The sequence below is a fragment of the Eucalyptus grandis genome, chromosome 8, assembly GCF_016545825.1.
Source record: "Eucalyptus grandis isolate ANBG69807.140 chromosome 8, ASM1654582v1, whole genome shotgun sequence".
In the NCBI taxonomy this organism is placed as follows: domain Eukaryota; kingdom Viridiplantae; phylum Streptophyta; class Magnoliopsida; order Myrtales; family Myrtaceae; genus Eucalyptus; species Eucalyptus grandis.
This window is the reverse complement of record NC_052619.1, coordinates 71832590-71904335: the sequence shown is the minus strand read 5'-3', so window position 1 is coordinate 71904335 and position 71746 is coordinate 71832590. Positions and strand designations below refer to the sequence as shown.

Below are 71746 nucleotides of genomic sequence, written 5' to 3'. Positions count from 1 at the left end.
AGATTTTACCATTCATTTGTCAGTTATGCAATTTTTGTAATTTTTGTGGTATTAATCCAATTTAATTAAAAGGCATATTGTCACAAATGTATTAGTTTGGAGTTTTTTGTGGTCGAATAAATTAGTTTGTGGTAAATTTGTTACAAGTATACCATTTTAGGGTTTTTTTTATTATCATTTGAGATAAATTTATCACAGATATACCAATTTGAAATTTTTCATGATTACAAAAATAGTTTTGGGTAAATTTTTAACATGTATACTATTTTGAGTTTTTTAGGGCATTAACCTTATAACAAAAACCTTCATTTTCAAGCAAAGCAAAATGCCAAAAGTATTTTTTTCCCTATTCAATTTCTCTCCTTCGGGTAAAATAATTACACGACTTTTGAAATTCTTCACACGAGACAAGGTTCACTCGTGTCGCCAGCAATAAAAACACTACAATTTTTAATTAATAAAAACGTAAAACGTAAAGTCAATTACTTTGTTAAAAATTTAACTTTTATCTTGAAATCTTTGTTTTGACATTCATCCGTTGTTTCTACGAGAGGACGTCTTGTAGATGTTTATTATTCCTACTACTCATAAATGTCTCTGGTATCACCCAATTATGATAATAAAATAATTTAATTCACTGCAAATTATCTTGATTTGTCGATATAAGGCATATTTTTTACTTTATCCGTTCTTTGAGGTTAATGTAGTTACTTCAGGCTCTTATTTGAAATAAGGTCCATTCCAAATTCTTATTTAAGAAAACAAGATTACTTCGGACCCTTATTTAAAATTTTTCAAAAAAAAAAAAAGGGTGTAATGGAAATTTTTATGTATGGCATGGAAGATTCACCACCACATCGAGCATCATCATGAAAAGCAAGTCCTAATCGTGACCGATGGAAATAAGTTTAATCCAAATAAGCATATTATGACGAAATCTCCTTTTTGGTAATTTTTACAATGATATGAGTGTACGGGGATTCCTAAAATTTATTGTGGAAGTACAATAAGGTCTTATCAAATTACTGTAATCAAGTCCTTCTATTATCCTATCCGGGTCACAAATGAAATAAATGATAAGATCCAAGGTGCTAAACCAATAAGGACTGAAATGAGTTTGACTCCAATCAACTCAAGGGCCACCCATGGAGAATATTGTCAAAAAAATCTTAAACCTATTGTACTTTAATCAATTTAGTCATAAACCCTTTAATTGTGTTAATTAGGTCTATCGGACCAATTTTGGAATGTCGGCACAAGGCATAGCCGGCGCTGACATAAATAATTTTTAATAATTTTATAATATTTTATTTATTTATTCTCTGTCATTTTCTTTTGTTCTCTTTGATCTTTTATACAACTCTGGCCAGTGATGGTAGGCTATACCATGTAGGATAGTTGGCTTTCCAACCAAAAACTTGTCGGATGGACTAAATTGATATAATCGAAAGGTTTATGACTAAATTGATAAAAGTACAATAAATTTAAGACTTTTGGATGATTTTTCATCATTTTTAGTAAGGTTATACCAACGAATTAAATTCTTCTCTATTTGTCAAGTATAATTTTTCCACATCTTTGGTAATTTTCAAAGCGCAAGTTATTCCGCTCTAGGATTTGTAATGAATTATTGCCTGCATTAATGCATAATTTTCGCAAAATAATGTGATCGTTGTGACAGGCCAGATTACCTAATGGATTTTTTTTTTTTTAATTATAGTATCCTAAAATGGCTATTTTGTCAATATAACATGCCATTTATAAATGATGCTTAAAATGGCGATTCTATCAATCTTATAATCTTTAAATTATATATCTCATTTTGCAGGCTACTGCAAATTGACGATTCTATAAATTTAATAATTTAAAATAACGCTTGTTTTTTTTTTTTTTTTTGGTCGAAAAATAACGCTTGTTTAACAAGATTGTAAAAATGGTTGTAAAGGATATTTTTGTGAATAATACGGGAGATTCAACACCATAACGAGCATCGTCGTAAAGATGTTACATGGAAGATTTCCTCCCAATGTTGGTCAGACGCCTGTTGTCCCACGTAGCCCATGGCAATACGCTACAAGTCTACTTGCTTAACATCTAGTGTCACATCTTAATCTTAGATTATTATATTTAAACTAGCTTATTGCAATCAAATCTAATGTGGCACTAATTACATGTATCGATTTGTTTCCTCTTCTGCATGTATTATCTCTTGAAATTTGATTTATTCCGTAAAATCTTTCAACAAAGGAAAATGCTTCGATCTTCTTTATCATCATACATATGTTTTAGAAATTATAAATAGGGTGGTGCTATTTCCAACCCCATATTAATACTTAATCCACCCATATTTTCACTAAAAAGACAAACCGCCGTTGATCATTCAATCAATTTCAAATGGTGGCCCCACTTTTTATTTATTTAAGATCCGGTTGCCATAATTAAGACATTTCATATATTTTCTTTTTATTTATTGTGGGTATATAATGTATATTAAATGCACTATGTTTCCTTTTCTATTTTTAGAATTTACTTCCGCATATATGAGTTTTGTCAAAAAAAAAAAAAAAAAAAATATATATATATATATATATATATATATATATATATATATATATATATATATCAAGTCTCTTAATTTCACACATCAAAATTTTTTTTTTTTTTAATTTCCTTATCATTTGTGAAATATCTTTACATAGAGCACGTAAAGACATTTTACAAGTATCTAGTAATACACTAAAAACATTGACATGAAAAAGTTATGTAAAATGAGAAATCTTGATATTTTTCTTATAAACATTTCATGAATAATATAAGTTTTTATCAATTCAAAATGATGATTAAAAATTATTATTTTATGTAATTGATTTGATTGAATTTTGCCTTTTCAAATTTTCCGTTGGAAAAAGTACCTATGATTATATTTTGAAAAATCTTTAAGGAGGGTTTTTTTTTTTGAATTTCATCCTATGATCCCATTATATGTTTATGTATAGAAATGACGATTAATAAAAAAAAGGGTAATGTCGATGTGCACAGTAAAAGCGCAAGTTTATAAATAATTGATTACAGTAAAAAATTGCCTGTGTCAAATTTTCTACATTTTACTTGACAATTGATCCATAAATTTATTCGCCAAGTAGAATAGAATTAGGTCTCTTGTAAAAAAGAAAAATCAATAAAATTAATTTCTGTAAAAGTTAAATCCAAGATTAAAAAAGCGAGCTTGATGCCCACAATAAATGCAAAAAGAAAAAAAAAAAAAAGAAGTTATTAATCATGGCAACGAAAATCCATGTAGAAGTGGAAAATGGCCACCACTTTGATCATATAAGGGTGAAAATAGTGCTACCCTACAAATAACGTATTTTTTGGCAAAGGAAGAAATTCAAAACTCCCCAATATAACGCAATCTTCAATGCAATCATAAATGCATCTAATCGGCTTCCACCTCTTCCTTTTACCTACATAAAGATGGGGATCTCCAAGGTCCTATACATCTTCAACGAGCAAAGCCCCTAAATAAAAAATTAAAAAAAATAAAACTAAAAATAAAATAAAATAAAATAAAAATCCCCCATTCCTTTCCATAATAATGGACGCTGCAACTTTTTCAATGAGGTCCGTGTTGAAGCTCGCCGCGGTCGCCTTGTTAGCGCTATTGGCATCGGCAATCCCCGGCGCCACAGCGTTCCCGATCTGTTGTGCCCGGGACAGAGCCTGCTGCAACGGATATCTGGAGGGCGGGCGTAAGTATCCTCCCCATAACTAAATATAATGATGGGCTTTGCCGACCTTTTATTGTAATCCCTTTGAGCATGACCATCTACTCATGTCTCTTTAATAAATGATGGGTTCCAATCTCGTGCATCGCCCGGGTATTTCCAATTATTCTCGTTTTGGTTTGATTTTGGTAAATGCTAAAACAAAAATCGTTACGGATTATATACTTTTTTTCTTGAAATTCAAAGGGATGAAAGATATATACTAATTCTAAACACGTCATTCCGTTGTTCTGTCCATATGGAGGTAACGAAAGAAATGAAAATGATAAGATTGAAGGCACTAAACTGACTCCCAATCAACTCGATGGAGAATATTGTTCAAAAGTCTTAAACCTATTGTGCTTTTATCAATTTAGTCTTAATCTTTTAGTTATGTCAATTGAATCATAAACATTTTCATGTTTTGTAAATTGAGTCCATTGGACCAATTTTGAAAACGCCGGCAGGAGGCATGATTGGTGCTAACATAAATAATTTTTAATAATACTTCATTTTTTTTCTTTTTAATTTAATTTTTCTTTTCTTTTTTTAACAATCTAACCGGCAATGGTAGGCCGTAACATGGAGGATTGCTAGCTTTTCAGCCAAAAATTAGTCGGATTGACTCAATTGGCATAATTAAAATATTGATGATTAAATTGGTAAAGATACAATAAGTTTATGATTTTTTTAAATAATTTTCCACCGTTTTTAGTAAGGTTATGCCAACGAATAAAAACTTCCCTTTTAGTCAAGTGTATTTTTTCCTTGGTAATGTTTCAAAGCCGCAAGTTATTCCGCTCTAGGATTTGTAACAAACTATTACCTGCATTAATCCACAATTTCGCAAAATCATGTGATCATTGTGATGGACTAGACTACCTAATGGATTTATTTATTTATTTATTCTAGTATCCTAAAATGGCTATTTTGTCAATATAACATGCCATTTATAAAGGATACTTTAAAATGGCGATCCTTTCAATCTTATAATCTTTAAATTATATATCTCATTTTGCAAGCTACTGAAAATTGGGGATTATGCAATTTAATAGTTTTAAATAACGCCTGTATGATAAGACTGTAAAAAATGTTGTAAAGGATATTTTCATGAATTATAGAGAGATTCAATGCCATAAAAAACATCGTCCTAAAGATGTTACATGGAAGATTTCGTCAAATGTTGGTTGGACGCCTCTTGTCCCACGTAGCCCATGGCAATACTCCACAAGTCCGCCCGCTTAACATCCGGTATCACGTCTTAATCTTAGATTATTAGATTTGAACTAGCTTATTGCAATCAAATCTAATGTGGCACTAATTACATGTAGCGATTTCGTTTCCTTTTCTTGCATGTATTGTCTCTTAAAATTTGGTCCATTCCGGTAAAATGTTTCAACAAAGGAAAAATGCTTCAATCTTCTTTACCATCGTACCTATGTTTTGGAAGTTATTAATAGGGTGGTGCTATTTTCACCCGTATTAATACTTTTTTTTTGGTCAGAACCCGTATTAATACTTAATCCACCCATATTTTCACTAAAAGACAAATTGCCCTTAATCATTTAATTGCAGTTTAAAGCAACGGCCTGCCTTTTATTTATTTAAGGTCCAATTGCCATAATTAAAATATTTCACATATTTTATTTTTGTTTATTGTGGGTATTCCATGTAAACTTTTATGGCTTTCCTTTAACCGTGGGACGGTCAAACGTCATGCGGGGGACCCAAAGAGAAATTTTCAAGAATATATATATCAAGCCTCTTAATTTAATAAATCAAATAATATATATCAAGTCTCTTAATTTAAGAAATCAAATAGCTCTTTTAATTTCCTTATCATTTGTGAAATATCTTTACATAGAGCATGTAAAGACATTTTACAAGTATCCAATAATACATTGAAAACACTGATGTGAAAAAGTTATGTACAATGAGAAATCTTGATATTTTTATTGTAGACATTCCATGGATGATATAAGTTTTTATCAATTCAAAACGATGATTTTAAAAAATTACTATTTTATGCCTTTTAAAATTTCTCATTGGAAAAAGTACCTGTGATTATATTTTAAAAAATCTTTAAAGAGGGTCTTTTTTGATTTCATCCTATGATCCCATTGTATGTTTATGTATACAGATGATGATTAATAAGAGAAGGTAATGGTGATAAGCACAATAAAAGTGTAAGTTTATAAACAAATGATCACATTAAAAACTCGTGGGCGTCAAAAATTTTATTCGCCAAGTAGAACAGATTAAGTTTCTTAAACAAAAAAAAAATCAACAAAAGTAATTTCTACAAAACTTAATCCAACATTACAAATGCGAGCATGAAGCCCACAATAAATGGAAAAAAAAAATGTGAAATTGTTAATTGTGGCAACTAAAAGCCATATAGAAGTAGAAAACGGCCACCACGTTAATTAAATGGTGGTTGAAATAGGGCTGCCTCATAAATAACGTATTTTTTGCAAAAGAAGTAATTCGAAACTCCCAAATATGACGCAATCTTCAATGCAATTGTCGCGACCTAATTTTCGCGGGTTCACCACCTAAAACTAGGTTAATGGATTACTAAGTCTTTAAGCTTAGCTCGGATTCTCCCAAGCCCATACCAATTCACGACTTAGATTCAAATTTCTTAACATGCAAATTGATTTTTATTTAGGAGTCGCCACTAATCAGTTTATGGTAGGTCGATTAGACACCTAAGTAAAATAATAGGAGAATTACTTTACTCATACGAACCAGAGACTAAGGGTACGGGGACTTGATTACATTAGATTTCTCTAATGCCATTTCGGTACCATTTTTTTTATTTTCAAAAATGTTTGGCAATTGAATTGATTTTAAACTATCTCCCTAACATGTGAGGTGATCATACGGGTGTGCAAACTACCAATTTAACACCAAAGCAATTAAATAATGTAGAATTTACCTAAAAGCAACGAAAACAAGCATCTGCGGTGTTAAATTAAAATCCACATCAACAACCCTAGATATGGTTTCTAATTAACAAGCAATTACTCAATTTTTGTTTTCACTTTATTTAATGAGAATCATGCGATGCATGCTAATAATCTAATATGACATGGCAACATGACCTAAACTATATGACATGAAGAATCTATGCAATAATTAAATGCGATCTAAATGACCTAATTCTAATGACATGCAATGCGATGTAATGACATACAAAATTATTTAACCTAAAATGACATGCGAGCTATATATCAAGCGACATTTATTAAATGACATAATCTAATGACGGGCAATTTCTAATTAGAAATGAACCTAACAATAATCACTAATTTCATGGACTTAATTCTATATAACGTGCACATGATTTTTCTATTCTAAAAATGCAATCTATTCCTGGAAATTGCAACTAATTTATCCTAAGACAAATTTTATGAAATTCGAAATTTAAAAATGCAAAAGTGATCTAGCTAGATTAAGATTCTATCTAATTTAAACTAGGGATTAAGTCATATTAAATCCTAATTTAAACTAAGACATTATCTAAATCTAAGATGCAATTTATCTAAAAAGATTATCTAAATTTAAAATGAAACATGCAATTCTAATCTAAAATGCACAATGATTTTCTTGTGTTTTTCTTTAAGAAATTCGAAATTAAAACTTCACATAATTAAACATGCAATTCAAATAAAAACTAACAACCTAAATGAATCACTTTCTTTTTTTGGATTTTTTTATTTTTTAAATTCGGAATAAAATCCCTATTCTAGATATGCAAGATAACGAAAAATATTCTAAAACAAACTGAATCCTAATTCAAATATTTTTTAGATTTTTTTAGTGGTTTTTTCAAAACAATGCAATTACCAACTAAACATTAAATCTAAACTAATCAAGGCATCCAATCAAATAAAGAATTACAATGATCGAAAAAATAACCCGTCATCTCACAAGGTCAAATTAACGATTACTATAATCCCGAATGTCATGACAAAAGATCAAAATAACTAAAAATCTGATCCAAATTCTTACGGATCAAATTAATAGTTATATTGATTCAACAATTAATGTGTTATCGACAAAATGCCCAAAAATTAATATAATTAAAAAAATGATCCGACGTCTTACTTTAACCAAATTAATAATTATATAGTTTTGAGCAAAACCTTAAGGATAATGCCTAAACTATACAAATAATTAAAATTGACATCCCATGTTCTAACTTAAGCAAAAATGACAGCACTTAAAATAACTAGATAAAAAAATAAAAATAAAAGGATAAAAAGTAAATCACCAAAAAAGGAAATTAAAAAAAAAAGGCAACAATGGTGGACGGCGCCGGGCGGAGGATGGCCGGCGTCAGAGCTCCGGCGAGGGCACAGCAGGTGCACGGTGAGGAGCTCCGGCGAGGAGATTGTCGTGGGTCGGCACGGGCCTGCGTCGCGGGGGCTGCGTCGGGGCGCTCGGATCACGAGCTTCAGCCGGCGGGGCGTTGCAGGGACGGCGGGAGGCCTCTGGTGGCTGCGATGAGGAGCTCCGGCGTCTGGATCGGGCTGTTGGGCGCGACGTTCAGTGAGAGAACCGGATCGGGGCGAGCGTCGCGGCGCGGAGTGAGGGCGGTGGTGGCGCGGGTCGTCGACGCGGCGGCACGGGGAAGGTTGGCTCGGCGGCGGCGCGATTCTGGGTCGCCGGTGGCTCGGCGGCCGGTGTAGGCAAGCGGCACGGGCAGATCTGGCTCGGGTCCGGCTGATTTGGGGCTCTGGTGGCGTCGGTGGTGCTTCGGTGTAGAGTTGCAGGAGCGGTGAGGGTGGCGACGGACGCGGCACAGCGTCAGGCGAGCGGCGCGGCGGAGTGGGGCCGTGGTGCGTTGGAGGCTGGCGTCGCGGTGCCGGTGCAACGCACGGTCGGCGCGTCGGGGTCTCCGCGAGTTGCAGCGGCGGCGGGTGAGGAGTGGCTCCGGCGTCACGAACCAGCGCGGATTGGAGATGAGGCGGAGCACGCGGATTGGCGAGGCAGCGGATTTGGGAAGATGATGAACAGTAAAGGTCAAATCAACCTTTACCGTTTTTACTTTTCTCCTCTCTCAATCTCTCTCACGTTCTGACTTTTCTTTTTTCTGCAGTTTTTCCTTTTGCACTTTTTGCAGAAAAATTTTCTTTTCCTTCTCTTTTCTTTTCTGAATTTTTTTCTCCGGAGAAGTCCCCCACGATTTATCCGTACGTATCCTTTTATAGGCGACGCAAAACAGCATTTTTTTTTTTTTAAATATTTTCATCTCCCGAATATTACTTATAACCTCTTGATCACAAAAATCCTTATCTAAAAATATTCTCCCCGATTTCATCATCTATTGATAAAAAATAAGATTACAATGAGATTTTTTTTTTTTTAATTTTCAAAAACCATAATATCGCATCAAATCTTAATTTTTTCGCAAAGATAATCAATTAAAAATAACGACGGACTTGGGTTAATTTTATCCTTTCATGGGCCTAGCCCGGCCTATTAATTTAAAATTCAAAAACACAAATTCGACCCATCCGCCACCGGTCCAATAAATAAAATGCAAAATATGCAAACTAAATGTAGCTATGCAATTAATATTTTTTTTCAGGGATAAAATTAACCCCTAATTTTTTATGCAATAAATGACTAAATGGATCGCCAAAATTTAGGTGTCAACAGCAATTATAAATGCATCTAATGGTTTCCACCTCTTCCTTTTACCTAAAAGAAAGATAGGGGATTTCCAGAGTCCTATACATCTTCAACAAGCAAAGCCCCTAAAAAAAGACCATAAAATAAGATAAAATGAAAATCCCCCTTCCTTTACATAATAATGGACCCCACAACGTTTTCAATGAGGTCCGTATTGAAGCACGCCGTGGTCGCCTTCTTAGCATTCTTGGCATTAGCAATCCCCGGCACCACGACGTCCCCGATTTGTTGCGCCCGGGACATAAAATGCTGCCCCGGAGATCCGGGGGGCGGACCTCCAGAAATGAAGGAAGGAGGCAAGTATCCTCTACAGAACTAAATCAAGGGCTTTCCCGACTTTTTATTGTAACCCCTTTGAGCATGTCGCTCTTTAATAATGACCGGTTCCAATCTCGTGCATTGTGCGGGTTATGTTTTTTTTTTATTCTCGTTGTGGTTTGATACCATGATTCGGTAAAAGCTAAAACAAATTATTACGGATTATATATTTCTATTGAAATTCACAAGGACGAAAAATAGATAGTAATTCGAAACACACTAATGTTCCTTTAAGGGTGTATTTGGTAGCCATTTTATTATGGGGAATGAAATGGCTACTAAATGACTAATTTTTGAACATTTGGATGCGTTTAGTAACTACCTAAATTTTTTTTATTTCTGGAATAGAAATGTGTTAGGTAGAAATCTTTAAATTTTTTTGTTTCTTTTCATTTTTAAATATTTTTATTATATTTTTATTATTTTTATATTTCTTATTTTTTCTTTTTCCTTTTTCTCTTCTTCTTCCTTATTCTTTGGGGCCGGTTGCCGGCCATCGCTTGACAGTGACTAGTGATCGGCTAAGAAGAAGAAGAAGAGAGAAGGAGAAAAGAAGAAAAGAAAAGAGAAAAAAAAATAGGTTGGGCTTGATTATAGAAATTTTCTGAAAAACAAATAAGCAATTTTTACTTCCTTGATTTTGTTTCATATCTATTCTTGGGGACAAATTTGTTCTCGTGAATCGAAAATTTACCAAACGAATTTCTGTATTTTTTTTTTTTTTTTTGTTTTAGGAACAAAATAATAGAATCTATCATTATTGGATAAGTTAACAAACCGACCCTAAAACACTTTTAAAAAAAAAAATTGAAATGCGGTTTGGTATACATCTGAATAGAATACACGAATTAATAGTTACTATTTATCATTTTGGACATTTGCAAATTATATTAACAAATTAATTGTTATGAGTTTGAGAGAGGTGCTATAATTACAAGAGCCCAAGCATACCTGGAAAAAGAAATACTATTTATGCTTCTCGTGCAACAAGTTGAGCCCTCATATATCTAAAGGAAATGAAATTTTCTTTCAATTTCCTAGAATATCCTTATTTTTTCACATATATTATTCCTAAGGATAAATATAATAACTTCCTTGGCATGCATCAAGTATTTTCTTAGTTCACGTTATCTCTCCACGTCTCAAATTCCAGTCGAACTTAGCGATTTATCATAAGTAGGTTAATGGTTGATGGAAATATTTGTGAATTGATTACACAAAAATCACAAAATGAGTACATGCTTAAGTCGTAGTATGCGTGTACCTTACATCACGTCGCATGCTTTTAACATTTAAGCGGAATGAGAACCAATAAGTCATACCCCTAATATTAAACCATATAAACATCCGCTTCCAAGAAAGATTACACATCTAGCCCGCGCAATAGAATGGCCCGCGAGCCAATAGTGAGGACTAGAAGCAGAAGCGCTCCGGTGGGCGCTTGAAAATGATACACGGCAGCCGATCATACGCATACAACTTTATTTTGACAAGGCCTCGATTCATATCCCTCCATTTAAATGCATGTCATGTAACGCTGAGTTTCGATATATATTTTATCAATTGTGCACTGGAATCAGATGTAAAACCAAAGAGACTGAATTCAAATTGAATAGATAAGAAGAAGGGCAACGTGTAGAGACGACGGGGCGTGGGGTCCAAGATGGGTAGGTGGGCACGTTTCGCGATGTAGGTGACTGACTATTAATGCTTTCGTACATTTTCAGCCAAAACCAAAACCAAAACCAAAACCAGCACGGGGTTTTTACCATAAAAAAAAAAAAAACCCAGCACGAGGTCCCTACTCGCTCCCCTAGTAGCCTCCTGTAATAAAAACCACGTTTTTATATTTTAAAGGAGATCTCTCGCAGACGCTAGATTAGGTAGTGCATTTCAACAAGACTACCAGCAGCCAACCTCATTTGAATTGAATGAAAAGTAAAAAAGTGAAAGAGGATTAGACCAGCGACATCAATGATGGCTAATTGGCTATCCACCACTTTAGGAGGAAAAAAGGTGAAAGTTAGACGAGACGAAGGCGTGCTTAGTGCCCCACAAGCCCAAAAATTTTATTAGGATTATTTATATATCTTAAGAAAGCAAAGGAGTCTGTGACACCATACGCAGGGGAGCAATGGGAACACAGAAGCAGCAGGAATGCTAACCAGACTCTCTTCAATTGAAAATGGAAGCAAGCAACGACTAGTCCTAAGGGAAAATCAGAGAATGGAAGAATTGGAGCTCGTTCGAATGCTTTATTTCGTGCCATCGATCAAGCTGAGGACATCAGCCTCGGTCGGGAGGGCGGGGATCGCTCCCTTCTTGGTGGTGGTGATGGCTCCGCACGCGTTTGCAAACTTCAGGACTTTCCTCAATTTTCCTTCATCCTGCAAATCGACAATATGCACGTTATCCAACAAATCCCAATGCTTATAAAGGAGTTTATCAGAATAGTAAGCGAGCATTGTTCCGGAAATGTAGTCCGATACATACTTCGAGAATGGAGCGGTCGTCAACAATGTTGCAGAGGAGTGCCCCGACAAAGGAATCACCAGCCCCGGTTGTGTCAACCGTGTTAACATGGAATGCTTCCACATGTCCATGAAAATGCTGAATTTCGGCAGAAACATAAGGAAACTTTAGTGGTCCGGTGATTTTTAATTTTCCCAAGAAAAATTTAAATAAGACTTCATAGCTCCCACAACAATTCATCGTTCAGCAACTTGTTATTCTTTAATATATGAAGTTCAGCAGAATCATATATCGGAGTGGAGAGGAGAAAGACAGATACATAACCACAATCACACAACAGACGGTGAGGACAGGGCTTCAATCCACTGTTAGCTGCATGAGATAATAAATTCAAGCCAACTCTGAACAAATCCAAGAATGATCATACCAACCTATCCACGCACCCCAACAAAACAGAATAGGACATCAAGTAGGGCGTTGTATCATATAACGACATTACTTTTCATATAACTCTCACTTGAAATACATGGGTTAGAAACAAAATTTTCCTGCAACATTTATAGCACAGAAAGAGAAACTCCATATGCTTCCTGTTGCATATTCCAATGCTGCTATTACAAAATATGACTGAAAGACAATAACCCAATTCAAATTTATATAATCGTTGAACAATTTCTAATAGGATAATTTGTTAAAAAATGTGCTTGATCTATCGTTTCAATTCCTAGACCGTCCTTTTACTCTCTCTCTCTCTACACCGGACCAACCTCCCACATAAAGTATGAGGTGCATAATAACATAGTTAGTTGTAGCTGCCACAAAGGACTGCAACAAAAAGTCAATAGTCTCGCAAAGAGAAGTGACGAGTAGGAATTTCACATCCACTGACCTTGGTGTAGTATCTACAACCGTGCTCACCCAAAGTAACAAGGAGAAGTGTCAAGTTGGGGTGCCACAGTGTCATTGCATTTTCATCATCAATCTTGTCACTCCCTGTGAGGAACTCCAGTTCAACATCACTCACTTTAATGATATCTGCCTTGTCCCAAATGCTCTTGATCTGCTCACGAGCCTCCTCAGGTGATGGCCACAATGGTAGTCTGAGGTTTGGATCATAGGAGAGCAGAGCCCCAGCGTCCTTGGCAACTTGCATTGCTTCAAGATGGGCGGATCTGCATGGCTCCACAATCAAACTGATGGATCCATAATGAAAGACTTTCGCCTGTTAAGAAACACACGTTAGATTTATCCATAACGAAAGACTTTCCCCTATTAAGAAACACACGTTAGACTGAGGATTTCTGGTCAATCAAAATTACCGTCACTGAAATTTTCCAAGGTTGTAATACATATATAAAAACAGGTGATATCGGAGTCGATACATGAAGCATGCCAATCTCATCTTCAAGAAAATTTCAATAATTACAGGGGCTTCTGACTCTAGCTAGTTTCGCCATGTAAGGTTATGTTTTCTTAAACTTCCGTCTTTTGCAAAGTCACAGACAAAAGGCTAATGAACCCCAAATAAGTCAGATAACTAGTCCTAAGAATGGTGCCGACGGCAGGTAATCTTCAAGACTTATATTCCTTCATGGGTTCATCCGATGTCAACATTAAATATCGTTTGGTATCACAATGGCTACGCTGTTCATCAACGATAGTACTAATCCACCTGACCCATCACATCAATTTTTCAATTGAAGCCAAATTTCTAGGATAATCAGATCAGGGACCCAAATCTCAAACACAAAGATCACCACTGTTACTATCATCTTACCTGTTCATCCCCCCCGGCCCCCCAAAAAAAAAACGCCTTTACTCAATAATAGAAGTTCTGAAAACAACCCCTTTGTCGATTATCAAGTAATTCTTCACAACAGTATTTAAAGGAAAATCTCCATCACTCATGACGATGAGCCAGTTTATTTACAGAAAGAAAAAAAAAAACAAAAAGAAAAGAAAAGAAAAAAGAGGGGCGGGCGCGGAAGTTCAGGAAACGCCAACCAAAAGTCAAAGCTTTGACGGAGAAGCGTGCGCGATCCGACGCACGAGAAAAATAAATCCCCCGAAAATTGGCAATCGACGATAAATATCCAATCCGAGAGCAGATCACATCACCGACTGCATAGTCCAGTTCGAACTGTTTATCGGCGGAATCTCGATTTTTTATTTTATAAAAATGACAGAGATATTATTGGTCACCAGAGAGAAAAAGGAAAAAAGGAAAAAGACCAAAAATCTCTCCAAAAAGAATCATCCGGGGCCCGCAGTGGGCCCTGGAAAGGAATTATTCACCAAAGGGTCCCACCCAGAATGCCGTCACGCGACATGCACGTGAGATCGCGACCGTCGGAGGCGAGAGGGACCTCGCGCGGCCTCGTTCGCTCCCCGTTTCCTCAACGAAAGGGCAGAGAGAGATCTGATGGAATCTCGAAGGGGGAGGGGAAGAAGAAGATAGAGAAAATCCGCAATGCCGACGTTCCAATTCGAGCCGTCCGATTACGTCCGCGGGACGCGTTGACGTGTTCGGATCGCAAGGGTCGAGCCCCACGTGACGGTGGGCCTAGATTCCGGAACCCGAAGCTCGATCCCAACGCGATTCACGGCGAATCAGCAGCGCGAACGGAGGAGGGGGACGAACGAGCGATTCGAGCGATCGATGGATCGAGGGAGGTGGAGGAATCGGGAGCACTTACAGATCTGATCAGCTCGAGGTTGAGCTCCTCGGGCTTGAGCAGCATGTCGGCGCTCGGGTTCCGGTAGAACATGAACTCGCGCTCCCCGTCGGCGCGGAGCGTGACGAAGGCCAGCGCGGTCCGCGCCCCCTGGTCGAAGTTGATGCCGTCGCAGTTGACCCCGTTCTCCTTCAGGATCCCGGCCAGCATGTGCCCGAACTCGTCGTCCCCGAGCTTGCCGACGAACGCGGACCGGCCGCCGAGGCGGGTCACGGCGATCGCGACGTTGGCGGGGGCGCCGCCGGGGGCCTTGAGGAACCCCGGGGCCTCCGCCAGGGAGACCCCCGACACGGTCGGGACGAAGTCAATGAGCATCTCGCCGAAGCTCACGATGAGGCCCTTGCCGCCGGAGATGCCATTGTTGCGGGAAGCCATCGGGATCGCGGGTGGAGGGTTCGAAGGAGGAAGGAGATGGATTTGCAGAGGAGGCGAGAAGAGAGAGAAACAGCGTATGTGTAGAGAGAGAAAGGAGAAGGAGAGAGAAGAAATGAAGAGAAATTTCAGGCTTATTTATAGCGGCGGAGAAGGAAGTAGTAGTTGAGTCGAGTCGGGGAGAGATAAAGACGAGGATGCCGGAAAAACAAAAATTCCGATTTCGGGAAATTTTAAATATATAATTTGGATAAATATGGATAAAATCGAGCTTATCTATTAAATCCAAAATAGGATTTATTTGGCTCTTGCGGTTTTTTTCTGGTCCATTATTTTATTTTTACCCCTAGAATTATTAAAAAAATCGGCTGGAATTATGGAAATTTTTAGAGGGATTTGTGGAAAGGATAATTAATAACAAATGGACTTATCCAATCATAACAATAACAGAATCATGGGAGTAAACAGTAACTAAAACTTTCGAGGTAACATGATGAACAAATCCTAAATAGATATTTTTGGATATTGATGTTGCAGTTGTTGCTTTACACGTGTTTTGATGGAGACGCTAGAACCGCTGGATTGCGGGAAAAGATAATATTTGTTGATAAGCAAAACACAATTACCTTTCTAGATTTAGATTATTATGGAGTTATTTTTATCTTTTACTATTCTTTTTTGTTTCAAATTTAGTGGGGCATGCATTTTGACTTTTTTTCAATGCGTTGTATTTAAAAACTCTAAAAATGGTATTGCCATAATATTTAGATCCGCGTGTACCTATTTTTAGTAATTTATTGAAATTTGGATGATATGTTGAATTTGATGGGGAAAGGGAAAAAATCGCTTTTGACTTTTTAAAAGCTCAAAGAAACAAATCCAGGGAATTAAATTTCATTTCCAATTCGAGGTTTCACATGAATCTAGCAGTAATTTGGTTATAAGATTGTCATGTGTGTCGTTATTTAATTGTGGTCGCCTGAAAATTGATGATTTTAATTATTAAATCTAATCAAATTCAATCAATGGCCAATTAAAGTATCAAATCTCAATCAAAAGCCGAAGGATTCTAATGTGCCTTGAAGCCTCGAATTTGTACGATGCGATTATCTAATTAATACATTAGCCAAATAATTGAAAATATTTAAGGAAACTGCGAGGAACTTTTATTGAAACGGAATGTATGGCTTTCATTCTTAAGTGTTATGCTTACTCGATGACTGACTTTGAACACAAACGTCTCGATGGCAATTAATGAAATGCGAAGAGAAAGTAAAAAACGTCACAAGACATGGTTGGAAAGCTAGAAGACGAGCGTTGGAATTAGGAAGCCTAATCTAATTCGTATTTGAGCTTCAAAACTTAAGCAAAATCGAAGTGATCTCCTTTAAAATCTAATGAGTCTCTTCATTAATGTTGAACAAAGCGCATTGTCTGTGTTGAATGCCTCGAGGATAAGTTTGCACATCCTTTACTTTGATACGTCCCCTCTTATCTTTTAACGAGTCATTCCATTATGGGTCACAATCTTTTCTTGCCATAATCTATTTCGGCCTTTTAACTTGTGTGTTACTCTTTTAATAATAAGTAATTGATTTCCAACCTTCTATTACAGTTATTCCTTGATCAATGGGTTCTTCTCGACTTAATATTCATCTTCCATTTCAGATCGATTGATCGTCACCACGTGCCATGATCTTCACTGAAAAACTTGCCTATTAGAAAATTCAGGTTAGATGGGTTTTGTGGGTCAATCGTATTTTTCACGACATTCGTAAATGATGAATTTGTCTAAACATACTATCAAGTGGGTCTTATAGGTGAAGAATATTGCTATAGTCCGGCCTATGCCATTAGTTTCTTTATACAAATGGATAAAGCTAAAACCGAAAAAAGAAAAATAAAGTTTACATAAAATTCTTATTTCATATATTTTGTTCGCAAAAATATCGGAATATCAATCGTCACATCATATAATATATGGTCATGCATTTAGTGAACTTAATTGGTATATGCTCAATCTGAACTCACCACCGAGAGAGAGAGAGAGAGAGAGAGAGAGAGAGAGAGAGAGAGAGAGAGAGAGAGAGAGATTGATTTTGATTGTTAGGTGACCACAACACCTAATAATTGTGGCTGCAACCGTCGGCCAATTAAGCTTGGGGCGCTGCTCAATGTCATATTTGTTGCAAGATCCAGAGAGTCATAATCTCAAGCTGCAACAACAAACTCAACCGCAACCCGTTCTCCTTTCTCTTTCAACTGTTACATCTCGAATTCTCTTATCCATCACCTTCCCCCTTTCCCCCAAAGGTTTCACACGAGACGTGCAGAACCTCATTTCGAACCGCCCTCAGCTTTATTCCATTCCAGTTCCGAGGCCGAACATGAAGAGGAACACGAACGTCGAGATAAGATTCATCCGGGATGAAGCTAAAGGCCCCTGAAAAGATTCTCGCCCATGGAAAGAAATCCCTTTTCCATCTTTTCCCCCTTCAGGGAATGGCGAAGATGCGACGTTTCTCGTGCCGGAGAAGACGAACGAAGCTGACGCGCGAACCGAATCGATGAATACCCTTTTGTCGCCGTCATGCAAGAATCCAAAGTCTCGCTTCGTCTGTCGCCCATCCAGTCGTGAAAGTTTCTCCTTTTCTCATTGCTTTTTGTTGATAAACTGAGTAAGTATAAAATATACTGCACATAACTATATGTTAACGAAGCTGCTTCAGCAAAAGTTAAAGATTCCGTGAATGATGGAATGGCCCGTAAAGTCTCTCTTTCTTTTGCGAAAAATGAATAATTTCCTAAAAAGTAATAGCTTGTATCATTTGAAATAATTCGTCGATGGAAAATATTTTTATTATCGATAACAATTTAAGTCAAAACAATTTCGTGGGCAATGAAATATTTTGAGGATAATGATACAGATGGTCATTGAATTTAGACTCAATGTACAATGTAATTCATGAATTTTCAATTTGTTTAATGTGGTTCTTGAACTTTAAATTTGTTTAATGTTGTCTATGAACTTTTGGTATATGTTTAAACTAGTTCTTAGACTATATGAAAATGCTTAATGTTGTCCCTAAACTTAAATTAATTGAATGACAATATTTAATATTTTCATATAGTTTGGGGATTAGTTTGAATATATGACAAAATTTTAGGAACTACATTAAATAAATTGAAAGTTTAAAGATTGCATTGTATATTGAGTCAGAGTTTATGGTTCAAGAAGTAAACAAAGCCTAAAGATATATCTAATTTTATTGCATGATGGGAACCAATCAACTCCCTCAATTTAAAGGTGATGATAACATTAATTAAAGCGAAAAGTTAAAAAATACGAGGGTAAAGTAGCAATAGAAGATATAAAATATTGCATCATGCTAATAAGTGAGTATAATATAGACTATGCCTACCTTATCGAGTGCTAAAATTCCACTCATTTGATTTAATAATGTAATATCATTGATCATGTATATATTTAACATTAAAAAAATAATGAATAATCGTAGCTTACTGATAATTATGTAGTTTTGTTTTCCTATTTCTCAATCCATTTAAATAAACTTGAAAGGAAATTAAAATATTAAAAAATTATTATTATATTATATGGCATAGTTTCGCAAAAGAAATTTTGCAATAATGGGTATAATTTACTTAAAAAGCACCAAATTTAATTAAAATCCTATTCTAGATCAAACTTTTTTTTTTTGTCTAAAAAGAATAAGATCCAATCTCCCGGTCCCTGCAGAAAGGAAAAAGAATTCAATTTTAGTGCGCATCTTAATACTAGCTCAAACTTTTTTTGTCTTATAAAGAGGCACCATCTTCGGCTCGAGTTTTAATTTTGGCCTCAACTTTTTGTTACCTCATAAAATAAAAAAATCAACTTTTAGTCAATAGCCAAATATGGCCTCTATCAAATTTCCATTTAATGATGTCATTACAATTTCCTTGTGTCACTGCAGATGTACTAATTGATGGACACATTTTATTTTGGGTTCAGAGATGGATACTTTTTTTTTAACAAGAGATATGGATACTTGATGAAGGCTAGATTTGACTATAGGCTAAAAGTATGTTTTTATGAGACCCAAAAAGTCTGCATTTGAATCGGAAGACAAGCTAAAGTTGATTTTTTTTATAAGACAAACAAAAAATTCAAATCAAAATTGAGACTCGAGTTAAAGTTGATGTCTCTTAAGGAAATTGAACTAATATATTTATGTTGTTTCCATAGTAATTAGTTATTTCCACAAAGATATGGCGATTTAATGATATGATGAATGCACGATTTAGCCAACCTTTTGGGGACTTTCCAAATATTTTCAAGATAGACTTTAATATATTAATTATTTATGCGTGCTCGATGACAATAAACAAATACTTAGTCCCTCAAAATAGCAAAATATGATAAATTGTTTAATGTGAGTTATGGCGGTTGTGCAATATTTATGCCGGACGCTTCCTTCCAATACTACAACACTTATAATTCACCATATAGGGACATTCCGACGATGCTACTACGAAATGTGAACGAAAGACAACGACCCAATTTCGAATTTGATATTCAATGTTAAACCCTTTGGAACTAACTTGATGATTTATTAAAGAACGTGCTAGATCTCTCGTCGTTTCGATTCCTAGACTTCCTTGTTACTGTCTCTTTACACCAGACCAAACTCCCATCTAAAGCAAGAGGCGCATGGAACAACGTGGTTTGTTGTAGCCGCCGACTAGGGACTACAACAGCAAGTCAACGGTAGGAATTCCAGATCCACTGACCTTCTTGACGAGTAGAAGTTTCAGGTTGGGGGTGCCACAGAGACATCGCAGATTCATCGTCGCTCCCGTTGACGTGGACCTCGTCCCAGGTGCTCGTGATCTGCTCGTGAGCCGCCTCGGCGATGGCCGCAGTGGGAGCCTGAGGTTTGGATCGAAGGAGAGCAGAGCCCCGGCGTCCCCCGGCGTCCCCCGGCGACCTGCATTGGCTGATCTGCATGGCTCCTCGATCAGGCCGATGGATCCACAATGAAAGACTTTCCCCTGTTACGAAAACATGCGTTAGGCTGAGACGCATCCAATACCATCCTCGTTACGGTCCGGGACCCATCTGCTGACGTGGCCCACGTGTTGATCACTAAGTGACCCAGACAAGTTTAAAGGATACAAAGGTAATATAGAAGTATAAGATATAAAAGAATATATCTTCCCGCTAATATATTGATTATAATTTAGAATATATTAAATATATTGAGTGAAAAAAAAATCCCACTCGGTTTACTTGATTTAATAATGTAATATAATTAATTATGTAAATATTAACATTGAAAATTTGATGATTATCCATAACTTATTAATCTTTATGTAGCTTTGTTTCCTAAATTTGAGCCATTTAAATAAATTTGAAATGAATTTAAAAAAATAATGAGTTATATTACGCGGCATAATTTGGCTAAGCATTTATCTTTTGAAATAATTGTTTTATTTCTCTTTAAAAACACTATCTTTAAGTCAGGTCTCAATTTCGGCCCAAACTTTTCTTTATTATATTAAAAAGCACTAACTACGGCACCAAACTTTTTGCCTCATAAAAATACATTAATTTTAGATGGAGTCTCAATTTTGACCTGAACTTTTTGTTATATCATGGAAAAGTACCCACTTTTAGTCGGCGCCCTCACATTTCCATTTAATGATGCCGTCAAAGATTAGACTTGTTATTCCACGTGTACTCAGCGGAAATTTGAAGGAAGCCTAATGGATTCTAAATTTAGGTGCTGCTTAAAAGTGGATAGTTTAATGAGACCAGAGAAAGTTTGATTTAAAATTGGGACATAAGTTAAAGTTGTCATTTTTATTTGAAAAAAAAAAAAAAAGGTTTCGTGTCAGGATTAAGACTCGATTTAAGGTTCGTGCTTTTCTAAGGGAATTGGGCCCATGCGTATGTTGTTTCCATAGCAATCAGTTATTTCCATAATATTCTAGCAACTTAAAGATACGATATGATCTCGTCAATGCACAATTTAGCCAATCTTTCAGGGACATTTTCAATATTTTCGAGATTTTTTCCATCAATCTCCCTCTTGACCTGATTAAACTTTAATACATTAAATATTATGCGTGCGTGATGATAATAAACAATCACTTAGAATGTCCATCATAATATCATAATATGATAAATTGTTTAACATGAGTCATGGCGGTCGTGTACTATTTTTGCAGAACACTTCCTTCTATACACTGCAGTTCTTATAATTCGCCCTATAAGGTTCATATAAAATATGTAATCGTAATTTTATTACAGTCAACAATAACGTCTCGAAAACACTTTCCCACTAGTTTATAACAAATCATGTGTACACAATTATAAGAAAACAAGAAATGCATAATTTATGTTAGGAATAATATCATAGAACTTAGAGTAACATATTAATCATAAATCATCTATCATCAATACAATCTCAACCCACCCGGAGAACATGTTCTTTAAATAATTTTAGCTCTAATCTACCAACACTATAAGAAATATACCAACATTCTGTTAAATTAATAAGTTATCATTTTTGTTGAAATTTTACAAGTATGTGGTTGGTAATCTACCATTCCAACACTATAAAGAGTTTGTCAACATTTTACTAAATAAGTAAGTTACCAACTTCTATCAAATTTTACAAAGTGTGGTCAGTAAAATATCTATCCACAATAAAATTTACCAACATAGTAAACAATTAACCAGTTACCAACTTCTTTAAAATTTTACAATAATTGTTTGTAAAATAGTAGCAATATAGAGAATTACCAACATTTTAATAATAAATTAGTAGATTATCATCTTTGTTCAAATTTTACAATTACGATTTGTTATTTGCGGCTTTGAAAAATTACCAAAAATGTGGAAAAATATCCATGATTAATAGAGAAGAATTTAATTCGTTGTTGTAACCTTACTAACGAATGTGGAAACTTACATTTAAGTTATGGGTATCGTTAACAATTGCCTTGGAGTCACTTGTCAAACAAACTTAATGGAGAAATATTCAATTTCAAAGCGTTGATTTTACATATGGATATGGTAAAAGCCTTCTCTATTAATCAAAATTTCATTATCTGTACGCGTCCTCCCCACTTCGTTCTCCTCGCTCGGAATGGTGGCAAAAGCCTGCTGCAATAACCCGGGAAGAAACCCAACGCCTCCTCCCGATCATCCAGCTTCATCTCCTCCTCTTCCATGGACCACCGCGGACGGCGCCCATTGAGCTTCTTGGTCGGGGTTGTGCACGCCATGTTCGACCACTCGGTCACCCTCTTCCGGTGCAATACAAGGTTGTTGCTCTTGGCTGTCCAAGAGAAATGGTGACCGCGGCGCGTACGCTCCTACCAATCCCCTCTGGTCACTCGGTTAGAGTTACCTAATCAAGAAATCATCATTCAACATAACATGTTGGTTCTTGAAAGTTGAAGATTTTTATAGAAGCATCATCGTGTATGAATGCGTAGAAGACGATGCCATTTTTCAGTCCGGAAGAAAACCGATTTCTCTCCCTAGTTCTTCTTCTTAATCCCAGAACTTGCATTGAATTTTCGTACGTTGTTAGGAAGAGAGAGGACCCATTTTAGATAAGTCCTCATATTTTTTCTATGTCCATCAAATGATTATAACTTAAGATCAACGCTCGAGATTGTTATCCATTAATTCTTCCTTAATTTTCACATTAATGTGTATGTTCCTTTTTTTTTTGGTAAAATATTTTTTTTTTGGTAAAAATGTGCATGTTCCTTTATCTCTTAAAAAACATAAACTTTAGGTCGGGCATCAATTTAGGCCCAGATTTTTTTGTCTCAGAAAAGAACACTAACTTTAATTTGTGTTACTATTCTAGCTTTTTTTTTTTTTTTTTGAAAAAAGAAAGCACAAAGTTTAAGTAAAGTCCTAATTTGAGTTATCTAATGAAAGAGCATCAAATTTCAATCAATATTCAAATGTAGCCCACTTCAAGTTTCCATCCAATGATACTGTCAAATTTTGATGTATCATTTCACATGTACTTGGCGAAAACTTGATGAAAACTTGACGATGACTGTATTTGGGTAATAATTGAAAGTTGGTGTTTTTTCATAAAAATAAAAGGAATTTGGACTAGAATTTGAAATTGACCTAAAAAAAAAAAAAAAAAAAAAAAAAATGGAGCATAATTGGACCTAACCTAAAATTGGTGGTTTTCTATTGGACAAAAAGTTCGGCCAAAATTAAGATTGAAACTAAGTACTTATTCAGAGACTTGGGCCAAAATTGAGTTTGTTTTAAGCACAATTTCTTGATATATATTCTTAAAAGAGATGATTTTTTTTTAATATCATGTCATGCTTTCTGTTTAGCAAAATCAAGTACATTTATGAAATGAATCACATAATATATTTTATCCAGCAAAACTTATCAAATTACAAATAAAGTAGATTCTTGAACGGCATTCATATAGTTTCATTGATTCAACAAAACATAAGAATGAATGATATGGCTTATTTACTTCAACAAAAATATAAGGAAAAAAATCACAACTAGATTTATTTGAAACAAATATACCTACGTCATGTTGATTTTTAATTTTCTTCTTTGGAATCCGCTTATTTATATAGGTTATATCTATTAAAACCAAATACATTTATGATAAATTAAAAATGAAGATAATGTTATCCAAAATCTACATAGTTTGATATTGATTTTAGAAAATAGATAAGAAAGAAATTCATAAGATTATTGTATTGTGCATTTTTCTATTCGTTCCTTTCGTAGCCACACAAGTCCTCTTGAAAGAAAGGTGTGCCTTTACAAGTATGGATATAAGTGATACATTGGACTTGGGCATGTCCTTAAAAGGCTTAAGGAGGAAACATGCGGGAGAATTGCCCTGGGACGGGAGACCCCGTGCTGTCCTCCGTATGCCCTCTCTGTTGGAAAAATAAAGATAGATAGGGAATTAGGAGGCCCTACAATGAGAAAGGTAGACTCCACGTCAAAGTGTGTTTGCACACACTAACTACCGTCGGGTAGACTGATATAGTAGCCACTCATGCCTGAAATGAGTAAAGGTAGGTGATTAAAACAAACTCGTGCTGATTCCCTTTATTCTAATCATGACTTCAATTTACCCGATTCGCAACATGGCAAGTGGTTGGTCTAAAGTGGATGTTGATCTTGATTGACTCAAGGTCCATAGAGGAGGAGGCTGCCGATAACCATGAATTTAGAAACGGTTTAGTTATAGGGAAAGATGACGTAGAGTTTTAACTTAAAAGTGAATGAAAATGCCATTTAAAGACTATATCATTAAGCAAAGAAATCCATGTACTCTAAAAAATTAGATTTAATTTGTGATGAAGCTAATATTATTCAAACTCCGCTTTTCTAGTTTTTCTATTATATGAGTACCGAACAAATTCCTATTAACGTCTACGTCAACAAAGTTTGAGACTTTTAGCTGCATTTTGTACGTTCGATTTGACCAATATTTTTGCTTAGTATTTTCCATACTCAATGGATGATAGCCCCAAATAACATAATGAAAAAATTATCAGCACTAATAATAAAAAGGAGAATAAACACAAGTAAAAAAAAAAAAAAAAAAACACGGATCAAATTACTTCCGTGTAAACTTCGGATCATGTAACTAGTTATTTTGTAGATGCAATTATATGTTATCCATGGCAATATTACTAAAAAGTTATAAGTCTATTACACTTTTGTTAATTCAATAATAAATCTTTGTGCTAATTGAGTTGTTAACTTTTTCACATTTGTCAATTTAGTCCATCGTGCTAACTTTGGCCAAAAATCACCAATATAGATATTGGACGTTCTATGTGACGTAGCTAATATTGATGTGGACAATTTTTAAAAATATTTTAAATATATATTTTTATTGTGGCTGACAAGGGTTGTCGAACTCTCGCCTCACCGGCCTTTGTAAAAAAGAAAAGAAAAGAAGGAAAAATGAAAGACTAAGTAAATAAATTAAAAAATATTTTAGAATATTTTAAAATTTATTCACGTTGGCATCAATTGTGCCATGTAAAACAATTGACGTTCGCATTGACAAATTTTGGCCATAATCGATTGAATAGACTCAATTAACAAAATATGAAAAAGATTTATGACTCGGTTGACCCAATTGAAAGGTTTATGATTGAATTAATAAAAACACAATAGATTTAAGACTTTTTTGGTAATTTTTCCATTATCTGCTTGTAAAAATGCGTGGCATATTTGACTTTTCGAAATGTTCGACGGCCTTCTCAATTTAATATCAGGTTGTGAAACTAAAGTCCTAAAGTACTTATACGCATCTATATCAAATACGTGTAAAGCAAGGCACAAATATAATATAAGGGTAGCACTCGATCGAAAGTCTAAGACGGCGATTGATTGTGGGTACGTACGTATGAACATTTAAGCTAGGTCAGTCCCTAGAAAATTGGGGAACGTGCAATGAAATTCTTACTTAATCATCTATGGAGCCCCCTCCCTCCTAAGGAAAAGAAAGAAAGAAAGAGAGAGAAATGCCCAATGTCGTGAGGGTCACGTCATAACTCGCTTTCACATTTAGCCATGCTAGTTAGCTCATCACTTAGTGGCTCTATCAATGCCGGTCGTACTAATTAAGAGTGATGAAATCATTCATTAGAATCGGCATGGATGATGCTTGCCATCTTGGCCAGTTAGGCTTGAACCACACAAATATTACAGGTTGCTAGCAATCTAAGCTAAACCAACTTTTATTTTTTCGTTTGAGTGAAGGTTAATTTTAGACCGGATCAAACAGGAGGACGATCTACCTAGGTCCGATTAGCCCGAAGGATGAAAAGGGCAAGTTTGGACAAGCAATTTCCTTCATCGGACTTGACCCGTTTACCGTACCTTGATAGTCGAGCCTCGTTAATTTCATTAAAAAAAACCTTGTACGAGCCTAAATAAGAACACGCAAGTGCAGTTCACGCCTACAGATTTGGTATAGTTAGGGACACCCACTGTTTTTGCAAACGGCATTTGGGGGTTCGAGAGAGGGTGGTGGTGGCCCAAGGTTTTTCAACTTTAATCATTTCCTCGCTTTACAACAAATCAAAGTTTTGGTTTTGGACCATTCCTAATTAATAATTTAAGCTGGAAATCTCAGCTACCATTCTGACTTGTACCCCCAAAAAAGAAGTAATAAAATAATACAATCGGTGTTGGATCCGACTCGCCACCTGCTTGCCACCCGCTGAGTCCTTCACCTGTTTTAGGATTTTCTTTTTAAGTAAAAGTACTTTATTATTCGCATTTCGTGAAAATCTCTTTAACTTGAAGATTTTTGCATTTTTTTCAAATGCTTTTTGTACGAGAGTTAAACCAAACGCACACGGTTTGCACGCATGTGCAAGGCTCTCGAGAGGTTACGTAAGGATAGTCAAATGGATGTCTAGAGATTTTAACTTTTCGGGCGTAAATCAAGAGCGTCAATTCCGGCGAGGCCAATTGAAAATGAAAATAGAAAATAAAAGAGACAAATTCTGTCAGCAAGCGTTGGATTTTTCAACAATCACCGGGCACTTAATATAAAATTAAAAATCTCCAAGTGGGTCTTTTAATTATTTTTTTATTGGAAATATTTTTGTGGCGAAAACGGTGGTCGCATGCACAAATATATTCTATGTTAAAATACTATGACGGCATATGTCTGACTTATACATACATATATATATACACGCTCTACCTCATCCAAATCCAATGGCGAAAGAGTACTATTTTAATTTAATGTCCAAGTCACATGACTAGGCCCGACTATTAAGATAATTGGGTACTTAAAATAGATACGGCGCTATCTTTCTTTATTATAATTCTTGTTTTCTGCGCGTGCCAGTGATCAAGAGTCAAAACACCCATCTGACATGTCCGAGAATAATAAAAAGTTAATACCTTATGACGTTGGAAATCTGACGCGTTTCCAGCACGGAGAAAAATCCATAGTTTCATCTGCACGCGGTCGTGTCCGTAACAAGCACGCGTGACATAAATAAGCAATCCTAAACATTTCGATCATCGGTAAATCGAATCGCGGGTGCCTAGTTTTTTTTTATTGATTGAGGGCCTAAATTGTCTTTCAACGTCTTGGAATGGAGGCCTAATCTCAATGCCAATGATATATGCAATCAAATCGCACCGGGTAGAAACTTAAATGAGTCGAGTCAAGCAATTTACATGGTAGGCGGGATCTAAACCGTTTTTAATAGCTTTACAAATTGTTCGAATGCCAGATGTCATTCGTGCAATCGAGTTATAAATGCATGGTATAATAATGATAAATAATTTTAGCATTTTTGTTCCTTCGAATAATTTATAAGCATAAGAATGTATCTAGTAATTGTATAAAATTTATATTCTTAGAATAGAAATGCCTTTGGTACGGTTTTCAAATTTCTTTGTGATTTAGAATTTTTTTAATTTTTTTAAATAATTTTATTACATTTTTCTCTCTTTTTTTCCTTTTCTTCTTCTTTCGCTAGCTAGTTGACAAGAGTTGGCAAGGCTCAACCTTGCCCAATCCCTTTGAGGTCGACCTTATCCAACCATCGGGAGGTTTTGGCGAAGCCAAGCCTTGACTAGCCATAACGAGACTCCGGCGAGGTCGTCAAACCTCATTTAATTAGCCGCCAGCCATTGTCAAGGCCGACAATTGGCTAAGGAAAAGAGGAGAAAGAGAAAAAAAAAAAAAATGATTTGAGTTTGATTCTTGAATTATTTTTGGAAGTAAAAAAATAATTGTTTCTACTTTATTATTATATTTTAAATCTAATCTCGAAAAAAAAAAAATGTATATGAACGGATTTCTATTTAATTCCTATTTCGAAGAACCCAAGAAGAAAACATAAAAGTGTTTGAATGATGAAATTGGAGGCTGTAATGATGGAGGGGGCATAAGTCACCATGTGACAGGTGAAGAGCAGTGATGAGGACAGCCTGCCAGGCTGCCATGGGCCCATGGCCCAGTTGGCCCCTATGCATCGCACGGATGCAGGGCTCCATGGATGGACCGTGACATTTGCAAAGCAAAAGCGATGACAGATCTAATCTAACTTCCTTGCCTTTGAAGGGAAGGTGCCATTACAATACAACAACACCAACCTCTCTCTCTCTCTCTCTCTCTCTCTCTCTCTCTCTCTCTCTCTCCCACTTGAAATGTGTTTGTTGGGGTCGCACAGTTTTACGACAACATTATTATATTAGTCACACGGCCTAATTAGAGATTATTGAAGTAAATCTGGGTTTAAAAATCAACAAAATCAGCTGTGCAGGGGTTAACTCTCTCCATTTTTCCAATTTCGTCTCTAAATGAAAGGGCGTGAACACTGCAACGGACGATGACCACTGTGACCGGCGGCATAAGTAAGGATGAATATGGTTTCAAGGTAGAACTTAAAACTTAAGAACCACCGGTGAGAACTTATAAGTCTCAAATTTCAACATATGTAAGGTAGGTTCCAAATTCCAAAAAATGAGAAACTTATTTCAATGGGTAGATTCTACGTTCTTAATTAAAGGAATTTAGAATCTCAAACAAGTTCTAATATTTTTCTTGGTCCATGTTTCCGTACGATCCTCTAATATCCCACCGTTAGGTGATAAATGTATAATTTGAAAGCACTAATCCGAGTTTCCATTTTATAACTAAGATTTTTACTTTATTAACATTCTTATTTTTCGTGTGTTTAGATATAAATTATGGTTAGTGAATTGTAATTGTTCAAATAATAATATAGATAAAACTTGGATAAACTTTGGAACTGACTATGGATTAGTGACTGAGTAAGTTTCAAGTTTTAGGGTATGCAGAGTAAGTTTCAGGTTCCAAAAAATGAAGAATCTGTTTTGATAAATACATTCTATGTTCCAAGTAAAATATATAGGAAACCTAAAGCCCCTCACCCCTCAGCAAAAGTGCTACTCCCCCAAACCGGCTTTGGTATGATGAGCGACTTCACACGACAATCCCGAGTTTTCTTGTAATTGCAGGGCGACTTTCGGTAGCATCATTGCCAGAAGAGAATCCTCCTATGTGAGTTGGATAACATGGTCGGGTACCTGCGCACATCGCGTTTCATTTTTCTAGTGAAACGTCACGCGCATTAGCAAAGATAATAGAAAACCGATCAAAGGGTGTTATCCACCCCGATTACAACAAACAAAACGCGGCATAAGTTCCGCCGTTAAGATTATGCCTAATTAGAGGTGTGGCCTGCGAGAATTCTACTGGCATCCGTGTACTTGCTTTTCCCCCATCTTGGCGGAGTGCATCCGCGCATAAGTTAGCCGTGAATTGCAACGCATGTGCGAGTGCGAAAAACTTCTCCAACCATCGACGACCCTGAAGCTCATCATGCAAATAGATCCTTTTTTAACCATATAATCACCAATTATAATGGAAGGCGCTAGAATCATATGCTTTTAGTTCCACTTTCTGGGGTATTTGACAAACTTAATTGTGACCCCTTTGGCCAAATGCCGACCTTGGCAAAGCTAAAAGCTCAAGCAAGTCCTCATTTGCCTTGAGCTTCAAACATTTGCAGAAGGCTATTTCTAATGTTAAGTAACTTCTTTTCTTCTAAAATTACCCTCGCCAAATTTTCTTATTTTCCCATTTTGCCCTCATTTTTACTACGAAAGGCCAGCGAGAACTGATTGAAGTCAGGCGACCTTTATGAGGGGCTGCCTGTGGTACACAACCCTCACTGAGGGTTGCTGAGGGCCACTTGAGGTTGTGTGACCTCAGACGATGGTCCCCAATAGTAGAGCTGGCTTGCTGGTGGGGCCCTCGCAGTAGTTGGCGAAGGGTATGTGTTTTGTTAATAAAAAATGGAAAAAAATAAAGCTGAAGTCCTTTGCAAGAAGATTTTTTCCAAACACCATCTAACTCAAATGCAGCCAGAGTCCGCTTTCTTTTAAAGACGCTCTAAGGGCCATCAAAGCCCACGAGTGATGGGCTTAGTGGCCCAGTTCACTGAAAAGCCCGTCACAATTAAAAATCCAAACTTCGCGTGGCGATCGGCCCACCCACAAGAACACAAGCCCACTTCCTTCGTTCTCTCCTGCCACCAAGCCCTACCCCGCCTCTCCCTCTCCGGCGCGCTCGATCGGTTGAATTGGTTCAGTTCCATCTTGGAAAGAGCAGAACTTTGATCTCGACCTCGTCGTTTCGTGCGTGCTTGCAGATATGCATGTAGCCCCAAGCTCAAGAAGCTGACGACGAGGTACGTATTTTTTACCCCTCTTACTTGGGCGCACCAGGTGTTCGACGAAATGCCCGTTTGCCGGAAACTTATGTTTTCTGGAACCGCGATGCCCACTCTTTATGTTTCCTTTCTAGTGTTTTTAAGGTTTGCGAATAAAGCTTGATTCATTCCCCGGGCACCCGAGTCTGGGTCTCTTCCTTTGAACGAATGATTCTGATCGTTGCTGTGTCTTAAAGTAGGAGCCTTTGAGCAGCCATGGCTACACCCAGGACGAGGGCCAGCAGTTTCTCGAGGAACGTACCATCTACAGCAGCGCCCCAGGTGCCGGGGGTGAAGAGTGGGCCGAACGGGACTCTCTTTTTGTCCTCTGGGATATCAGACCTCGACAGTGAGTTCCCAGTTTTTATGCTGCAGTGGCGATATTACGTTAAGAGTGCTGTAGTGTGTCCTTATGGTGGATAACTTTCTCTTGTGATCAAAACTCTCAGAGATATTAGGAGGCGGCTTTCCTCTTGGGAGTTTGGTTGTTGTCATGGAAGACCCGGAGGCGCCACATCATATGCTCTTGTTGAGGAATTTCATGTCTCAAGGACTCGTTCTCAATCAACCCCTTTTGTACGCGAGCCCTGCCAAAGACCCGAGAGGGTTTCTGGGTACTTTGCCTAGTCCTGTGTCGTCTAAAGATGATAAGCCGCTCGACCGTGATTCAGAACAGGTGCCCCCCCTTTCTTACTCTTCCATAACTGACGTGGATTGAAATGAAATTGTTCGCTGAGCTACTTTATCTATAATTTGCAGGAGAAAGGCTTGCGGATTGCTTGGCAGTACAAGAAGTATTTTGGAGAAAATCAGCCGAATTCAAATAGCCAAAGAGGTAAAATCATATTTTTGGGCTGCTCATATCCTATTATTGGTCAGGACTAGAGTAAGATAGCGATTCACCTCTTACTTTGAAATAAGCATGGACCATTTCTGGATTCTTGATTTGATCTCCTGGGATCATGGCTTCTTCACATAATTTTGATTCATTTATGAAAATCAAGTGATGGATATCAATTCCATACCATGGTAATGGGCCTTTCTTTGCAATCTGCTATGTGGAACCTAATGAAACATGATGCCATTAATTATTCTATTGCAAGATACTCCTTATGGTATGGGGCCTATAGGCAATAGGTGACTAATTACATGAGCCCTTTGATTTAGAATTTACAAAAGCTTGTATCTTTGTTATAGGACAGATAAGTTAAATGAAGATGCTGTTTGATTACATTGAGGAAGAATAACTTAATCAGCTGGAGATAGATGGTTGAGAGTTCATTACGCTATAGCCATGCAGATAATAAGTTCGAGTTCTGCAATGAGTTTGATCTGCGGAAGCCCTTGCAAAGGCAGTTTCTCAGTGGACAGCGCGTAGAGTGTATGAGCACTCAAGATTCTTCAGATCTTGCTGCTCTTCATGATCGTTGTGCAACATTTCTAAAACAGTTTTTCAGGTTTGTTTCCAAGTACTCTTGTATATGCTTTTGTTCTCCAGGCCAACAGTATGTGGGTTCTATTTAGCAACGCTAATTGATTTTTGTTTCATCCTTAAAAGTTGGTTCATTTAGTCTATCTCTAGCATTCTGTGTCTGGAAACTGGAATTGAACTGTTTGAAGCATTTTTACCTTTAAAATTACCTTGTCAGTGCATCTTCTTCTACCAAAGCTTTGAATACTTGTGGTTATTGAACTTTTTTCTGCAGAACTGATGGCAACATTTCGGGTGCTGGCCGCATTGCAATCCAATCTTTTTGTGCCCCACAATGTACCTATTTTGACAAGGTGAGTCAGAATTTAGAAGTTGTTCAGGATGGCCTTGATAGATTCCGAGGACAACTTTGGTCTATTTGTTTATATTGTATTCTGAAACTGTCCTGCCTTTGCCTTGTTTTATTTGACACTGTCTAATGTTATTGTTATCAACGTTTCTCTTCCAGGAATGGCATGTTCTTTCATTCATAAGATCGCTGAGAAGCATGATTAGGTCTTCGAATGCAGTTGTAATTCTGTCCTTCCCACCATCACTACTTTCTCCTTCTTTCTCTAAAAGATTGCAGCATATGGCAGACACATTGCTCTCAGTCAGAGCAATTCCAGGTTTATCATATGTTCTTGCCTCTCCTCTCCTGCTAGTTTTAGTTTAATCAAAGATGGAGATTAGAAAAGGCGCTTGTACTCCCTGACTTCTTTCGAAATTTTGGATTTCAGTTTTATACTGTCGATCCAATTAACTTTGCCTCGAACTAAATTCGTCAGATTGCAGACAACCACTCCATGTTTTTAGTTTTCTTTATATAACACCTCTGTCAGTATGGCGTTTCTGATTTAATTTACTGTAGTACTTAAGAGTAAAATTGATTTTTGTTGATAGAATGAGGAATTAAAACCAAACTTATAAGCGAGTGTAAGAAACAATGTTCGTCAGTGAATGCTTATTTTGACAAATGCTTTTCCAGATGAGGACAAAGACTTGGCCAAACTCCTCACGGGCTACCAAGACATGATTGGACTTCTTAGTGTACACAAAGTAGCACGTATTAATACACAGGTATCAAACAACTCCTGGCATGTAGATTGTCGCTGACGAAATTTTTGTTAAATTATAATGTGTACACTCAGAAGGATATATTCTCTAAACCTACTTAATTAGTTCATGTTGCCACATTGATTTCCTTCCTTCTCTTTTTATAAGCGTGTAACATGCATAGTCATCATTCAGGTTCCTATCATTCTTGAGGCAGCAACATTCTCCATAAAGTTGCAAAAGCGCAAGTTTCTGGTGCTTGAATGTTTGAATCAAGCTCCTGTTGATGGTTCAAGTGGCACGTCCTATGCTACTTCTGGGAGCTGTTCTGTTTCGTCTAAGGGCGGGTCCCTTGACTTCTAGCCTGTATAAGCACATAGAGAAGCCAATAATGTCGAGAGATTGGCGGAATTCCAACGTGTCCTAGAAGCAAGGACGTCCAATTTTTGGCTGGCACTGGCAGAGCAATTCGTCTTTTGTGTTCACTTATTTTCTCTTTCCAGGTCAAACATTCGGCCTCCGTTGCAAAGTTGAAATAGAAATTAGAAGCAAGATCATTGCAATGTTTTCTGCGTGGTGGAATGAGAACTGTCGGGATATTTTTTCCTAAGCTTGGTACTGTTATGTGGCTAGATTCAATCACCTCTCACGTATTGACTCTTTTCTTTTATGACATTCAAAGATTAATTTAGCTTCTCTCACTACAACACCCGCGATAGACATTTTGACTCCCAGTGCCTATCAGTGGACTATTTTAGACGAAAAAATGAACAGAAAATCTCTAGTGTCCTCAAACATACCAGTTATAATTTTCTCGAGTGCCTCACGTGATATGCATCTCGATGACAGAAAAGGAAATGTGCATTTTTTTCCTGTAGACAGTGGTTTTCGTAATTCATTCAGCCAAAGGGTGCATTTGCAAGTTGCAATACTATCAAATCTCTCCATTTTCTTTTCCTTTTCTTGTTGGAGGGGCGACCATCCCGTGAACTACCAAAAAAAAAAGGGGAAAATGCACGAAAATGCACGACCCAATAATCAAATTCTTGGGAGGAAACATCAACTTTATAATATTTTAATGATGGCTCATGCTTTTTTAACAATCTTTTTTTGTGGTCATGCTTGCGATGATAGGTGGATCTGGCAAATGGTCCGTCCCTTCGGCTACGCAGGAGGTTATGTTTCTACTTATGCCTCCCACTAGGCTTAAAACTCTCAACCAAACCAGATAGCAACGATATTTTTGATTTCTGCATCAGACACATCCACAAGTATCATGATTTCATGCACTCTGTTTTTCCTATCAGCTTGTCATGATTGCCAAACTTCGAACTATCTGCAGACGAAGACCGCACCAAGTCATGGGAAGGGTGACCTCCTACGCCTGAAAAATTTCCTACTCTTTCATTGCTGATATCATGAGTGTGGCCATATTCAGCATCTGACTCACCAATGGACATGTCATCTTCGGAACCATCCTCCGATTCTGTTTCAGATAGATCTGAAAAATCACTTTCCAGTGGTGAGTAATCTCTTGAAAGGCTGTCGTCTGTCGCGCATTGTCTTTCTTTCTCCAAGCTTTCAACTTCCTTGGATCCCATTGTACCTTGTACCGGACCTTCCAAGATTGCTATGGGATTCCTGCTATTTGGGTCTCCATAGAGTGCTGTGTGCCTGTAGTAAAGCTCGAGTTCCTTCTCTGCAATGGCAATGAAGCGCCTCACAGACTCAAGTGACTGCTCATACTTAGATTTTTCAAGAGCCTGCAAGAGGACATGGAGTTGGTTACCACCAGAGTAAAGAATCAATATTACCAGGCAACAATTGCTTAAATGTAAGATGAAGTTAGCACCCCTTAGGATAGGCTCCAAAATCATGTACTTCGATATAGTTTTATAAGATAAGAACGTATACTATGCTGCAATGACTCGTCTGCTTTTTCTTAATGGAGTGAAAACCAGATGGGACAACTACTGATATTCCACAAATAAGTAGACATACAAAACGCAACTTCTCGGTACTCCCCTAGACCAAACAAGCATCCTGACTTTTATAGAAGCGAGAATGCTTGCAAGTACGCTTGCTGTTATTTAACTGGTATGAATGGCAAATGATAAGGCTTCCAAGTATTGTGCAAAGTATGACAAACAAACATCTAAATCAAGTTCAGAAAACTCTATTCAAGAAGTTCCCAGTAAAACCCTTTACTTCACATAATGAGCTTTGAATGGGGTTTTCGGTATGGTTAGCCGCTAGAGCCACACTACTTTTTGAATTCCTTGATTAGTATGTAGCAAAAAAAATAAAAAGTGCCAAATCACTAAAAATCATTCGAAACTCATATCATTCCATCGGCTACTTCCCTGGTATATTCCGGAAACTTCACTTTTAACTGTAGCGTGATCAATCTTGTGACCTCTCACATTGTTTAAAATCTCAAATGTCCATCATGTTTTAGTTTCTCTCAATCATGTGACTCGCTCTTACTTTGTATCAACAATTAATATTACAACTGCTGCTCTCTGCCCGCAGACCACCTGCTTTTTCTTGCAGCAGAAGGATTACATTATGGACGATAATATGTTTGATCATTTTCAATGTCGTAACAACACCAAACTGCAGGGGAGCTTTCCAGCTCATAGGAATAAACAATTAAGCAAGAGTTGGGGTTGAGCCTTTTAGAATATTTTCCTCCAAATTGATGTAGGACAATGATTAGAAAGAATCAGTAGTTCTCATATCGACTTCAAAATAAATCCTAAATAACGTTTGTGAAAACGAAGGAATACCTAAAACTGCCAAATTAGCAAATAGTGATGAAGATGGAAACAACAGCATTAAGAGGGCCACAATAGTTAAAAAGACAAGGGACAATATACGAGTTTATCATATCTACATCAATTGCCTGTATAAGTCAAAAGGAAATGTAAGATATACAGGCAGTACAATTTCATAATCTAAATCACATCAAGAGCATCTTAATGGTTGGGTTGACAATGCTTAATACCGTGGAAACTTTACATATTAAACGAAGAGAAATATCAAAGTCAGGCGACATACCCGTTTCTTGGATAATGTATCTATAGGTGACATGATTTCTGGCTGCACGTAGTTTCTTCCCCTGTAAAATATAATGGTGTCATCTCCGATGATCTGAATTGGAATCCCACCACTCAATCTGGCAATTTCCTGGGCATAATCATGAACTTGGCCTGGCTTGCAGGGCTTGCAAATGACCTTAACAGTTTCATGTTTCTTCCAGTGCATGTGCATGTTAAGGATGACACCTCCAAATACTCCTCTTCTACCAACAGGCGCGTAATTAGACTTTTTTTGGCCCATCTTTTTGAGAAAAAACCGTTCCTCGCCAGTTAGATTATCCGGTTTGACCACAGGACCCTGCACTTTAGGAACTTCATACTTCTTGAGCTTCTCGATCAGCAAAGTTTCCTTAATTCTAGCCTGCAATTCAAAGAGAGAAAAACTATCATCTTATAAGATTATGGAATCCAGATTAGCTCAAAACAAGGATTAAATATAATTGCGACTATGTGGAATCCTAACAACTTCCAGAGTTGGGCTGGATTCATGCCTGAAACATTTCTGCTGCCATGACGAATCACTCTTCAGAAGAGTTTTTTTTTTTTTTTTTTTGATCTATACTCTTCAGAAGAGTTGAGAAACACAAAACATCAATGAGGAGACACCATGTGCACTGCGACTCAAATTGAAGCACAACATATGCCAACCCATCGTGCTAAACAAAGTATTGGAGGTAGTGATAAACACACAGATTGACCTGATGAGGCAGCCAAAAGGTTTACTAAAAAACTGCTTTTCACAGAAAAACCAAGGTAGGTCAGAAGAGATCATCGTGGGGAACTTGTGCCTGGCAAACCCATCATACTGAACAATATAACTGGATTTCGTTTTCTTACGAATCCTCAGAAAGAGAGATGTGCTATCCATTCAGATAGGACAATGACAAATAAAAGCAGGTGAAATGTGCCCATGGTAGCCCAAGAAAATTCTGGGAAAAGCAGTCAGGTTAATCCCACTATGCAAGAGCTTATGTGGAATTTCCACTTTGTCTGGGAGACAGAGTGGGGAGGACAATGAGTGTGGATGGAGAAATCTTATATTTTCCTTTCAATCCCTTCCCAGAAAAATTCGATTTTTGTCAATTTTTCTACACCCACATCTGATTTTCTTCCCCCTCCCTTCTCTCCCAAACAAAGCAGTAAGGCAATGACAAAGAGATATATGGAAGAAAAGTTCCTAACAGGTTTGGTGACAAAATTATGCAGCACAATTGAAGAAACAAGGGGCTTATATGTAAATGCGAAGTGGAACATAGATTTTGCTTCTATCATCGACGATTGAAGAAGTGAGGAGATTATTTATAGCAAAATTATAAGAGGAGTTGCTTTCATTCTCATAAACCATGTTAATGTAGATTAATCACAAGTCTGAATCCAGATAAGCAGTCCCATTGACAAGGTACTTCTAACTGATTGACTAACAGTATGGATCAGCCAACTTTGTAGATGATACTGTGACAGCTCACCTTCTCAAGCTTGTACTTGATCTTTTCCTCTGCATTTGCAAATTTTTGCTTCCTCTTCTTCCCAACACGCCTTGGATCCTTCTTGTTGGCTGCCTTTCGTTTCTGCTTCTCTCTCTTCTTCTGTAACTTGAACCTCTTCTTATTCTTCCACTTCTCCTTCTTTGGAGGATCAACCTCATGTGTCTCAAACTTGGGCTTCCTTCGGATAAAACAAAGTTCACAGATCCGAAGCTCAAGTTTCTAAACGACCATGAAGTATTTGCCGGGTTTCCCAGAAGCAAGTGCTTAGATGAAGAGAGAGATGGCCTTCCTGTTAGTAGAATTGGCCTAACAAAGGGATACAATCCAAGTCAACAACAAGAAAATCCAAACAAGAAAAAGGACATGGAGGTCCAAGTCGAGCAATAGAAAATACTTCTAACTTAAACTGTAGTACTAGTTCTTTGAGTTCAGCTCCACCTAAGCACCAATGTCAGTTTGTATGAGACCATAATTTACAGAAGAGCACCAGAAATCAAGAAAATTCAAAACAATCAATCAATCCAAATGGGTAGGAATCAGTCTTTTGTCACTCTTTTTTCCTGAATGAAACAAGCAAGCATCTTTGGAGACAAACTGAAACACGAGAGCCGAATGCACACTGCAAACTCAACCGCCCATCATTAACAGTTCGACAGTCGAGAATCCCCACTGCTAGAAATCATTCTACGCAGTCATCACCCAATTTCCTCCTCAAATCATCAAAGAGCTCCAGCACACTACACCTACACATCCCAATACTGCCAATCAAGCCACTCAAAAACCAGACTACCATGAAGTCGCGCTGTTTACACTCGAACCACACCGAAAGAAGCCGAGAGAACATATGTCAGCAATGCATTCGCCTTCATTCCATCAAACTGGGAAGGCGGAATGGTTAGCCAAACATTCGATACCCCCGCGTTTGAGAAGCTGATTTCACTCAAAAGAACCATCACCCGAAGCAGTAACAGCACGTCAGCATCCCATTAGCTCAGTAGCGTGAAAAAAACCGATACTTTTCACTCGTTACACTAAAAAGGAGAAAGCTTGGTTCCTCTAAGTTACCTCCTGGATTCACCCACTGCCTTCAATTCATCACCATGCCACGGAGTGAGGGAGAGAGAGATAGAGTACCTGAAGGAGGAGGCGGATGCAGAAGATGGTCTGAGAAGAGAAGAAGCTCTAAGCAAATTGCGCAGCCAAGTGCTCGCCATTACGCCATTTCAAGTATCGCCAGAGAGAGAGAGAGAAGGCGCTAGTAACGCTTGCGCTCCAGTTGTTTGATGATTTGCGTCGATTAATGTTGGTTCCGGTTGCACGTCCGACCAGGTTTCTCCCAAAAAGGAAAAAGAAAACAAAAACGTATTCCTGTTATTTTTTAATATAATCCGAAATATTCGGAAATCATTATTCTTTAATATATCTCTCGGAAGTAATAGTGATGTTTTTATTTCAATTGTTTGTTTCTCTTTTTTTCCCATATTGTAAAGCGATAAATAATTCTTGCACTTAGGTTTCGTTTTATGGCGATTAATTAATAGATAGAAATGCTTATTTCTTGACACGATGATTAGTAAATAGACAAGTGAGAACTCATGTCCTTACGGTTAATCACAAAATTAAGTTATTTTAAATGAAATATATAACAACCCGATCGATGGAAGTGATCGCTTAGACCAGAGAGAACTTAGATAAAGTATGGCTCTTTTGGGGAGAACCTAGAAAAACAAAATTGTATGGATTTTGACTCAAAGTGGACAATATCATTATAAGTAGGACTTGGCCTTAACAAAATACTAATGGGATAATTAACTTTCGGTTCCCCAAAGAAAACATGAACCCATTAACAAAATTTAGTCCAACGTTGCTTCTTTTATGATTTTCATTTTAGTTATAAATGATTGTTTAATTTGCATCATTTTTATGTAGAGATATAATAAGGTGTCCTTCCCAACCTGTAATAATAATATGGGTTAATATCATAAAAATTGAAATTGATATATTTATGATGAATTTATCAATTTATCATAATCTAATCTCTTGACAAAAAAACTTAAAATTGGTACATATATGATAAATTTATCATTTGCTAGTTTTTGTTAAATTATACTATCAACTTGCGAAGTTGCATAATGCTTATTGCCCTACGTTTATAAACAAATATACTAGTTTATTATTTTTCGTGGTATTAATCTAATTTAACGGATATTAATTGATGATAAATTTGTCATAATTTCAATTTATAATTTTTATTGTCATAAGTATACTAGTTTGCGATATGAAATAAATTTATCACAAATATGTTAATTTGAGGCTTCGTAGTATTAACTCTAATAATATATAAAAATTAATTTAAACCCGGGTCCCAAAAGTTGAAAATTTTGCTCCCTTTGTTCCCCATCGGGGGTCGGGTCGGGTCTGAACCGGATAGAACCCGAGAGGTTCCAATCTCGAGCGAGCAAGTCCCACGACACTTCACACGCGTCGGGACATCATCAGCTTGACCAGAACCGTTGACTTCGTCTCCCGAGCGCTCGCCAATGGATGCCCGCCACGTGCGCCCCAGATGAGTCCCCATATTCGCTGCGTGAACCCTCTCTTTCTCTCTCTTCCCCTCCCTCTCTGTGTGTCTCGCTCGCTGGCGCGTCGGCACGGACGACGGTGGCCATGCCCGCCACCACGGCGATCGTTCAACCGGGGATTTGAAGATCAGTACATATAGACCCAGTAAGTCGGAGCAGTGGGTTGGATTTCATCTTGGGTGTCTGCGTTGAACTGGTTGCGAAAATAGATTCTTTGTGCAATTGATTGCCCGTTTGATTCGAGAAGCTGCCAAAGGTTCCATCTTTCTGGTCGAAGGTTCCTTGTCATGGAACCCTTTTGAGGTTGTATTGCTTCATGAGGCGTGACATGAACAGGAAGCTGAAATCCGTGAAATTTTCTTGAATTTGGGTTTTCCTATTGCCTTTTTAATGGGGGGTAATTCGAATAAATATCACTGGGGGAGGGTTGTTGTATCCCACATAATCTTTTTCAAGATTAAGTCTATGGAGGGGATTATTGCGATGTGGGTATGGTCATGTTCTTTGTGTGTGTGTGTGGTTTTCGGGAAGCGAGTGAATGATGGAGTTCTTTGTTGCATTTTGTCAATGCAACTCTTGCGTCTTATGTAATTTGTGTGCCTATTATCGGATTATGAGATTGTTTCCTTGTTTCGGCAGTGGATATGGTGGGCGATTTTGGTAGAGATGGGACGGTGAGTTCAGTTGGTGCTGAGAGTAGTAGTCAGGCGGTTGATGAGAATGAAGTGGGCGTAAGTGCTGTCGAAGGAGAGTATGAGCAGGTTGTGGAGGTAAAGATGAATGATGATCCGTTAGACAGGGACGACATTCTCGACACCATGCCACCGGTGTCGATGCCCTCAGCAGATGATGAGCCCTATGTGGGTCAGGAATTTGACTCTGAAGCGGCCGCACATGGGTTTTATAATACATATGCTACCCGGGTAGGATTTATAATTCGGGTGAGCAAACTCTCTCGGTCGAGGCGTGACGGATCGGCTATTGGTCGGGCTTTCGTATGCAACAAAGAGGGCTACAGGATGCCAGATAAACGTGAGAAAATTGTCAGGCAAAGGGCAGAGACGAGAGTTGGTTGTAGGGCCATGATACTGGTGCGGAAAATGAATACAGGCAAATGGGTTGTCACGAAGTTTGTGAAGGAACATACTCATACCTTGTCACCTGGCAAAGGCCGGAGGGACTGCATCTATGATCAATATCCTGTAAGTTCTTGTTCCTCTTCTATTTTATGTTGTAAATGTTTGCTCAAAGTTATTGCCGTGGACCTTAGGAAAAGAGACATAAGAAAGCTAGTCATTAGTTATTTGCTTATTTAATGGTCCTCTCAATGTTTGCTTGAAGCTATTGCCATGGCCCTTAGGAAAAGAGACATGAGAAAGCTAGGTGTTAGTTATTCACTTATTTTATGGTCCTCTCAAAGTTGTATGGTGGTTGCTCATTTTCTTTTGTATTCCACACACACTCACACACCAATGAGGACTGTCCATAAATGGGGGCGCTTATCTGGTTATTAGTTAGCATATCATGGGTTTCTCTGAGGTCGTCGGTTAGCATAGCAGCTGAGCATTTTCACCATAGTTTTCTAGGTTTGGAGAACAAAATCCTCCCCAGTGAGAGTCCCTACATTTGAAGTTTAGAAACGTGCTAACTGTTTGACGACCTTTTCCAGCATCCTTTATTTACACACCCTTCACTGACTAATCACAGTCAGCTGCGCCTCTGTTCCATTATTATTCTGTTGATTTAGCATTTTCTTTCTACCGTTTGGTTTTATTCTCTTGAAAGTGCCTCGTGGCGTATTTGTTGCCACTTTCAGTTTCATAGCTACACTGAATGATATTCTAATAGCTTGTCTACTCTCAGTTAGGATTATAAAGTTCCTGGCTCTAGTCGACATGGCACAAGTCCGTGCAGTTGTCCAACATTATGTCCTCAACACATTTGTCGTCCTAAAGTAGAGAATATCACTAGCCAATACTGACATATCAGTACATTAAGCTATCCAAAATGAAAATATCTATCAAAAGGACATATTGGTATTGACCTGTAACCATTCTTGTCATGGAAAACCCATGCTTCATTCACTTGTCTGACTTTTTCTGAAAGTTTGTTGATATCTATCTTCCTTATAGTATCTAAACTACTTTGCTATGTATCTATTCTCTCTAGGGAAGCCAGCCACTTCGATCTGACTTTGCCAATATTGATTCCACATGACAGTGCTTCTTGTTAGATGATAAAATAATGTTGTAACCTCTGTGATTGTCCCGAATAATCATGAAACTCTGGAATTTCCATCTCTGGACATTTATTGCATCCTTTTAACTCTAGTTTAAAAAATCAGATGATCATTCAATTGCTATTAGGAATTGTAGCTGTGATGATGGGTAAGTCCTACATGCCATCTGATTGTAAATTATTTACAGAGTTAAGACAAAACCAGACAAATTAATCCCTTGTATCATGTTTCAGAGAAGCACTGCATTTCTAATGGGATACGGGTCAATTATTTTGCCTGCACTTGATATTGTTATTTGTCCATCTCAGACTTCTCATTGTTGAGAAGCTATTGGGAAGTTTGTTGAGCCTGTGTAACCACTTGACTGGGAGCTTTACACAAGAGGGAGGTGGGCATATGCTAAAAATAACAAAAGTTTGTGGCTTTAGGGTTACATAAGGTGAGCTGATGTGAGTCGGATTGAAATCTCATGATATGTATGACTATAGAGGTTTAGAAAATTCTCATGGTCTGCCTTTGGCTAGAGAACGATTATCTGATGAAGTAATTATGTCATGGAATTGTTTTGTTAAAAGTGATCGTCTCTAAAACATTTCTTTTGAAGGTATTGATTTCCTAAAAGCATCATAATAGTTGAGATGCCTTGTCACTTGCGCTACAGTCTCAGTTCTCTGTTTTTGGATCATTTTGTGTATGAGTCTACTTTTTCCCTGAAAAATTATGGCCGATCTTTCATATACCTGAGTGCTAGCAATTATCTACTCCATTATACTATATGCAAAAGCTCTTGTCAGCACTGTTATGCTTTTTCTCAAAAATTCTATAGTTCACATGTCTGATTCCATTCTTCTCCCACAGAATGAGCATGACAAGATTCGGGAATTGTCACAGCAGTTGGCAATAGAGAAAAAGCGAGCTGCAACATATAAAAGGCATCTCGAACTAATCTTCGAGCACATTGAGAATCACAATGAGAGTCTGGCAAGAAAGATCCAGCACATAGTAGACAACGTGAAGGAAATCGAAAGCAGAGAGCAGCAAAGTTAGAGATAGACTGCAGCATCTCTTCCTTTTCTTTCCCCTTTTTCTTTTCTGTTGTCTGGTTCAAATTGTAAATGATGGACTGCGTGGCAAAAGATGATATGATGAAATCCTTGTCGATATGTCTAGTTTTGAATAGATTACACCAACCAATTTTTTATGCACTTTCATTTTATTGTTGGTCATGGTCCATATAGCATTCATTCATGTATCCAATTGATTGTTCTATTCCAGTTCAGGTATTCCTAAGTAACAGGATTTTGGTTCTTTTGTTGTGTTATAGGTAATGATGGGAAAGATTTCAGGATTCAGTGCACTACATCCTGTGCAAGACGTTGTGCCAGATTACGGCAACTAAATTTTTTTAACATCAAGTCGCTTGTTGAACTTAACGATTATAATTTTCAGCATCTGTTCGATATGATCAAACGAAATACTCTTGAATTTGAGGTCATGTTAAGTTCAGTTCGGTTCAGTTCAATTACAAAGGGAATAGATACATATTTTGGTTGGTAACTTAGCATTATTGCTTTTTGACGTAGGATTTACTCTATCAAATGAAGAAAAGGGGAAGAAACAAAGGCTGGAACTAAAGAGTAAGTGTGCCTTGTTATGGTCTTTTTGGCTCCCCAATGGAGTAGGACATGAATAGAATAAATAACTATTTGGTGATCATAGGATATATAGCATAATATTTAATAGATTATGTAGCTTAATTCGCTCTACGAAAAAAATAGTACTTGTTATAATTGACGAGCGATGATTCCGGAATAGCATAGCATACTCAAAATGATTGTTTGCCGGTTTTTATTTTTATTTTTATGAGTTGTAATAACTCTAGATTATAACTATGAGTAAATTAATGATTTATAAAGGACGATGCTATTTCCATCCTTTGTGTGATTAAATCCACCCAATCTTCACAAAAAAGACACAATTACCCTCTACGTTTAATTGTGATAAAAATCGGTGGTCCCAAATTTATTTACTTTCCTTATTTATCCATTACTTAAGAATTTCATATGTCTAATTTTGTTTATTGTAGATTTTCTATATATATTAAAGGCACAATGTCTTTTTTTATTGTAAGATATTACTTCCATAAAAATTTGTTTTTTCAAAACTAAAATTTCCAAAAAAAAAAAAAAAACTACTTCTTTTCTACGTTGTTGACTAAATTCATGAATAATTTGTAAAGTCGATGAAATTTAATTAAATCAAAACATTGCATAAAGTAAGAATTTTTTTTTTGAAAATGCAAATGAAATATCATTATTTTGGTTTGACGAAAATTAAAGTCATTCATGATTTGTTAAAAAAAAATATCAAGATACCTCATTGTACATAATGTTTTTAGTATATTCCTAGACATTCCTCTAATGTATTGCATGCTCTGTATAAAGATATCTCACCAATATAGTAAGGAAAATGTAAATTTTTTGATATAGTAAATAAAGAGACCTGATATATGTTAATCTTACAAAGAAAGTGAGCTTTTGATATAAAAGGGACAAAAAATAAAGAGGTCAATATAAGATCAATATGAAGAATAGACTTTCCAATTTTTTATTATATCACAAAATGTCTCTTTCCCTTACTTTGAGTAAGATAAATTTACACGGAGCATATGTAAAGCATTATAGGAATATCTGAAAATTCACTTATCTTTTAATTCACCAAAAAATAAAACTCATGAAATGATTAATTATGATAATTATCCTAAATAAAAAATAGAAGAAAGTAGAAAAAATGAGGAGCAGGGCCATTTCCTAAAACTGCAATTGAAGGCAGTTTTGTCTTTTAGTGTAAATGGGATGTATTTAATCATTTTTTGGTCGAATTTTTTAGTCATTGATAAGGTAAAAATAGCATCGGCCGTTATAAATTACTCGCAATAATGTGAAGTGAAAATACAGACGCAAATAATTTTCCAAATTGGGAGACAAATGAGGGTTTTTGGCAACTCCTGCCGAAGGGAAAGAGAGGGATTTTTGGCTTGAATTCAGACCCCGCACGCCCAAACCCGAAGCGACTCGCCAAACTCTCGACCGCCACTCTCTCTCCAGCGCAGGTACTCTCTCTCTCTCTCATCCACTGTAATTCGTCTTTAGTTGAATGAAAACCCGCTGAATGAGATTTATGCAAACTTTTGAGGCCATTTTGCCTTAGTTTTTGAAGGTTGAGCTGAGAACTGTCGGGTCCATTTTATGTAACAATCTTTCGATATAGGACTGATATCACGTATACACGGTCCGGGTCTGCTTTAGAATCATGGGTAGCTGTTGGTTTTTAAATTCGTTTGCCAGAGAGATTAGTTGGTCATGTATCCATATTTAACTATTGTTGTTTCTGCTAGAGGAAAATATTAGATCTTTTTTAGCTGAAATTAAGAGTTGATTATGTGCAAGTGTTCTGCGACTTGAGTTTGTCGTGTGAAATCTGGGCAAACCGAACAAACTCCGTGTAAACTGGACTTCTCCTGTTATTTGGGATGCTCTTGGTATAGGAGAAAATAGAAGAAATTACAGTGTCAAATGGTTTTTTCCCGTGTGTTTTGAGAAATTACTCGGAAAAGCTCTAGAACCAAGATGCTGTATTTGGTTTACTTGTTAAAGATGTCGGTATTATAGCACTTCTTGGTATTCTCAATTTGGCATCTATCAAGCTAAAGTAAATCATGCAATGGAGATGACTGGATATTTGTTAGTGTACTTACAGTTTTCTTTTTGTTCTTTCTTTATCATTTTGAACTGCTACTTCAACATGATTGTTCTCTGGGATCATGTTTTGCTTCCCTGTTTTTGTTTATGTTTCTTTTGTGTTACATAAATTGCCGTGTAGGTCCCCTGTTTGTTTTCTTTTCCCATTTGGCTCAATCAAAATGCTGTCTTCTACTCTGTTGATATAGGGCCAGTGTTGCTTTCTTCAATCTTTTTTGACTTGCTGAATGGTAGCTCTTCAATTTAGTGTTGCTTTGCTTCTTGCATCTTATCAAATTAGTTGCTTTGATTTTGTCTATAAATCTTTCCATGGAGTATTAACCGTGCCTCAGAGATTAACTTGTAGAGTGTATATTAATGCCCTTGTTTTCTGGTTTTTCACTTTTAATTCTTCCAATGGGATTCAACCATTCTCTACATGTTACGTTTGTCTTCCAACAATTTGGTCCTCACAGTGGGTATCTACTGTTCATAGCCATCACTTTAGTAAAAGTTAATTTTTTGCAACATATGGACTATATGCTAGGCTATTGAAAGCCAGTACTTCATACTCACTTTCTAGGTTCTTGTATGTGTGGGTAGCTGCTATTGTTGGTGCCTTTTTTCTTTGCATCAACGTAGATACACGTTGACTTACTTTTGGTTAGCTGCACACCTGAAGTAACCTTCTCCCCCATCCTGTTCTTTGGTTAACTTTTTCTTCCTACTTATATCAGTTTGTCAATTAAGAGGATTTGAAACTGTGCAAAGAACAAACCTGTGAACATGAAGAAAAAGATAGCCCTTGGTTTCGAGGGGTCAGCCAACAAGATTGGCATTGGGGTGGTCACTCTTGATGGCGATATTTTGTCTAATCCACGTCATACCTACATCACTCCTCCTGGACAAGGCTTTCTTCCACGAGAAACTGCTCAGCACCATCTCCAGCATGTACTTCCTTTGGTCAAAGAATCTCTGAAAACCGCCCAAGTGACTCCTGACGACATTGACTGTCTTTGTTATACAAAGGGTCCAGGCATGGGAGCCCCTCTGCAAGTTTCTGCTATTGTCATTAGGATCCTTTCACAGCTGTGGAAGAAACCGATTGTTGCTGTTAATCATTGTGTGGCACATATTGAAATGGGTAGGATTGTGACTGGTGCTGATGATCCGGTTGTGTTGTATGTAAGTGGTGGAAATACACAGGTCATTGCTTACAGTGAGGGAAGGTATCGGATTTTTGGAGAGACTATTGATATTGCTGTTGGAAACTGCTTGGACAGATTTGCTAGAGTCTTGACACTGTCCAACGATCCTAGCCCTGGATACAACATTGAGCAGGTATGTCACCAGCAGTGCACATGAAGGTCTCTGGTTTGTGCATTCAACTTTAAGTTGGACTTGTGGCCTTTTGCTGACCTTCAGTTATTTCATTGATGTTAGGATTTAGTCAATTGTTGTGTCATGTCTTTGGGACTTTGGTTTTCACTATGCATATGATAACCTCTTAGAAATGCTATAATGGCACTTATAATAGACTTTGGCCTTGCACCTCATGCTAGTATTATACAGATGAATTTATGGCCTGGAATGCTGTGTGTCCAACTGTCCAGTACCAACATTTTGCAGAGAGAATACTTTGCTGGAGTGTGAGCTTTAGGAAGGACAACAAGAAACGAGTGTCATTGAGAAGCAGTTAGCACAGCCTTAATGGAGGATAACATGAGAAAAGTTCATTTTAGTCGTTTGAACACATGAAAAGATAACAATGTACAAGCTCTAGTGAGAAGGTATTGATGTTAAGTTGGGAATGTTGGTAAAAAATGTTTGGAAATATCTTACAAAATGTGGATGGGAGCTTTGACAAAGATCTTGAGTATCTGTCATTGAAAACTCGTTGAATGGAATATGACAGCATTAACTGATCCTTATAGAGTGCTGCAACTGGTAGAGAAAGGGTCTTGTCACTGTGATTATTTGTAAACGTTATATATGTTATTATGGTGGGTATTATATGGTTCATAATTTTGTATGCATCATTCCCATTATTGAGTTAGGATCCCGCTCTGTTTGCCTAATATTGTGGATTCGTTGATTATCTTGTTTTGCCTTCTCTAAAATGGGCGTAGTTTACCGTTGTTTTTCTTCTGTTGTTGCTTTCTCACTAAACCCTTTCATATCATGAGAATGGAAGAACTTTCTTCCTCCTGTCGACTGATATGCCTCTTATCTTTACTAGCTTGCCAAGAAGGGAGATCAATTCATCGATCTTCCTTATGTTGTCAAAGGGATGGATGTATCTTTTAGTGGAATCTTGAGCTTTATCGAAGCTACTGCTGAAGAAAAGCTTAAAAATAATGAGTGCACCCCTGCAGATTTGTGCTACTCTCTACAGGTAAATTGGACATGCATCCATCTCTGAAAATTAGCAGTTTTTACTAGCTTAACTACAGCTCTGGAGAGTCACCTTTGTTCCGACAAAATATTTGAGTTGAGATTAAAGTTTTTCTCGATGCTTTATGCTGTAGGAAACACTTTTTGCAATGCTCGTGGAAATCACAGAGCGGGCAATGGCACATTGCGACAAGAAAGATGTTTTGATTGTCGGTGGTGTGGGTTGCAATGAGCGATTGCAAGAGATGATGAGAGTTATGTGTTCGGAGCGAGGCGGCAAATTGTATGCAACCGACGATAGGTACTGCATTGACAATGGTGCTATGATTGCATACACCGGACTCCTTGCTTATGCTCATGGGACATCAACTCCATTAGAGGAGTCGACTTTCACCCAAAGGTTCCGTACGGATGAGGTGCACGCGATCTGGAGGGAGAAAGAGGAATTGAAGAAAGCGAATGGTACTGGTACTGCAGGCTAGATGAGATGCCTGGATTAGTTTACGCAGCCGTATTTAGCAGAAGAGACTGGAACTAGGATTCCTATTTAATGCAACAGCCTTTAATTACAGAAAGAAATGCTGTTCATTCATGCAGGATGTTTACTTTAGCTTTTTGCACTTAAGTGATAAATAATTATTCATTTTGACTGGGAATTACTCCAAATTGTAGTTACTTCTTTTTTTCCCTGAAAACATAACGAACCACAACGTGCCTCGTGGTCATTAATGACATTTTCGTCGAGCCTGGAGGAGTCAAAAGCAATATATAAGCAGTTGTCAAAAATCTAAAGCTCCAACGAAAAATAAATAATTTAAAAAATATTTTCTTAAATTGATCAATTGTAACGTTTAAAATAAATAGTTAATGAAAAAGTGTTTTCATTATTATTAATAATTTGTGTTTAAATATTTTTATAAGTAATAAAAAAATTTCATTTGGCATTTTTTAAGAAATACAAACGATCGCTTTTCATTTTTTTTTTTTTTTTGTGAAATAAATGCACTCTATGGGGCGCGTTTGCAACGATTCTGTTCCCTGAGCCGATTCGACTAGAAATGATTATTTTTTATTCTCGTTCCCTGAACCGATTCCGAGTAAAAAAGCGCGCAGTAATCTGTTCAAAATTTTTGATTCGGAATAGAATTGTGTTTGGTACCGTATTAATTGATTATGTTCCAAATTAATTTCTTTTGATTTTTAAATCAATTTAAAATAATTTCTTTACTTTTTACTTTTTTTCTTTTCTTTTTTCCTTTTTTTTTCCCTTTTTTTTTCTATTCTTCTTCTTCTTCTTCATTTGGCCGGTCGCCATCGGATCGGCGACGGCCAACGAGGCCGGCGACGCTCACGCAGCGTCGCCGACCCCGAGGCGAGGTCGGCCTTCGTCGGCCGAGCCTTGCCGGGCTCGAGCGAGGCTCAACCTCGCCCGTCTGGCGAGGCTCGCCCGGCCTCGCCGGTGGCGGGCGCCCGCCTAGCCCGGCCTCGCCAAACTGCGGTGAGGCCCGGCCTCGCCGGTGGGTGGGCTTGCCTCCGGCGAGCTCGCCGGACCTCGCCCGGCCGGCGAGCCTCCGGCGACCTCGCCGACCGGCGCGGCGGGCGGCGGCGGGCGGTGGCGGATGGCAACCGAGATGATGAAAGAGAAGAATAGGGGTTTTACGTTTTGATTCTTTTTCGATTCTTGGATGTAGAATCAAATTTTTTTTTTATTCTCAAATCTTGTCCAACATCGTTCCCGGGAACAAATTTGTTCCCCAGGAACAAAAATTTTACCAAACGCGATTCTCGTCCCAAAGCGATTCAGGAAAAAAATCGAATCGACACTTTGGCACGTTGCCAAACAGGCCCTAAGAAGTAACCCTAAAATCCCACGTCCAAAACCTTCGGCAGCCCAACTTGAAGATACTAGCAAGCCATGCGAAAAATATCACAACACAAAAATTAATTTTATTATCATTTCAACTCATCTCTCTTCGCATGTCATTCCACCTCACAAATTACCATTAACTTGTTATCGAAATATGTATCATCCACATAACCACAATATCAAAATGTGTTATTTAACAAAGCTTTATACTTGTTGGAAATACTCATTTCATCAACAATTTTTAATTAAACATCAATGATAAATTCCATTGATTAATCCAATGCTTAATATCTAATTATGGTTACACTTAACGCCGCGTGATAAAGGATTCCTAGTAACTAGATCTCCACCTATATTAGCTAGTGGTTTAGCCTAGAAAGATATCTTGACAACTACATGCATACTCAACCTCTCAACAGGTTATAAACATAACGCAATGATCGTTAAACCACTATCTCATCTTTTAATAATCCACAAATCAAATCTACAATCCATTTCATAAACCAAGGCATATATTCTCTATCATTCAATTTAATAACCAAAATTCATTTCACAACTAGGTTCATAAACTAATACTTATAGTTTTTCGCAATTCATTTCACGAAGCATTTTTCAACCATTCGCAAATAGTCACTCAAACTATTTCAAAAAATATTCCGTCAAAGGATAGTAAAAGTCTGATTTGGTTTTTATATAACAAATATGCTTTTAACGTCACTCAACCAATCATACATTGCACATAATATATTTAGTCATCATCATTTTACAATATGAGTTTACGAATTCAAAGAAAAGATAAGCACTACTCACTTAGAAAAGTCAAAACCAAAGCACGAAAGCTACTTGAGCCAATGGACATAAAATTATAAAACTCGTGCTCGTAGTATTACTAGTATTCACTTTTGGTCCTGCACCATATTTCTGACAAATTCAATCCTCCAACTTATCTCAACGACAAATCATAGACAAAATTCGATTTTCAATCTAAATATGGATGGGATATACTGAGTCAGCACCAGTGAATTGATACATGATGCCTACATGTACAAATTTCTAACAAAAAGGTTATACTATGTTCCATTCTAGTCCTTTATACTCTATTTTAGTTACAAAACTAATCCTTAAATTATTCTTCAATAGAAGCTTAATTATATTCACGGCATTTCTAAAACATCATGAAAATGTCAATTTCAAAAACAAAATATTAATTTGTGATTTCGACGTTTATAAGTATGCACACTCTAATTGTTAGCCCTATTAAGATAAATTCCATCAAATCCGATAATTAAACATCCACATTCTCAACACAGATCGAGATAGACATTTCGAAAACTACTCTTAGAAAAAAAAGAAGAAGATCACTTTTATATAATTTAACTACAGCTTTAAACTTGCTATTTTTTCCGCTCCGAACATATCGAACTGTAATATGCCTCTTGACCATTAATCGCATGGTCATCAAGTCTAGAGAAGTCATACCGACCGGGCTTCCGTCGGCTCCAATCGCCGTGTTTCCATCAAAAGCACAACATGAGTGCTCTCTCATCACTAGATAAAGCATGTAGTATAACCACTGCCGACAGCTGTGCAATCCTCCGATGATCAATTTACTCGTAGTTCCAGGCTAAATCATCTCTTGCTGATTGCTTCGCGATCATTAACCATCAACCCTCCTGTAGAAGCCCTCGGATTGCACATGTAACAACGTATATTTTCAACTCATGTCGCTCTCCTCGTGCCACCTTCTGCATTCATCTGCACTTACTAAAAGGAGGAAAAGAGAGGAGAGGAGAAGACATCGATTCTGTTTTCCTAACGGAAGCGCCACAACGCATCCTGAATAAACTAAAAAGCAATACAGACCGATGCAACTGTGGAGACGGCAAAAAGCAAGACGGAGGACACGGTACAAGGTATAGGGATACACCTATACGCCGAGGCTAACTTCTCCTCATAAGGCCCGGGTCCACAGGTTCATATTTTCTAATGTTGTTCACCACAGACTGAACTTTCTTCGAGAGCTGATCGTTGTGCTCCTCGACTATTTTCACAAATGCAGTTAGCTGCTCTTGATATGCTGCACACAATCTTTTCTTGTTTTGCAGCTCGGCCGTTAATTCCTCGATTTTTTTGTCCTTTCTATCAGGATGATAGTTTGATTAGTCATCCGCAAGCCATAGACGCTGTATAGTATGATTAGTCATACGCAAGCCATAGACGCTGCATACCTCAAATTTATACTACAATCATTCAAAAAGTCTCGGCCATTTTAAACAAGCACACCAACCACCACCACTGCCAATTCGAAAGTCAGTTGAATTACTATGTAAGACACGGGGACTTGGGGCAGAAAAGTAATTGATCAGCTCATACAGAAACGTGATTGGTCCCGAGTTGATCCAGGAACTAGACTAGACCCACAAATTGGTCTAATCCTCAGCTCCAAGCTCAATAGAGTCGGTCCTCAATCTCAAAACTTGAAGACCAACAATGTGCGGGTTGATCCCTGGATCGGGTGATGGATCGGCCCAACCCGGCCATGCTCACTCCTATCCATTCCCATCTAATCAAAAAGGTCCTTTTTTTTCTTAAAATTTCCCAAAACGGAAGAATGTAATTATCTAGATTAGATTATCTAATGGTCAAGGGAAAAGTCAAAAATTGAAAGTAAGGGATAGATCCAACATAAAAACACCTTGACCTATAATATTAAGGGATGATCTAAGAAGGAATTTCACAAAATTCAAAATTGTCACATGTGCAACCATCTTAGCATCTAAGATGATATTGCTTTACTTTAAATTACAATTAACGAAGAGAATGCGGCATTGATGATGAAGATAATCCAAAGTGGAAGCAACGCCAATAGCAATATTTACCCACCCAATGAAATTTAATATTTTCGGAATCTCATTCCCATGAGATAATGCTGCATTTAGGTGTAGCCAGTGTTCCGGGCTTCCTTTGATCATGAATTGATTAATCATGGCCTTAAAATCATTTCCTTTGTAATTACTACTTGAGCAATAAATATCTTCAATAGATTTCGATGTTTGATTCTTTAATGCCTTGTACTCGACTATAAATCTCTTTAGAGCACCACGATGGACTAAATGAAGCACCTTTACGGTAATGGTAGCTCCATTGTCCTCGCGTATCCCTTATAAACAGAACCAAAGTTTCTTATACCGATTAAATTCATTGCAGAAAAACCATTAGCTACTTTTAGGAGTGTTTGTTGACACTTACATTTTCACTCGGAGACTTTTCATGTATTCGTATGACTTCACAGTTACAGACTCCCACTCCTCTACCTTTTGGCTAAATAAATACAATCGATGTGAATAGTAAATACCGATCCAGTGATTGAACAATGTTCTGGTCAATGAGTCGACAGTGAGATCCAATCAAGATTGAACAGTGATTGAGCGTGAGTGAACTGTAAGATCCGGTCAATGAGTGAACATAACGTGAACAGTGAGTAAACAATAAGATCCTCTCGAGATGGATATACCTCGGAGGTGGTTAACGAATTGACAACTACTGGGGACGATTCCTCTCATGAGGAGGCGCTAAAATTTGATTGGGGTTCTCCCAAACCCTACCGATCACAATGGAAATCTATTCATACTTAATGAGTCCCCTACTAACCTATTAGAGACCGGTTAGTGGCCGAGTAAAACTTGGGACGTTTGTTTTATTTCTACAAATTAAAGATTCGGGCTCGAGGACTTGATTATATTAGATATGCCTAATTCTCAATTTTGGCACCAATATCTCTTTACAAAAACATTTGCAAATACAATCTTGCTCATTTTAGAAATGGTATGTGAGATCTATGTGACCATACATTGCTAATTCACTGAATTGGACTCATTGATCATGTAAACGACATAATATGACTATTAAAAAAAAAAACGATAATAATGACTTTAAAAAAGGGCGAAAATAATATCCGATAAAATGCCGGATAAGGGTGCAGGCTTTCTACAGTGGAGATAACACATCGCAGCCCCCACCAACTAATCTCTAAATAAAATTTGCAAGTGCCTCCAAATTAAAGGATGCTGCTCTCCTGAACGATGAAACTTTTCGATCACCGCATCGCAGCCCTTTTCCACAAGGGTGCAGGCTTTCTACAGTGGAGATAACACATTATTTCAGTTAAACCTTCTGTTTAGCCACCTTAATGTTCCTCTTACCTGATTAATATATAGTTCAGCCAGTCTTTGCTTTTGTGGCTCGTTTCGTTTACTTTCAGGATAATTGCGCGCTGACGGTGGAAAAAAGCTGCTCCGAAATAACTTGTCCCCCGGAATGAAGAGAAAAAAGATTCGAAAGGCGAATGAAGATATGGAAGACATGTGAAGCCACAAGAATGCTATGAAAAGGCAGAGGTGATGTTCCTATTGGAAGCTCAGTTTTGTCTCCAGCCATGTTTGTGCATTTTTGAATGCTGGAAACTTGATTAGTCAAGATGCTGGCGTACATAGCACGAGTTTCTTTTTGACTTTGTGTCTATCCTAGTGCGTGTATCGAGGGGATGAATTGGTGGATCCATCTAGATGCTTTTCCAGATTTTGACTTGAAGTCAAGCAAAGCCCACAAATTTCTGTCGTCTTCCACTTTGGAAAATAAACCGAAGACTGATGACCAAGCGCGATTCTAGCTGGTCATTGTCATGAGTCACAATAGCTCAATCAGTCAAAATCATTTTATAGTTGACCGATAAACCTGCTCATCAGTTAGAGACATCATTGTGAGGCGTGTATGTATCTATTAATAACTAGATTTATTTCAACCTGAATAGTTTAAGAGGAAAATTAACTTTCGGCCTATTAATAATTGATAATTTCTCCACATCATTAATAACTTTCATGTGAAAATTAGGTAAGTCAATACTCAAGTGGTGAACTCAAAAGTGTTGTTCTGGCAAAACGGAATTATACTCAGTCTTTCAACAACATAACTTTTCACCATGGAAAGTAGGTTCGCGTATAACAATGATTACTGATTTTGTCATGAAGAAAAGTATTATAATGAGTCGTTTCTCTGCGCTAATTGTCACTTTTTAGTTAGCGAAGTAAGTCTAAGCATATTGGCGGCTAGTAATTTCTCGATGTAGTCAGTAACTTCTACTCTTGAAAGTTGCTTATTAATGTGATTCACGAACCCCCATATAAAAAGAGTAACTAACAATATATCTATATTAAGTTTTATGCCTATGTGATTATATGATTTGGCAACTTCACTTAAATGCGGAAATAAAAGTACTAGCAGTAGTAAACATGAGAAATAACAGTGCTGAAGAATTTGCACTTACACCCGAAGAAAAATCCGATACACACAAGTTACATAATTCTACTAAAGCATTCTCGGATGATTCCTGCTACACATATCAAGCGCGGATAGGTGCCCTCAAATTACAACATGCTAGAATGCTGAATCCGAAAGCTGTACGTCCTTATTCACCCACCAGGGCAACACTTTTGCCTATACCTGACTAAGCATATCTTTAGGGACAGAGATCAATTCCCGGCATTGGATTATTTCGAATCAAAGCGACACCGAGCCATTCCTAGTCAATCTGTAGAAACCAAGCTTTCCTTCAAATAAGATTTCGAATAGCTAATTGGTTGTAATTCATCTTAACGAGCATCATACAAATGAAACGAAAAAAAGAAGAAGAAGCAAGGCAATTTATTTTGGATTCATTTTAAAATACTATGACAGCAAAATAGAGGTTTAAGTAAACCAACGGAACTCAAGAATGCGCGTGCACCATAGGCCTTGTGTCGGTTTAAATATGTATAGCTACAGAAGGGGAATAACGATCAACTATCATCTTAGGGAAAAAAGAATGATTGATTCTTTGTTATAGATTTCACCTGTCCACTTCCGTTTGCGTATTCAACACTAAATGTATGACAGCTAAATATAAGTTGTTAGTGGTGCACCTTGTCCATGTAAACCCAGGGCAAAGAGTTTCTCTCTAATTTGATGTAGCTTATTTGCAACGCCACTTATGCTCATCCGTCTTTCGGGAACTTCGTAGGAACAAGCAACTCCGATATTATATACCATAAGCAAACACTCTTGAAATATGCCATCGCTTTTGGAAAGCCAATGCGGAGGACTATAAGGGCCTAAATGGCTCTTCCTTTCTTGAAGTAGGATGTTGTCCGTAATTTCAAGCACTTGTTCAGGCAAAGCTCTTGCAACATAACTATGAAGAGTCAAATTATCTCTAAAGGTGTTGTCGATGGGACTCAACCCTGTGAACATCTCCAAAAAGAGAATGCCGTAACTATACACATCACCTTCTCTTGAAACCTCGCATCCCATTGCATATTCTGCCACACATAGGTCATATTGCAATTCAAATCAGAGTGCAAATCATCATCTTTGAATCAATTGTGCATAAGATTGTAAGAGTTATCATTTCACACAAGAAGACACATCAACAACTTTTAGGTTATTAAAATTTCTTGGTTTTAGGGAGAGAGAGAGAGAGAGAGAGAGAGAGAGAGAGAGAGAGAGAGAGAGAGAGAGAGAGAGAGAGAGAGAGAGAGAGAGAGAGAGAGAGAGTACCTGGTGGAGCATAACCGATTGTCCCTCTTAGACCAGCTGAGCTCATTTGATTGGCTATATAATCAAGGGATGATCCAACAAGGAATTTTGCTAACCCAAAGTCGCCAACATGTGCGACCATCTCAGCATCTAAGAGGATATTGCTTGGCTTCAAATCACAATGAACAATGGGGGTATGACACTGGTGATGAAGATAATCCAGTGCAGAAGCAACACCAATAGCAATATTTATCCTCTGAATAAAATTCAACCTTTTTGGAAGCTCATTCCCATGAGATGATGATGCGTTGGGGTGTAGCCACTCTTCTAGGCTTCCATTATCCATGAATTCATAAACTAACGCCTTAAAATCACTTCCTTGGTAATCAATACTTGAGCAAACTGTTAGTATCTTCAAAAGATTTCGATGTTTTATATTTTTTATTGCATCACACTCGGCTATGAAGCTCTTCAGAGCACCATGATGGGCTAAATGAAGCACTTTCACTACAATAGCGGTTTGATTTTCCTCAAGCATCCCCTTGTAAACAGAACCAAAGCTTCCAATACCAATCAAATTCACTGGAGAAAAACCGTCAGTAGCTTTTAAGAGTGTTCCATAAGATACGTTCGGACATGAATTATCCATTGAACATGAAACTTCTCCGTTTACTTTCTTCTTCAACCAACAAAGATATATAAAAGCTAGAATAAGAGCTAGCCCAAGAACTCCGGATATAACAGAAGTGGACAATATCACCATATGGATCTTTATACTCTTGGAGCTTTTGGATATGCATATGGGGAGGTGAAATTCTGGCAATCCGCCGCAGAGCTCATTGTTCCCAATAATAGAAGTACCTGTAGCATTCTTAAAGACTCCTTCACATGGTAGCATGCCTTCAAACTTATTGTATGATAAATTCAGAAGTTTCAAGGAATGAAATACTGTTAGGAATGCTGGAATCTGGCCTGATAAATTGTTTCGTGAAAGATCTAGTTCTCCAATACCTCCTAACCATCTGAATGATTGAGGAATGGACCCATGGAAGAAGTTGCCTCCCATCCTTAGCGATGTCAATGCAATGCAATCACCTAAACTACTTGGGATTTCACCAACCAACAAATTGTTCGAGATATCCAATGCAGTTAAAGCTTTCAATTTGCCAACTTCCGTGGGTAGAATTCCACTCATATGGTTACAAGATAGGTTTAGAATGATCGCTAATGATGAGAGACCGATAAGTTGTGGGGGCATGGGACCACTAAGATTGTTATAGGATAGATCAAGCAGAATAAGAGATCGGCAGTTTGATAAATGTGAAGGAATTTGCCCATAAAAGTTGTTCTTGAAAAAATCCAATTCAAGCAACTTGGTTAGATTTCCCAAAAAAGATGGGATAGTTCCTCCCAGGTTGTTTTGATGAAGCTCAGCACAACTAAATTTTGTAGATTCCCCAAATTTGAGGGGATGGCACCTGAAAGTAGGTTGCCATCCAAACTCAATGCTTCCAAATTGGAAAGATTCCCGATTTCTTTGGGAATCTCACCAGATATTTCATTGTTGAGTGCCTGAAATATTCTAAGAGTGGTGGATAAACTACCCATGCATTTAGGTAACACCCCACCAAACTTGTTGTAGGCAATAATCACCTGATCTAATTTGCTGCTGTTAAATACCGAGCAAAGGAAGCTCAAGTCTTCAGGTTTTCCACTTCCAAGCTGATTAAAAGCAACGACAAACCAACTAAGCTTATAAATTTTTTTCAAAGAAGGTACTTTCCCAGAAAATTCGTTATTTCCTAGTTGAAGCGTATCTAGCTTTGTGCAATTCGACATTGACGGAGGAATCGACCCCACAAGTTGGTTCCAGCCAACGTTAAAAAATTCAAGATCTAAAAGTTTAAGGCCTATGCCTACATAGAGAGTCCCCTGTATCTGATTGTCTCCGACATCAAAACAAATTAGCAAAGAGAGATTGAATAACGAAGATGGAATTGTACCAGAGAATCTGTTTCCTCCAAAGGCGAGGACTCGCAAGTTTGTTAGGTGGCCTAGAACTTGGGGAATGCTCCCGCCCAAGTTGTTTAGGGTTAAAGAAAGGAACTCCAATGAAGATAAGTTCCCAGTGGAGGAAGGCACGATACCAGTGAGATTATTTCCATACAAAGAAAAAAATTGTAGCTTTGATAATGAACCGATTTCTGAAGGAATTTCTCCACTTAGTTGGTTGTGTTGAAGGATGAGTTCAAAAAGGTTAGAGCAAGCTAATAAGTTTTTGGGAATTTCACCGACCAACGAATTTTTGTCTAGTCGTAAGGATTGAAGGTGGCGCAACTGGCCAACTTGTGAAGGGATTTCATGATGGAGACTATTGTTTTTGAGCCAAATTTTCCTGAGGAAGCTGAGATTCCCAACATGAGGAGAGATTGATCCATAAAGCCCTTGTGATGTCAAATTCAAGACCGTTACCCTCTGGTGTCTTCGGCCGCACATAACACCATACCACTGGCAAAACCCAATGCTGTTGTTCCATGAGTTGAGCACGCCGAAAGGATCTCCAATTATGCCGACCTTAAATGCGAGCAGCGCGAGTCTATCTGTTTCATTGGTGTTAGAGGAGACTTGGTTAAAGCACAGTGCAAGAGCAATACAAAGAAGCAATTGGCATGATGAGAACTCCGCAAGACAAATGCTTAAGAGTTTCATGACTCAAAGCCCAAGGAAGCGGGTAAATATGAAAGCAAGGCAAGAAGAAACAAGAGGCAGGAACAGCGCTACTGGAAACTCTGAAGAGATCTATAAGAAGGTGTCGATTTTTCAGGACATATTTATAAGAAGAACAGTGAGCGGTCATTGCGCAGCTACTTTATTCGTTGGTTCGTCCTCTCTTCTTCCATCCACTCCTCCAACGAATGTCACAATTGTATCTACATTGGACAATCCACGAAATTATAAGGCGATCATTACGCCGTTCGACGGGACGATTTTTTCATCAACTAAGCACTCTGCAAACCCAGCGTGCTAAGAAAATCCCCATCATGACTTATTAAGAGTGAAAGAGGTTTCTCTTACATTAATTCGTTTTGGGGAAAATGTCATAAAGTCAATTTTCAAAAAAATAATAATATTTTCTGGTGTTCGGCTGAAATTTGAAAATGCAATTAAAAATATTTTCTACCGTTTGGTATGGAATATTTAATTTGATTTTCCTCCATGCAACTTGCCAAAGGCAAGCTCGAGCTTGAGGCTTGCACTCGCTGATTTGGCAAGCCGCGAGCTCGCCAATGACCAGTCGCCGGCTATGGCCTTGGCTGTGCAACCGGCCAAGAAAGAAGAAAAAAAGAAAATGAAAAAGAATTAAAAATTGAATTTTTAAAAAGAAAAAAAGATAGAAGAGGGGGCTAACAGGGTTGTGCGAGAGTATGAGATAAAGAGAGTGAATGAGAAAAATGTTTTCCGTTTTCCATAAGACTTTTCCGTTGATGGAAAATGTTTTCCCTTATTGATTCGTTTTCCGTGAAACGAACGCCGAAGAAAATCCCAAAAACGTTTTCTTGAATGTTGTTTTCCGTGAAATGCATGGACTTTGACAGAGCCAAATGGAACATAACCATTGACATTTGTGGGATTTAAGTAAAATGAATGCCGGAAAATCCGGAAAACATTTTCCTGAATGTTGTTTTCCATGAAATGAACGAACTTTAACAAAGCCAAATGGAACATAACCATTGATATTTGTGGGATTTATGTGAAGTGAATGTCGAAAATATGGAAACATTTTCCTAAACATTGTTTTCTGCGAAATGAACAGACTTTGATAGAGCCAAATAGATCATAACCATTGACATTTGTGCGATTTGCAGGAGACTCATGGGACCGATAGCTAAGATCGACCCCGGTCTACATTAATCATTGAATATATCAGCATAAGCTATTAGGCTTTTTTGGAGCCATTTGAGCGTGCGAGTCCAAGTGACCCACTTCATTGGCGGAACGTTTACTTCCATCAGTGCAGCGCCCCGCCCACACTCCACGCTAGTACTTCATGAATAAAGTGGAGACTCCAATTGTGACGACTTGATACTCCCAAAGTTAACACTCAATAATGACATGTAAAATTACACTCCGAATTGTAGTTGAGTCGTGCAAAAAATTTAACCCTCGCTTTAGATATTGTTTTGCCAATGAAACTATTTTCTCCATTGACATCACACAAAAGAAAGAAAAGAAGAATGGGAGAACAACATGTTGGGAAATAATTGACCAAGAAGAATGAAATCAGACTAAGATGTGAAAAGTTACCGTCTTTAAGGAATTATTTGCCTCATACGGTTGCTAATGGTTACTGACAAAAATTTTCTAAGGTTTAAAAAGTCTCAAATGAGACATACCAAATTGCAATTTTGGTATTTCTCCAAAAACTCTCAAAAGGGAAACAATTAAAAATAAGAAAGAGACGAAAAATTGATAGTTAGTTATTGAACCAGAACCATTCTTAATAAATGAGCGAAACCTTTTGTGAACAAATAGTTTCAAAATGACACAACTATTCATTTTTGTAACTGTAAATTCGTAATAAAAAATAAAAATAATCTTCAATTGAAAAAATACACACTTATCTTTTCATCAATTGAATAGATAAAAAATAATCGCCACGCACTCATAACTTTTTGATACGAGACATGCATGTTGAGTCCGCACCGGTGAATTGATACATGATACCTATATTTACAAGTTTCTAACAGAAAAGTTACAATTTCGGTCCTAATAATTTTAATAATGTTCCGTTTTAGTCCTTCTACGCTACTTTAGTTACAAAACTAGGCCTTAAATTATTTTTCAATAGAAGTTTAATTTTAGAGGCCAGTTAGTGGCCGAGTAAAACTTGGGACATTTTTTTTATTTCTACGAATTAAAGATTCGGGCTTGAGGACTTGATTACATTAGAGACGCCTAATGCCCAATTTTGGTACCGGTATCTCTTTATGAAAACATTTGCCCATGCAATCTTGCTCATTTTAGAAATCGTATGTACATCTATCTATCTGACCATACATTGCTAGTTCATTGAATTGCTCTCATTGATCATGTAAACGAGATAATATCACTATAAATAAAAATACGATAATAATGGCTTAAGATAAAGGGCGAAAATAAGATCTGATACAATGCCGGGTAAAGAGTATTACACTGACATGTTATTAAGCTCCGGGATAAGACCCCCACGAGCTTCGCTCGAAATTAAATTTGCAAGTGCCTCCAAATTAAATGATGCTGTTCTCCTAATGATGCGCGACTTTTCGATCATCGCATCGCAGCCCTTTTCCACAAGAGTGCAGGCTTTCTTCAATGGAGATAACGCACATTATTTCGGTTAAAGCTTCTGTTTAGCCACCTCAACGTTCCTCTTACCTGATTAATACATAGGTCAGCCAGTCTTTGTTTTTGCGGTTCATTTCATTTCTTTCAGGATGATAGCCCGCTGAAGGCGGAAAGAAGCTGCTCCGAAAGAACGTGTCCACCATGCCTTTCCAGATTTTGACTTGAAGTCACGCAAAGCCCGCAAATTTCTGAAGTCTTCCGCTTGGGAAAATAAACTGAAGACTGATGATCAAGCGCGATTCCTTAGCTGGTCACTATCATGACTAACAATAGCTTAATCAGTCAAAATCATTTCCTTAACTTTTTCATGAACGATATTTTCCACTAAATGAACGGACATAGCCAAGTGGAACATAACCATTGACATTTGTGGGATTTACGTGAAACAAGCGTCGGAAAATCTGAAAAACGTTTTCCTGAACATTATTTTCTGCGAAATGAATGGATTTTGACAGAGCCAAATAGAACATAACCATTGACATTTGTGAGATTTGTGTGAAATTCACGGGACTGATAGCTATGATTGACCCCGGTCTACACGAATCGTGATTGGATATATCAGCGTGAAACTTACGGGATTGATAGCTGTGGATCACGGGACTGATAGCTGTGATTGACCCCGGTCTACACGAATCGTGATTGGATATATCAGCGTGAAACTTACGGGATTGATAGCTGTGGGTCACGGGACTGATAGCTGTGATTGACCCCGATCTACACGAATCATGATTGGATATATCAGCGTAAAACTCACGGGACTGATAGCTGTGATTGACCCCGGTCTACACGAATCATGATTGGATATATCATCACAGCTATTGGACTAATTTGGAGCAATTTGAGCGTGCGAGTCCGAGTCACCCATTTCATTGGCGGAATGTTTACTTTTGGTCCCTGCATTATGCTTCTGACAAATTCAATCCTCCAAATCTTATCTCGGTGACAATTCTTCAACTTTCAGTCCAAATATGGACGGGTATGTTGAGTCAGCACCCGCGATACGTTATACCTACATTTACAAGTTTCTAACAGAAGGGTTACACTTTCGGTCCTCAATACTTTTAATCATGTTCCGTTTTAGTTCTTTCGTACGCTACTTTAGTTACAAAACTAGTCCTTAAATAATTCACCGCATTTCTAAAACATCATGAAAATGTCAATTTCAAAAACAAAATATTAATTCGTGATTTCTACGTTTATAAGTGTGCACAATCTAATTGATAGCCCAATTAAGATAAATATCATCAAATGCAATGATTAAACGTCCACATTTTCATTACAGATCGAGATAGAAATATCTGAAACTACTCCTTGAAAAAAAAAGATCAGTTTAAAATAATTTAACGAAATCTTTTAATTTGCTATTTTTTCCCCTCGGAACATATCGAACTGTATAATATGCCTCTTGACCATTAATCACATGGTCATCAAGTCTAGAGGACTCATTCCGACCAGGCAACCGTCGGCTCCAATCGCCCTGTTTCCATGATCAAAAGCACAATATGACTGCTCTCCATCACTACATAAAGCGTGCGGTACAGCCACTGCCGACGGCCGTGAAATCTTCCGATGACCAATATACTCGTACTTTCAGGTTAATCATCTCTTGCTGATTGCCTAGCGATCATTAATCATCAACCCTCGTGTAGAAGCCCTTGGATTGCACATGCGACAACATGTATGTACAGCTCCTGTCGCTCTCCTGCCGCCATCTGCTGCATTCATCTGCACTTATTAAAAGGAGGAAAAGAGAGGAGATGAGAAGACATCGATTCTGTTTTCCTAACGGAAGCGCCACCACACATCCTGAAAAAACTAAAGAGCAATAAAGAACGATGCAACTGTGGAGACGGCAAAAAGCAAGACATAGGGTGCACTAGGAAATGGAGGACTTGGTACAAAGGTATAGGAATATACCTATACGCCGAGGCTAACTTCTCCTCATAAGGCCCGGGTCCACAGGTTCATATTTTCTAATGTTGTTCACCACAGACTGAACTTTCTTTGAGAGCTGATCGTTGTGCTCCTCGACGATTTTCACAAATGCAGTTAGCTGTGTTGGCCGCCTAAGTGGCTTCCCAGGATCGACGTAGCTAGAAAACCGAACATGTAGGAGGAGTATACAAAGGTTTGCGTACCTAATTTGGAATCCCTCGTTCTTTATGCGGAATGACAACGATCCAACGCTCAAACGATGAGCCACGCTCAGGTTCTTCTCCTCTATAACCCTCGGTTCTTAGCTCGATGAGATCACCACTCACAGTTTGCCTTATGTGAGATGAGAGAGACTTTATGGAAGAATGAGGGCTAGAGGAGGGACCTTAGCGCTATTTATAGAGTTTTGGACGGACCCTCTTATCACGGGCCGGGCCCAACTCGGCCCACACAAGCCAAGCCCATATTTGACTGTTAAGAAACTTTATATCTTACTTTATTAGATCAACTCTGTAAAAACGATTAATTACAATCTCAATTAACCCACATCAAGAAAATTCTTACATTCTCCCACTTGGGCTATATTAATTGAGACCGTACTGTATGTGCACACCTTTATGTTGATCTAGAGATAAATCTCAACAGCCAATCCGATCCCATAAAGTCTTCAACACCGGATCATGGCGGTAACTGCATATACATACACAGAGCCTTCCATGGTCACAAGTGTTATCAACTTTACTGATATGGATTTAATATGATTGTGTGGCAAATCGACAACACCTCATAAAGAGTTTTACCTTATGTGTTATCCTCTTTGTCGGTCACTATTCTTTTACCTTAAGTGTTACAGAAAACCGGATGTGGCACTAGAGAATATCCTTATGGTTCTAATGAACCCACATATATCTTATCTTTATGGTTAACATTTCTTTATATGTAATCAAGACATATGTTCAAAGCTGATAACCAAATGCCCCCAGCCTTCACTCAAGACTTACACAATACCTTGAGATTTTCATTACATATAATCAATTCAATATGGTGACCACACATTCATGAACACTTTATTGAATGTGCAACATATATAAGCTTTATTAGAGCAAAATCAAAACAGCTCCCACTAAATAACAGCATCCAATGATGCTCCTTAGCCCATGTCACGACATGTCGTTCAAGTACACAAGGGCGGAAATCTTTAATTAGTGGGTCTACAACCACATCATTTGTGGAAATATGCTCTACTATAGTGTCACCATTCTGTATTATTTCTTTATGGTCAAAAACCTAACCATCATATATCTAGACCCCTCGAGACCCTTATGATTGTTGATAAATAACACTGAAGAGTTATTATCTCGATACAACCGTGTGGGTCTATTCATAATATCAAATATGGTCAACTCTTTAATGAGGTTCTGAAGTCAAATATCTTGAGTAACAGCTAAAAGGCATGCTATAAACTCTGTTTATACGGTAAAGGATAATATAGATTTCTATTTATAGCTTTGTCATAACAATGCACCTTCTGATAATACAAAGATATATTATGTTTTCAACTTCTTGTCATCCTTATAGCTAGTCAAATCTGCATTCGAATACCCTACTAGCTTTAAATCCTGAACATATTTGTCAGTATATAGTTTTCTTTTCTTTTTCACTATCTCAAAACCTCATTGGCAGCAATCCAGTGATCATGTCTTAGACTTGACCGATATTTGCTTAAAAATCTTGCCACAAAAGCAATATCTAGTCAAGTGCAGACTTAAGCATGTATAACACTTCTAAGTGCACTAGCATAAAGTATATCATTCATTTGTATTTTCCCAAAATTTGAACAAGGACAGTGCCAAATATTCAATCTATCAGCCTTAACAACGGCAGCGACTCTTGGCTTATTGAATATTTTCAAAATACAATTAACATATGTAATTTGAGATAAATCTAACATATACCAAGAACGATCTCTATAGATCTCAATGCCAAGGACAAAAGGTACTTGACCAGGATCTTTCAAGTCAAAATTCCTCGACAATATCTATTTTATCTTATGCAGTAATCCAATATTGCTATCGCAAGCAAGTTATCACTTACATGGAATTTGAGAAAACTAAATTTTCTCCCACTGACCTTACAGTATATACACTGATGTACTCTATTCTCAGCAAAACTAAATGAATTGATAACACTATAAAACTTCAAGCATCGTCTGATCTACAGACTCTCTTAAGGCCATAAATAAGGGTATCGGTTTACACACAAGCTTACCTGAATCATCTATCTAATGTAATTCCATAAAAATGAGCCAGTAATACCATATTCACTCTAAAATAGTCTTTAGAAAAAACTAAACTTCTCTCTGAGTGAAAACTTTATATTAGTAATTTGAATTTAAACTTCTCAATGTTTCCCTTGAAATTCCTCTTAGTCTCATACACCCATTTGCAGCGGATGAGCTTGTGACCCTCAACCAATTTAATAGGCTCTCAAATTCTATCACATTTTATAAATTGCATCTCGTCTTTTCATTATGTCTAACCACAGATCAGACTGAGGACAAGAAATATCATTTACATATACAAGTCACTAGATCGACCACGTAGTAGATATCATAATCATGCTCTTACAGATAGACTATATAGTATGGTGGTACAACTGAACATCTTTCCGTAACAAATCTCTTGAGTGGAGCTACTATAATTTTATCCTGCACTTGAGAGGCTTGAGAAACTTCATCAAGAATTGTATCAATAACAATATCCTGAACCTCACAAGCTTAATATGTGGTGTAAAAGACTCCATAATTGTCTGTATAAGGAAAGACAAAGACACAATGGTCCCCACCATACCATTATCTTAATAGTCTAAAAGCAACTATCCTTTGCATTTTCATCGAACTCTAGAGACTTCCTATATATGATTTTACAATTCTTGTGCCTCTATTGGGATAATAAAGTCTGATATCCTTTCAAATGATCTGGGTATGATATGAGTGGTTCTGGATTCCAACTTATTTGATGTTGGATTTTATAATATCATTTCTGCAGGTTGCTCTAAACCTTAAGATGATTTGAGGCAAGTTTACGTCTAATCCATAACTCAAAAGAGAGTCAATGGAACACTTTTGGTAGTAATTCAATTTAATGCATATTGGGCTGTTTCGCCCCATAGAAAACCTGATAAATTAGTCCTAATAATCATACTCACTATGATGTCCATCATGGTGAAATTACGCCTTTCGGCCACACCAATTTGTTCCAAGCTTTTCGGGTATAGTAAACTAAGTTATTATCCCAGGATCTTCGAAGTATTTAACAAATGGCACTTTAAGCTATCCAGCATTACCATATTTATCAAAATACTCACCAATGTGGTCATATCTGACAATCTTTAAGATTCATCCCAACTGTTTTTTGGCTTTAGTCCGAAAGAATTTGAATCAATTCAGACTTTTCTTTAATTAAAAGGAAATAGTCGTCAATATTTCTATACAACTTTACCATATATGGTCACAAATATTAATGTCAATGACCTCTAACAGGTTAGGACTTTAGACTGCAGCTTTCTTCTTTATCTAAATTATCTTGCTTTTACAATAGTCTACTCAAGTCTTTAGACAACATTTAAGAGTAGACAAAATATTAATATTATCAGTCTTTTTTCTCTTTCTCTAGACATATAATCAAGACATTCATGTTACAATGCATAAGACTATGATTCGGGTAAATCTCTATTGGAAACAACATTTTCAATTGTAAAACGACATACATATCCTTGGGAGATGAGCACAATTGGTACAATTCATTTGACCCATTATAGCATCCAACTTCATTTGACTTATAAAATATTGAAACGGCATTGTTCTTTATCTCAAAAGAATAGCCGTATACTTCCAGACATGATACGGAAACTAGGTTCTGTCTACAAGAAGGTACATAAAAGTGTTTTTCAATGTTAAATACTAACCAGTATCCATGGTCAAAACAACATCTCCCACTAAAACGGCGTTAAATGTTGTTTCCCGTGATGAGTTATGATTCATTTTGATTTGGCTTCCTTAGATTTATGAATCCCTTTATGGTAAACAACATAATTTGTTGCACCGCTATCTAGCCACCAAGAACCGGATGAGACTTTTGATAAGAATTGAATTCATAAATGAATGTCAATGAATCATTAACTCTAGACTTAAGCTTGGACAAGCAAGCTTTATATCATTACAATGTCTTTATGTGTCATTTCTTCCCACAAAAACAATGAATGACACCATTTCTCTTAAAAGGTGTTATCTTAAGATCAGATTGTCAGAATGATTGACAGTTTTATGAATACCCTTATGAGTATGATTGTGGACTTTAAATCTACCATCCTTAGGACGTAATCTTTAACCTTACCAGAACCATCACACTTTATGTTGAAGAGTCATTGCATTTATATCAATCTTGGCAATAGACAAGACATACTTTCAAGTCACTAAGGCTTCTATCCTTTTAGCATTGCAGTCAGCTGGTAAACCATTTTCAAGTGTTCCCAGAATGAAACGTCTCATGGATGATGGACAAATTCAATTGCCCTTTCTTAAGCAGCAAGGAATACATTCTAATTCCATATAACTAACAGTGAGATTGCTAGCTTATTCAAAGTAAGAACAATATGAACATCTACCAGCATCATCTTAAACATAAAATCATTTTCACTGCTTAAAATTTGACCAATAAGAACCTCAACAACAATGGAGTTGTCATTACTGATAATGTAACTTAATAGCAAGCAACATATGTAATTGGTACCATGTGAGTACTGTGTAACTTGAGAACCTTATAATTACACATCCTGAGAGTTACACGCATTATCATATAAACATATTTGAGCAGAATATATGACATGCAATTGTATACTCTTCACATGACAGCGGTCATGAGAATATATTCTAACCTTTCGCGAATTCACTACCTTTGGATGTATGAACCACTAGAGTCAGTTACTCCTCAACCATATGCTGTACATGCATCCCTACATGAACTAACACACAATTACCTCATTTGGGAGTATAAATATGCATCAGAATAAGAGACATCCCATTACGATATGAGACCAATGCTTCTCAAATCCAATCAAGTGTGCCACTTTGGCAGTCACAACCCAACTAAATCATCGAAATTCTCTCATATCAGGGATATAACTTTATGACTCACATTTATTTTATATATGTGATTTTAGATCGGATAACGGGGGCAATTCGTCACTAAAATCACATATCATACCAATCATATTACTCCATTCATTAATACATGATAAACCTTATACATGTTATCAATGAATCGATGCTCTACACATTCCTTATGTGATAATATACATGTGACTTCACAATGCATTTTCACATTCATAAAATCATCAAAAAAAATAAATAAACATATAATAGTGTAGAGAACATCCATACGAGCACAACGGTTCAAGCCATGCGTCGATATGACGTCTCACGTGCCCTCACGCGCCCCCAGAATGCACGGCACGTGAGATGCATGCAATAGCGCACGAAAACTGACCCGAAGCCGGTCTGACCGATCAACGGGTCGAATCGGTCAACGGCCCGATTGATCAACGGTCAACCCATCAGACCCGACTCGGGTCAAACCGATCAACTCGGGTCGGGTCGACCCGGTCAACACGAGTCGAGCCTGTGGTGACGTCACATGCCACGTGGCGGTCGCACGTGAGGTGGCTTACGTGACGTCATCATGGGACACGTGTCCATGGCGGTGGAGAAGTCGGTGGGATGATGTCACGGATGATGTCATCATCACTGAGGCGGTGCGCGCGCGTGAATCCGCGTGGCGGTCCACTCATCGGCGCGCATGAGCGTGCGTGCCAGCGCGTGAGGCCATGCGTCAGCGCGCATGAACGCGTGTGAGGCCGCGCGGTGGCGTGTGTCGCCGACTCCCAACACCGCCTGGGCGTGGTGGCGCGTGAGGCCGTTTCTGGTATCATCTAGAGACGTTCCACCCACCAAAATTCTCGTATGGAAGATTAGAAGCCGTTTATACAATCAAAATTCACTTTCACCGGACCAAAATTCACAAAAACAGGCGAAACCTTCCAAAGGTAGGTAAAATTTGAAATTCTCATCGCCGGCGTATTTGGCCTTCGCCAAAGGCGTGCCGCCCACCGAAATGCTCAGCTCGACGAGAAGAATTCAAATTTGTTTTCAAAATCAAGTTTCAACGGGCAAATTTTCTAAAAACGGGCTAAAAGCAATAGTTCGGGTTCTAGGCTACAAGGCTCTACTACCAAATGTTGGCCGCCGAAGCGGCTTCTTAGGATCGATGTAGCTAGAAAACCGAACATGTAGGAGGAGTATACAAAGGTTTGCATACCTAATTTGGAATCCATCGTTCTTTATGCGAAATGACGACGATCCAATGCTCAAACGACGAGCAGATGCTTAGGTTCTTCTCCTCTATGACCCTCGGTTCCTGGCTCGATGAGACCACCACTCACAGTTTGCCTTATGTGAGGCGAGAGAGACTTCATAGAAGAATGATGGCTAGAGGAGGGACCTTAGCGCTATTTATAGAGTTTTGGATGGGCCCTCTCATCACGGGCTGGGCCCAACTCGGCCCATACAAGCCAGGCCCATATTTGACTGTTAAGAAACTTTATATCCTACTTTATTAGATTAACTCTGTAAAAATAGTTAATTACAATCTCAATTAATGTAGCCTACATCAGGAAAATTTTTACAAGCTGCTCTTGCTATGCTGCACACAACTTTTTCTTGTTTCGCAACTCGACTGTTAATTCCTGTATTTTTTTGTCTTTTTTTTTTTTTTATGCCGAGGATCCTACTTAGCTTACCTTACGGGAGCACAACACCAACTACACTTCCGGGGAAACTAGCCCGGCAACCCACTGCCGGGGCCCCCGCTTAAATCACAAAATCACTCTAAGAGTTTCGAACCCTTGACCATTCGGTCCACAGAAATGCAGAGGGGCACGACTAACCAGCGCAGCCATGCGTGGGTTAATTGTATTTTCTGTGAAAGCTAATACGAGCACCTAGATAGGGTGAATAGGTGTAAAAACAAATTTCCCAGAGAGGAGTGTGCAACTCTAATCAACAATAGATTATGAAAAGGAAATTAGACTCTTGTAAACAAATTGAGTTACGATCAAAGTAAAAGAGCGTAGGGAAGAGAATAAGAACACAGGGTTTATAGTGGTTCGGCTTAATCCAAGCCTACGCCCA

The 71746-nt window shown here is 37.6% G+C and overlaps 5 protein-coding genes, 1 long non-coding RNA gene and 1 pseudogene across 8 annotated transcripts; 3 read left to right on the top strand and 4 right to left on the bottom strand.

Moving 5' to 3' along the window:
* Positions 1 to 11840: 11840 nt before the first annotated feature.
* On the bottom strand, positions 11841 to 15486 carry LOC120287634 (probable fructokinase-1). Its single transcript, XM_039300669.1, has 4 exons — positions 14954 to 15486; positions 13147 to 13479; positions 12279 to 12395; positions 11841 to 12172 (listed from the first exon to the last, which is right to left on the bottom strand). The coding sequence occupies exons 1-4, from the start codon at positions 15365 to 15367 to the stop codon at positions 12041 to 12043; spliced, it is 996 nt and encodes a 331-aa protein (XP_039156603.1). The 5' UTR covers positions 15368 to 15486; the 3' UTR covers positions 11841 to 12040.
* A 15019-nt stretch (positions 15487 to 30505) lies between these two features.
* On the top strand, positions 30506 to 33891 carry LOC104434295 (elongator complex protein 4). Of its 2 annotated transcripts, none has more exons than XM_010047275.3 (9): positions 30506 to 30652; positions 30874 to 31022; positions 31123 to 31349; positions 31433 to 31508; positions 31974 to 32130; positions 32380 to 32458; positions 32614 to 32773; positions 33133 to 33224; positions 33396 to 33891. In XM_010047275.3, exons 2-9 carry the CDS (start codon positions 30890 to 30892, stop codon positions 33561 to 33563), a joined length of 1092 nt encoding a protein of 363 aa, XP_010045577.2. In that variant the 5' UTR covers positions 30506 to 30652; positions 30874 to 30889; the 3' UTR covers positions 33564 to 33891. The 2 variants fall into 2 exon arrangements, with proteins under 2 accessions (XP_010045577.2, XP_010045635.2); XM_010047333.3 differs by having other exon boundaries at positions 30547 to 30652; positions 30871 to 31022.
* A 290-nt stretch (positions 33892 to 34181) lies between these two features.
* On the bottom strand, positions 34182 to 39088 carry LOC120286782 (annotated as a pseudogene).
* Positions 39089 to 40357: 1269 nt separating this feature from the next.
* Positions 40358 to 43694, top strand: LOC120286634 (protein FAR1-RELATED SEQUENCE 5-like). 2 transcript variants are annotated; one of them, XM_039298964.1, is made up of 3 exons: positions 40358 to 40515; positions 41010 to 41572; positions 43468 to 43694. In XM_039298964.1, coding segments are annotated over exons 1-3 (753 nt in total). In that variant the 5' UTR covers positions 40358 to 40514; the 3' UTR covers positions 43657 to 43694. The 2 variants fall into 2 exon arrangements, with proteins under 2 accessions (XP_039154898.1, XP_039154899.1); XM_039298965.1 differs by lacking the exon at positions 43468 to 43694 and adding an exon at positions 42918 to 43446.
* Positions 43695 to 45543: 1849 nt separating this feature from the next.
* LOC104434007 (probable tRNA N6-adenosine threonylcarbamoyltransferase) lies at positions 45544 to 49409 on the top strand. The gene is made up of 4 exons (XM_018869283.2): positions 45544 to 45721; positions 47087 to 47690; positions 48589 to 48744; positions 48878 to 49409. Exons 2-4 carry the CDS (start codon positions 47136 to 47138, stop codon positions 49223 to 49225), a joined length of 1059 nt encoding a protein of 352 aa, XP_018724828.2. The 5' UTR covers positions 45544 to 45721; positions 47087 to 47135; the 3' UTR covers positions 49226 to 49409.
* Positions 49410 to 55951: 6542 nt separating this feature from the next.
* Positions 55952 to 58455, bottom strand: LOC120287340 (probable LRR receptor-like serine/threonine-protein kinase At3g47570). Its single transcript, XM_039300116.1, has 2 exons — positions 57202 to 58455; positions 55952 to 56963 (listed from the first exon to the last, which is right to left on the bottom strand). Exons 1-2 carry the CDS (start codon positions 58436 to 58438, stop codon positions 56542 to 56544), a joined length of 1659 nt encoding a protein of 552 aa, XP_039156050.1. The 5' UTR covers positions 58439 to 58455; the 3' UTR covers positions 55952 to 56541.
* Positions 58456 to 63794: 5339 nt separating this feature from the next.
* On the bottom strand, positions 63795 to 64849 carry LOC108957828. The gene is made up of 2 exons (XR_001984898.2): positions 64483 to 64849; positions 63795 to 64290 (listed from the first exon to the last, which is right to left on the bottom strand). It is a non-coding gene; the product is annotated as an uncharacterized LOC108957828 (long non-coding RNA).
* Positions 64850 to 71746: the final 6897 nt, after the last annotated feature.

Bases quoted from the DNA above. Each gene is read 5' to 3' on its own strand.
- LOC120287634 (XM_039300669.1), bottom strand. From the start codon at position 15,367: ATGGCTTCCCGCAACAATGGCATCTCCGGCGGCAAGGGCCTCATCGTG. The intron at 13,480-14,953 runs GTAAGTGCTCCC...GTTTCTTAACAG, and splicing joins ACCTCGAGCTGATCAGATCT to GCGAAAGTCTTTCATTATGG. The intron at 12,396-13,146 runs GTCAGTGGATGT...GCCGAAATTCAG, and splicing joins GTTGTAGATACTACACCAAG to CATTTTCATGGACATGTGGA.
- LOC104434295 (XM_010047275.3), top strand. From the start codon at position 30,890: ATGGCTACACCCAGGACGAGGGCCAGCAGTTTCTCGAGGAACGTACCA. The intron at 32,459-32,613 runs GTGAGTCAGAAT...TTTCTCTTCCAG, and splicing joins AATGTACCTATTTTGACAAG to GAATGGCATGTTCTTTCATT. The intron at 33,225-33,395 runs GTATCAAACAAC...GTCATCATTCAG, and splicing joins TAGCACGTATTAATACACAG to GTTCCTATCATTCTTGAGGC.
- LOC120286634 (XM_039298964.1), top strand. The intron at 41,573-43,467 runs GTAAGTTCTTGT...CTTCTCCCACAG, and splicing joins GCATCTATGATCAATATCCT to AATGAGCATGACAAGATTCG.
- LOC104434007 (XM_018869283.2), top strand. From the start codon at position 47,136: ATGAAGAAAAAGATAGCCCTTGGTTTCGAGGGGTCAGCCAACAAGATT. The intron at 47,691-48,588 runs GTATGTCACCAG...TATCTTTACTAG, and splicing joins CTGGATACAACATTGAGCAG to CTTGCCAAGAAGGGAGATCA. The intron at 48,745-48,877 runs GTAAATTGGACA...TTTATGCTGTAG, and splicing joins ATTTGTGCTACTCTCTACAG to GAAACACTTTTTGCAATGCT.
- LOC120287340 (XM_039300116.1), bottom strand. From the start codon at position 58,438: ATGCCCCCACAACTTATCGGTCTCTCATCATTAGCGATCATTCTAAAC. The intron at 56,964-57,201 runs GTACTCTCTCTC...TATGTGTGGCAG, and splicing joins AATCGGTTATGCTCCACCAG to AATATGCAATGGGATGCGAG.